The 72,089-nt window shown below is 43.2% G+C and overlaps 2 protein-coding genes across 6 annotated transcripts; both read left to right on the top strand.

Annotated features, from left to right (window-relative positions):
* The first annotated feature begins 38,610 nt into the window (after window positions 1–38,610).
* Window positions 38,611–51,546, top strand: LOC145878605 (uncharacterized). 4 transcript variants are annotated; one of them, XM_082974113.1, is made up of 6 exons: window positions 38,611–38,966; window positions 40,166–40,267; window positions 46,799–47,047; window positions 47,168–47,310; window positions 47,445–47,548; window positions 50,516–51,546. In XM_082974113.1, exons 1-6 carry the CDS (start codon window positions 38,864–38,866, stop codon window positions 50,673–50,675), a joined length of 861 nt encoding a protein of 286 aa, XP_082830239.1. In that variant the 5' UTR covers window positions 38,611–38,863; the 3' UTR covers window positions 50,676–51,546. The 4 variants fall into 4 exon arrangements, with proteins under 4 accessions (XP_082830239.1, XP_082830238.1, XP_082830237.1 ...); XM_082974112.1 differs by lacking the exons at window positions 38,611–38,966; window positions 40,166–40,267 and adding an exon at window positions 41,270–41,732; XM_082974111.1 differs by lacking the exons at window positions 38,611–38,966; window positions 40,166–40,267 and adding an exon at window positions 41,739–45,490 and having other exon boundaries at window positions 47,448–47,548.
* A 6,404-nt stretch (window positions 51,547–57,950) lies between these two features.
* Window positions 57,951–71,602, top strand: LOC106602244 (C-type lectin domain family 4 member E). 2 transcript variants are annotated; one of them, XM_045717612.2, is made up of 6 exons: window positions 57,952–58,324; window positions 59,429–59,524; window positions 66,539–66,787; window positions 66,908–67,050; window positions 67,299–67,402; window positions 69,537–71,602. In XM_045717612.2, the coding sequence occupies exons 3-6, from the start codon at window positions 66,766–66,768 to the stop codon at window positions 69,694–69,696; spliced, it is 429 nt and encodes a 142-aa protein (XP_045573568.2). In that variant the 5' UTR covers window positions 57,952–58,324; window positions 59,429–59,524; window positions 66,539–66,765; the 3' UTR covers window positions 69,697–71,602. The 2 variants fall into 2 exon arrangements, with proteins under 2 accessions (XP_082830240.1, XP_045573568.2); XM_082974114.1 differs by lacking the exon at window positions 59,429–59,524 and having other exon boundaries at window positions 57,951–58,324.
* Window positions 71,603–72,089: the final 487 nt, after the last annotated feature.

Raw genomic sequence — 72,089 nt, 5'->3', positions numbered from 1 at the left:
AAGAAGGTCATTCTGAGAGAGATAGCAGGAGAGCTGGCCAAGGATGGCACGTTCAAGAGTTTTGGAGAGAAAAGAAAGAAGGGATACTGGTCTGTAGTTGTTGACATCGGAGGGATCGAGTGTAGGTTTTTTCAGAAGGGGTGCAACTCTCGCTCTCTTGAAGACGGAAGGGACGTAGCCAGCGGTCAAGGATGAGTTGATGAGCGAGGTGAGGAAGGGGAGAAGGTCTCCGGAAATGGTCTGGAGAAGAGAGGAGGGGATAGGGTCAAGTGGGCAGGTTGTTGGGCGGCCGGCCGTCACAAGACGCGAGATTTCATCTGGAGAGAGAGGGGAGAAAGAGGTCAAAGCACAGGGTAGGGCAGTGTGAGCAGGACCAGCGGTGTCGTTTGACTTAGCAGACGAGGATCGGATATCGTCAACCTTCTTTTCAAAATGGTTGACGAAGTCATCCGCAGAGAGGGAGGAGGGGGGGGGAGGGTGAGGAGGATTCAGGAGGGAGGAGAAGGTAGCAAAGAGCTTCCTAGGGTTAGAGGCAGATGCTTGGAATTTAGAGTGGTAGAAAGTGGCTTTAGCAGCAGAGACAGAAGAGGAGAATGTAGAGAGGAGGGAGTGAAAGGATGCCAGGTCCGTCATAACCAGTCAGGACATGTTACTGTATAACCAGCCAGGGCATGTTACTGTATAACCAGCCAGGACATGTCACTGCATAACCAGCCAGGACATGTCACTGTATAACCAGCCAGGACATGTTACTGCATAACCAGCCAGGACATGTTACTGTATAACCAGCCAGGACATGTTACTGCATAACCAGCTAGGACATCTTACTGTATAACCAGCCAGGACATGCTACTGCATAACCAGCTAGGACATGTTAATGTATAACCAGCCAGAACATGTTCTGTATAACCAGCCAGGACGTTACTGCATAACCAGCTAGGACATGTTACTGTATAACCAGCCAGGACATGTTCTGTATAACCAGCCAGGGCTGGTTACTGTATAACCAGCCAGGACATGTTACTGTATAACCAGCCAGGACTTGTTACTGTATAACCAGCCAGAACATGTTCTGTATAACCAGCCAGGGCATGTTACTGTATAACCAGCCAGGACATGTTCTGTATAACCAGCCAGGGCATGTTACTGTATAACCAGCCAGAACATGTTCTGTATAACCAGCCAGGGCATGTTACTGTATAACCAGCCAGAACATGTTCTGTATAACCAGCCAGGGCATGTTACTGTATAACCAGCCAGAACATTTTACTGTATAACCAGCCAGGGCATGTTACTGTATAACCAGCCAGGACATTTTACTGTATAACCAGCCAGGGCATGTTACTGTATAACCAGCTAGGACATGTTACTGTATAACCAGCCAGAACATTTTACTGTATAACCAGCCAGGGCATGTTACTGTATAACCAGCTAGGACATGTTACTGTATAACCAGCTAGGACATGTTACTGTATAACCAGCTAGGACATGTTACTGTATAACCAGCCAGAACATGTTCTGCATAACCAACCAGGATATGTTACTGTATAACCAGCAGAACATGTTCTGTAAAACCAGCCAGGGCATGTTACTGTATAACCAGCCAGGGCTGGTTACTGTATAACCAGCCAGAACATGTTACTGTATAACCAGACAAGACATGTTACTGTATAACCAGCTAGGACATGTTGCTGTATAACCAGCCAGAACATGTTCTGTATAACCAGCCAGAACATGTTCTGTATAACCAACCAGGACATGTTACTGTATAACCAGCCAGAAAATGTTCTGTGTAACCAGCCAGGGCATGTTACTGTATAACCAGCCAGAACATGTTACTGTATAACCAGACAGGAGATGTTACTGTATAACCAGCCAGGACATGTTACTGTATAACCAGCCAGGACTTGTTACTGTATAACCAGACAGGACATGTTACTGTATAACCAGCCAGGACATGTTACTGTATAACCAGCCAGGACATGTTACTGTTTAACCAGCCAGGACATGTTACTGTATAACCAGCTAGGACATGTTACTGTATAACCAGCCAGGACATGTTACTGCATAACCAGCCAGGACATGTTACAGTATAACCAGCCAGGACATGCTACTGCATAACCAGCCAGGACATGTTACTGCATAACCAGCCAGGACATGTTACTGTATAACCAGCCAGAACATGTACTGCATAACCAACCAGGACGTGTTACTGTATAACCAGCCAGAAAATGTTCTGTATAACCAGCCAGGGCATGTTACTGTATAACCAGCCAGAACATGTTACTGTATAACCAGACAGAGCATGTTACTGTATAACCAGACAGGACATGTTACTGTATAACCAGCTAGGACATGTTACTGTATAACCAGCCAGGACTTGTTACTGTATAACCAGCCAGGACTTGTTACTGTATAACCAGACAGGACATGTTACTGTATAACCAGCCAGGACATGTTACTGTTTAACCAGCCAGGACATGTTACTGTATAACCAGCCAGGACATGTTACTGCATAACCAGCCAGGACATGTTACAGTATAACCAGCCAGGACATGCTACTGCATAACCAGCCAGGACATGTTACTGCATAACCAGCTAGGACATGTTACTGTATAACCAGCCAGAACATGTTCTGCATAACCAACCAGGACGTGTTACTGTATAACCAGCCAGAAAATGTTCTGTATAACCAGCCAGGGCATGTTACTGTATAACCAGCCAGAACATGTTACTGTATAACCAGACAGGGCATGTTACTGTATAACCAGCCAGGACATGTTACTGTATAACCAGCCAGGACATGTTACTGTATAACCAGCCAGGACATGTTACTGTATAACCAGCCAGGACATGTTACTGTTTAACCAGCCAGGACTTGTTACTGTATAACCAGACAGGACATGTTACTGTATAACCAGCCAGGACATGTTACTGTATAACCAGCCAGGACATGTTACTGTTTAACCAGCCAGGACATGTTACAGTATAACCAGACAGGACATGTTACTGTATAACCAGACAGGACATGTTACTGCATAACCAGACAGAACATGTTACTGTATAACCAGGCAGGGCATGTTACTGTGTAACCAGACAGAACATGTTTATGTTTGTCTTCCTTTGATATTTGTTACTTCAAAGTTTGCTGGGGGTAACCTCCACCTTCAACCGGGTCAAAAGCTGTTTGTTTCAGACACTGACACACAGCAGAGATACTCTCCTGAACCAGTAAAATTGTCTTGTATACTTTAACATGCTGACTACACCGGAACGCCATCACGCGCATGTTGATTTTGTCCAGACGTGGGTAAATAGGGCCTCCGCAGTCTGCAGGGCCGTAGGGAGACCTGGCAAGGGGAGGAGACGGCAGGACTTAGAAAACCGATCCACAACCACCAGAATCGCAGTGTTCCCCTGAGAGGGGGGAAGATCTGTCAGGAAGTCGATAGACAGGTGCGACCATGGCCATTGCGGAACGGGGAGGGGCTGTAACTTCCCTCTCGGTAAATGCCTAGGAGCCTTACTCTGGGCACACACTGAACAGGAAGAGACATATGACCTCACGTCCTTAGCCAAGGTGGGCCACCAATACTTCCCCCTTAGACTCCGCACTGTCTTCTCTACACCAGGATGACCCGCCGCACCGAATCAACCGATCGCGAACATCGAGCGGCACATACATGCGCCCCACGGGCACCTGCGCAGGCGCAGGTTCCAACACCAGTGCCCGCTCAATGTCCACGTCCACCTCCCACACCACTGGTGCCACCAGCCTAGACGCTGGAATGATGGGAGTTGGATCGATGGGTCGGTCATCCGTGTCATACAGACGGGACAGCGCGTCGGCTTTAGTATTAAGGGAACCCGGTCTATATGAGATGGTAAACCTAAACCGGGCGAAGAACATGGCCCACCTTGCCTGACGTGGATTCAGTCTCCTCGCTGCCCGGATGTACTCCAGGTTTCGGTGGTTGGTCCAGATGAGAAAGGGGTGCTTAGCCCCCTCAAGCCACTGTCGCCACACCCTCAAGGCTCTGACTACCTCTAGCAACTCCCTGTCCCCCACATCGTAGTTACGCTCCGCCGAACTGAGCTTCCCTGAGAAGAAAGCGCAGGGGCGGAGTTTCGGTGGCGTACCCGAGCGCTGTGATAGCACGGCACCCACCCCAGCCTCGGATGCGTCCACCTCTACTAGGAACGCTAAAGATGGGTCCGGGTGCGCCAACACGGGCGCGTCGGTGAACAGTGTCTTCAACTTCTTGAAGGCTCCGTCCGCCTCCGTCGACCATCTCAAACGCGCCGGCCCCCCCTTCAGCAGTGAGGTAATGGGAGCCGCTACCTGGCCAAACCCCCGGATAAACCTCCGGTAGTCGTTGGCAAAGCCCAAGAACCGCTGCACTTCCTTCACCGTGGTTGGAGTCGGCCAATTACGCACAGCCTTAACGCGGTCACACTCCATCACCACCCCCGTGGTGGAAATGCGATAACCCAGAAAGGAGACGGCTCGTTTGAAAAACTCACACTTCTCAGCCTTAACGTATAGGTCATGCTCCAGCAGTCTACCAAGCACCTTGCGCACCAAAGACACATGCGCGGAGCGGGTGGCGGAATATATCAGAATGTCATCGATATAGACAATCACGCCCTGCCCGTGCAGGTCCCTGAGAATCTCGTCAACAAAGGATTGAAAGACGGCTGGAGCATTTTTCAACCCATACGGCATGACGAGGTACTCATAATGGCCTGATGTGGTACTAAAGGCGGTTTTCCACTCATCTCCCTTCTTGATACGCACCAGGTTATACGCGCTCCTGAGATCCAATTTTGTGAAGAACTGTGCTCCGTGAAATGATTCCACCGCCGTAGCGATAAGAGGTAGTGGGTAACTAAACCCCACCGTGATCGCGTTTAGACCTCTATAATCAATGCACGGACGCAGACCTCCCTCCTTTTTCTTCACAAAAAAGAAACTCGAGGAAGCGGGTGAGATGGAGGGCCGAATGTACCCGTGTCCCAAGGATTCCGTAACGTATGTCTCCATAGCCGCCGTCTCCTCTTGTGACAAGGGGTACACGTGACTCCTGGGAAGCGCAGCGTTAACCTGGAGATCTATCGCACAATCCCCTTGTCAATGAGGTGGTAATTTAGTCGCTCTCTTTTTACAAAAAGCGATCGCCAAATCGGCGTATTCAGGGGGAATGCGCACGGTGGACACCTGGTCTGGACTCTCCACCGACGTGGCACCTATGGAAACTCCTAGACACCTCCCTGAACACTCCTCCGACCACCCCTGGAGAACCCCCTGTTTCCATGAAATGAGGGGATTGTGACCAGCCAGCCAGGAGACCCCCAGCACCACCGGAAACGCAGGTGACCGTAGACTCCCTGACTAGCCCTGACCCTAATGGTCGGCTATCTAAGGAGTGCACGGGGAAGGGGGAATCTATCGGCACCCGTGGAATGCCCAGCTTAATGGCAAGTCCACGGTCCATAAAGTTCCCAGCTGCGCCTGAATCGACTAGCGCCCTATGCTGGGAAGAGGGAAAAAATTGAGAAAATGAAACAGGCAAAAACACATGACCAACAGGGGGTTCTGGGCGAATCTGGTGCTGACTCATCTGAGGTGACCGAGAAGTGTTCTGCCTGCCTTCACGACTCCCAGACTGGCTCCTCCAGCACCGGTCGGCCGTGTGTCCTCTCCGACCACAGCTGGTGCAGGAGGAGCCACCTCCTCCGGTGCCCCTTGGCACGGCCCCCCTTACCTCCATAGGGGTAGGGGCGGGGGTGCACGGGGGTGGAACGGGCAGGACCCTCTCCGAACGCCCGCGGGCAGCCAGCAAATTGTCCAACCGTATGGACATATCAATGAGTTCGTCCAGGGATAGATTGGTGTCCCTACAGGCCAGCTCCCTGCGGACGTCCGCCCGGAGACTACACCGGTAGTGGTCTATGAGGGCCCTGTCATTCCACCCCGCTCCAGCAGCCAAGGTCCTAAACTCCAGCGCGAAGTCTTGAGCGCTCCTCGTCTCCTGCCTGAGGTGGAACAGCCGTTCCAAGCGGCGGGTGAACTCTGGGTAGTGGTCCCTCGCCGAGTCTGGAGCGTTCCAGACCGCATTAGCCCACTCCAGAGCTCGGCCCGTCAGGCAGGAAACGAGGGCACTCACGCTCTCCTCTCCTGTAGGAGCAGGTCTCACGGTGGCCAGGTACAACTCTAACTGGAGAAGAAACCCCTTGCACCCAGCCGCCGTCCCATCGTACTCCCTCGGGAGTGCCAGGCGAAGCGCGCCAGAGCCAGACGTCGTAGGAGGAGGAGATGGTTGTATCGGGGGGGGGGGGGGTGTAGGTGGAGAGAGGATACCACTCCTCTCCCATCGGTCCATCCTCTCCATCATCTGGTCCATGGCGGATCCGATGCGATGCAGGACCGATGTATTATGCAGGACACGTTCCTCCATCGAGGGTAGTGGAGTGCCCGCTGCTCCCGCTGATTCCATGCTCTTTGTGGCGCGGGATTCTGTAACGGCTTGTCTGTTGTGTGGCGGAAAGAAGCGCAGGAAGCAACAACAGGGAAAATACAATCGACAAGCACAGTCGAACAAAACGCAGTCGACACAGAAAGACAATCCCGCACAATAGGGAGCGGGTCAGCTGAACTAAATAGCCCTCTTATTTGACTAACTCAGGGCAGGTGAGAAATCATAAAAAAGGGAAAAACAAAAAGGGAATCGGTGGTAGCTAATAGGCCGGTGACGACGACCGCCGAGCGCCACCCGAGCAGGAGGGGGCGCCACCGTCGGTAGGAATCGTGACAGGGGGTTGGGCTTGAATGAAAGAGCGGGAAGACTTAAGAACAAAGAAACAGCAGCTATGCTATCGTAAATACAGAATCTTATGCATTCTAAATTACCGCCCATTTGGAAAAGGAAAATGCAATAAATATTTACTCTGAGCTGCGCTTCGGTAGATTGGTCGTAGATGCTGGCCGGGTTGGCCAACAGATCTTCCGGTCCTCGGAAGAATGTCTCTGGTGGTAAATTGGATACGTGGTGGTATCTTCATCTGTGGTAGACTGGATCCGTCGTCCGTCCTTTCCTAGCCCACGTCTACTGCGGCCGCTGCTAACTCAACGGCTAGGAAGTATCACTTCTGTAGTGAATAAGTTCAAAGTTCATACCATTCACAACCAAAGCTCACGCCGACATTGGCTTAGTTCTGTACTTGACATGTGTGTCCTTGTAACGCAGAGGCTGCAGACCTCACGTAGTGGAACTCTGGAGAACATTGGTCATTGTCTTATATAGTGGCGAGGGGAGGAGGGTGTGTTTCATCGTTTATAACCCCTGTCTCTTCACAGGGGCGGGCCACTGATCAAGCAGGGCACTTTCCTTATGAAAACCCAATTCTCTCAATTGGAAGCTAAAATTACATTTAATCTCCTAACAAACAATTTCAATATCAAACATTTCAATTGCATAACAATTTCATGTGACTCTGATAACTAGAGGGTGTATACTTTCCCAGGTACAGTTTATGTCGTCCTGTCATCAGTCATAATGTTTCAGATAAAAACCGAACTGACATCCATACTCATTAAGTTACAAAGCATATTTCCAACTGGTATATTACCAAAATATGGTTCCTTTTCTCCATTTGTTTGATGTTCCCAGACTCTCTATATTTAACAAATGCTATTCAACAGTCCTTCAGTAGGGTCAGAAAGAGAGGGGAAGGGAGAAAGGTATTTATGGGGGGGTCATAAACCTTACCCACAGGCCAACGTCATGACAGGGGACAGGTCGAAATACATTAAATATTCATGGACATTTAGCTAGCTTGCTTTTGCTAAATATAATACCTGAAATGGACAAGGTCCTTTTTTTTCTGGATCTTTGTAGAATTTTGGCCCATTTTGAGTCACACAAAATCGTGTGTTCGCTACTCCGACTATTAGTCCACAGATAAAATGGGAAATGTAGTTTATTTCTAGTGATCTCTCCTCTTCACTGTTCTTCTTTTTCTGTGGACTTTATATAGGCAATTGGCAACCAACTTTAAGGTGCATTACCACCACCACCAACTGGCCTGGAGGGTAGACCTCAGTTATGCTTTCAATCACCCAGGTGGGTATATGCTCCTAAAAAAACAACGAGGAGATGGGATTATATTTATATTACTTAACTAGGCAAGTTAGTTAAGAAAAAATTCTTATTTCCTATGACGGCCTAACTACAGGGTGTGCCCCGGAGCAAATTAGGGTTAAGTACCTTGCTCAAGGACACATCGACAGGTTTTTCACCTTGTCAACTCAGCTATTCGAACCAGCAACCTTTCAGATACTGGCCCAATGCTCTAACTGCTAGGCTACCTGCGAGAGGCAGGACTTGTAGTGCGACAGACAGTGACACTTTTATTACCGCCTTGCACGCTCTTGCCTGTATCCAGCTGGTCGAGTCCCACAGCTGCAAACAAGAGTTGCAAACAAGAGTCACTATTAGACACAATTAGATATGTTTATCCTTGTTCGTTCACAGCATGATCGCTTTGATTGTTGTATAATTCCTTCTTGCATTTATGCACCCTCCTCCTCTCACCTTTTCCGTTCGCTTGTGGACTTCAGTGCACACTACATCAGCTGTCTGTGACCAGGTCAAAAACCTTTCCAAGCCAAAACATATAATAATCCAAACGCTCTACGCTCTAGCCTAGTGGTTAGAGTCTTGGACTTGTAACCAAAAGGTTGCAAAATCGAATCCCCGAGCTGACAAGGTAAAAATATTTTGTTCTGCCCCTGCCACTGTTCCTAGGCTGTCATTCAAAATAAGAATTTGTGATTAACTGCCTTGACAAGTTAAATAAAGATAAAATAACCACTAACCACTACAGACAGCCTACATTGTTGTCACCATTTCTTCTAATTTCATAGCTAGTCAACATAGCTACTAGAACTAATGCGTTAGTAAACCCACTACAATCATGCAGTACGGTGTACAGTGGGCAAGCAGTTGATCAGTTACACCAGCGGGCCCGGTGGCAATACATTTATAAAACCAAAAGCTTACCTTGACTTGGAAGAGTTCCAGTGTTGGATAGACATAGCCAGCTAGCTAACATATTATCCCTCTCTATTTTAGTCGGGTGTTTGAGTAGGTTAAACTAACTAGCTGCATTTGCTAGCTAAGTGAAAGTGGAAAAAAATACAACAAAATATAGCTAGCTCTCTCTGTCTCTTGATTCTCCTTCATTTTTAAAGAATTGAATTTGTTCTAAACTGTTTAACTATTGTCTTTCACTCTCTTTGAGTCACCTACTCACCACATGTTATGCTCTGCAGTGCTAGCTAGCTTTAGCTTATGCTGTAAGTACTAGATTTATTCTCTGATCCTTTGATTAGGTGGACAAAATATCAGTTCATGCTGCAAGAACTCTGATAGGTTGGAGGACATCCTCTGGAAGTTGTCATAATTACTCTGTAAGTCTATGGAAGGGTGTGAGAACCATGAGCCTCCTACGTTTTGTATTGACATCAATGTACCCAGAGGAGGAGGTAAACTATCTGTCCTCCGGTTACACCATGGTGCTATCCTACAGAGTGCTGTTTAAGCTACTGTAGACCTCAAATTGCATTAATATTTAGAATAGTTTTATCTAAAGAGGATAACTGTATTAATGTTTCACTATTTTTATTTTTATAAAATTCTTTGGATGGTCCTCCCCTTCCTCCTCTGAGGAGCCTCCACTGCTGGGATCATTGGCCTGTCTGTCCACTGTAAGTTTATTATTTGTGCCATATGTGCATTGCTTATCCCCTAGTTGTAAGAGATTGTTACTACTTACATGATGTTTTAGCTAGTAACTATGTATTTATACTCTGAGGATAAAAGGAACAACTTGTGAAGGAGTTTTTATGTTTACAAGACTAACACAACTGCAGAGAGACCAGCTACAGACCAGTTACAACAACATGACTGAAAAGAGAGACCAGCTACAGACCAGCTACACCAACCTGACTAAAAGAGAGAGGCCAACCAAAGACAAGTTACAGAAACCTTACTGAAGAGTGAGACCAGCTACAGACCAGTTACAACAACCTGGCTGAGGAGAGACACCATTAGACTCCTGATAAGTGCACACACACTACTCAGAAGTCAGATAAAAATGTAAAAAATGAGAAGATGCCGCAGCCACAACTACCCATGTAATTTGTTGCTCAACTTTCTGCTTTTGAAACTTCCCTATGGTTAACAGCTACAGCAGTAAGTCACACAGACAGAGACACAGATGACACAGAGAGAGATGAAGGGAGACATAGAGACAAACAGACACAGAGAGATAGAGGCAGTGATATCACTAGAACCTAGAATTAACATATAGAAGACCTACATAGAAAGAAAGCATCAAACATTGTTGGAGATGTCTAAGGCCATCTATGCTGAGCCAGATATGACCACGAAGAAAACATTGTTGGAGATGTCTGATGCCATCTATGCTGAACCAGATATGCCCAAGAAGAAAACATTGTTGGAGATGTCTGAAGCCATCTATGCTGAGCCAGATATGACCAAGAGATTTGACAGAGGTGAGATGGAGGAAATGATTGTGGATATCTACGTCAGTGCAGACACCCTGAGAGACGGTGAGACCAGCACCAAGAGAGAAGAGACAGCAGACACTGCTCCTAATAATGGACCAGGAGACCAGAACTCAGGTAACACAGACAGACAGACAGACAGACAGACAGACAGACAGACAGACAGACAGACAGACAGACAGACAGACAGACAGACAGACAGACAGACAGACAGACAGACAGACAGACAGACAGACAGACAGACAGACAGACAGACAGACAGACAGACAGACAGACAGACAGACAGACAGACACACAAACAAGTGAAAAGTACGTCACGCTGCATACTTAGCAAGTGCCACTTATTCATTGGTTCGAACTTGGGACCTCTGCCTTGCTAGCAGACGTGACTGCCTGAAGCGTCTTACGAGTCACCCTCATGCGAAAAGTAATCTATTGGCTGGCGCAAGCGGGGACACTTCAGGCTGAGGAGTAAGTTTCACACATCCCCATGTGATACACATGCACACACACACACACACACACACACACACACACACACACACACACACACACACACACACACACACACACACACACACACACACACACACACACACACACACATATATAAAATCTTATTTTATGTGTCCACAGAGCCTGATAGCTCAGGGAAGAGACCCTTCCTAGTTGCTGCAGTGTGTCTGGGGCTGCTGTGTGTTCTCCTACTGGCTGGGATCATAGGCCTGTCTGTCTACTGTGAGTTTGTTTCATATGTTCAATGCTTATCACATAGTTGTAAGATGTGCTGGTTACTAGGCCTATTTACCTGGTGTTTAGGCTAGTAACTATGTATTTATACTTACAGATAAAAGAGCCACCAAAGATTCTGAAGATTGCAGGACCATCCTGTCAAAGAGGTTTTCCATTTCTAAGACGAACGCAGCTGCAGAGAGAGACGAGCTACAGACCAGTTACAACAACCTGACTAAAGAGAGAGACCAGTTAAGGACCAGTTACAACAACCTGAATAAGCAGAGAGACCAGCTACAGACCAGTTACAACAGCCTGACTAACGAGAGAGACCAGTTACAGACCAGCTACAACAACCTGACTAAAGAGAGAGACCAGTTACAGACCAGATACAACAACCTGACTAAAGAGAGAGACCAGCTACAGACAAGTTACAACAACCTGACTAACGAGAGAGACCAGTTACAGACCAGCTACAACAACCTGACTAAAGAGAGAGACCAGTTACAGACCAGATACAACAACCTGACTGAGGAGAGAGACCAGTTACAGACCAGCAACAACAACCTGACTAAAGAGAGAGACCAGTTACAGACAAGTTACAACAACCTGACTGAGGAGAGAGACCAGTTAAAGACCAGTTTATACAACCTGACTAAAGAGAGACCAGTTACAGACTAGTTACTACAACCTGACTGAGGAGAGAGACCAGTTAAAGACCCGTTTATACAACCTGACTAAAGAGAGACCAGTTACAGACAAGTTACAACACCCTGACTGAGGAGAGAGACCAGTTACAGACCAGTTACAACAACCTGACTGAGGAGAGAGACCAGTTAAAGACCAGTAACTACAACCTAACAGAGGAGAGAGACCAGTTACAGACTAGTTACTACAACCTGACTGAGAGAGACCAGTTAAAGACCAGTTTATACAACCTGACTAAAGAGAGACCAGTTACAGACAAGTTACAACAACCTGACTGAGGACAGAGACCAGTTAAAGACCAGTTACTACAACCTGACTGAGGACAGAGACCAGTTAAAGACCAGTTACTACAACCTGACTGAGGAGAGAGACCAGTTAAAGACCAGTTACTACAACCTGACTGAGGACAGAGACCAGTTAAAGACCAGTTACTACAACCTGACTGGAGAGAGAGACCAGTTAAAGACCAGTTACTACAACCTGACTGAGGAGAGAGACCAGTTACAGACCAGTAACTACAACCTTATAGAGGAGAGAGACCAGTTACAGACTAGTTACTACAACCTGACTGAGGAGAGAGACCAGTTAAAGACCAGTTTATACAACCTGACTAAAGAGAGACCAGTTACAGACAAGTTACAACAACCTGACTGAGGACAGAGACCAGTTAAAGACCAGTTACTACAACCTGACTGAGGACAGAGACCAGTTAAAGACCAGTTACTACAACCTGACTGAGGAGAGAGACCAGTTAAAGACCAGTTACTACAACTTGACTGAGGACAGAGACCAGTTAAAGACCAGTTACTACAACCTGACTGGAGAGAGAGACCAGTTAAAGACCAGTTACTACAACCTGACTGGAGAGAGAGACCAGTTAAAGACCAGTTAGTACAACCTGACTGAAGAGTGAGATCGGCTGGAGAAAGAGGAGAGGAGATAGTAGGAGAGGAATCTTTGAAATACTAATTGAGATAGAGCCTTAGTGTCAGAGAGAACCATAGAGGAAGAAGAAAATTAAGAGAATGAGGAAGAGAGAAAAAACAAGATAAATAATTGTAGTGTTTAAATTTAGAGGAGAGTATGTAGACATACTGTACTCTGTAAAATGCTTCTATTAATTATTTTCATTAGCAACATTGCCATTGGCTTATGCTTATTTTATTTATTTTATTGCTTTGTTTTTCATAAACAGATCAGCTATAACACCCTGACGAAAGACATAGACCAGTTAAAACCCAGTTACAACAACCTGACTGAGGAGAGAGACCAGTTACAGACCAGTTACATCAACCCGACTGAGGAGAGAGACCAGTTACAGACCAGTTACATCAACCTGACTGAGGAGAGAGACCAGTTACAGACTAGTTACATCAACCTGACTGAGGAGAGAGACCAGTTACAGACCAGTTACATCAACCTGACTGAGGAGAGAGACCAGTTACAGACTAGTTACATCAACCTGACTGAGGAGAGAGACCAGTTACAGACCAGTTACATCAACCTGACGAAAGACATAGACCAGTTACAACAACCTGACTGAGGAGAGAGACCAGTTACCGACCAATTACAACAACCTGACTAAAGAACGCGACCAGCTACAGAACAGTTACAACAAACTGACTAAAGAGAGAGACTGGTTCCAGACCAGTTAAAACAACCTGACTGAGGAGAGAGACGAGCTACAGACCAGTTACAATAACCTGACTGAGGAGAGAGACCACCTAGAGACCTGTTACAACGACCTGACTAAAGAGAGAGACAAGTCACAGACCAGTTACAACAACCTGACTGAGGAGAGAACAGTTATATACTGTTGTCACGTCCTGACCATGGTAAGCTGTTATTTTCTATGGTAGAGTAGGTCAGGGCGTGACAGGGGGGTTTATTCTGTGTTCTATTTCTATGTTCTTAGGTTCTAGTTTTTGTATTTCTATGTTGGTTTGTTTGGGATGATCTCCAATTAGAAGCGTGTGGAAGGCTACCTGAAATGTTTGACCCAAGTTAAACAATGTAAAGGCAATGCTACCAAATAGTAAATGAGTGTATGTAAACTTCTGACCCACTGGGAATGTGATGAAAGAAATAAAAGCTGAAATAAATCAAACTCTCTACTATTATTCTGACATTTCACATTCTTAAAATAAAGTGTTTATCCTAATTGACCAAAGACAGGGAATTTTTACTAGGATTAAATGTCAGGAATTGTCAATCACTGAGTTTAAATGTATTTGGCTAAGGTGTATGTAAACTTCTGACTTCAACTGTATATGTTTACAACAAAGAAGTGGAAGATATCAGAATAGGGGCATTGGGGAATAACAACATATTGTACGGAATACATTTGTACTGTAGTGAAGCTGTCTCTATAGTAATGCAAGATCATGTGAAATGTCAATTGCTATGGAAATGCTGGGATGTGTTTTTCAATGATGTTAAATGTAATTATGATGCAACTATGATGGTGATACGATATGGTTTACAATTATCATCATGAATATTAAGGCTATACACACTACATGTTACACAACCATGCACATTGGCTGAGTTATTATTTATTTGGACAGAACATATTATAGTCTTACTCTTATACAGACATCGTACACACTCACTAAATCACATCCAATATCATACACATCAACTTACTCAGATTTACTACACACGTAATATCTTGGCTCAATTTTCTAACAATTTTCCAATAAAGCAAAAATTGCTAGAACCTATTTCTTGAATTCTAAATATCAGACATTTGAAAGCTCTGATTTTGACCGTCATAATACCTCTGATGGCAGTAACTTTACAAGCACTAATTGTGGTCAATTTAGACTGAGAATAGTATCTGGTTATGATAAGTGGTGAAATAAGTATAGCCAGTTATTAGTGTAACGGTTTAGCAGATTATAAAAAAAGATCCGTTTTTACATGGCTAAACGAAAAGGAATATAACATATACTGTTTACAGGAAACTCACTCTACATCCTTAGATGAAGTTGCGTGGAAAAAGGAATGGGGTGATGAAATCATTTTCTGTCATGGACAAAGGAACTCAAAAGGTGTGATGATATTAATTAACAAAAATGTTGATCTGAATGTGCAAAGTCAGAAATGATTCGTAAGGAAGGTGGATCAAGAAATGATTCGTAATATGAAAGTGGACGAAAAAGAGATTTGGCTCATTAATCTATATGGCACAAATCAGGATGATCCATACTTCTTTGAAAATATTTATGCCAATTTATTGAATTTACAGGCAACAAATGGTCAAATCATTGTGGTAAGAGACTGTAATACAGTGTTAAGTACCTTAATGGACCGCAAAGGAAATCACTCTACAAACTATCATCCCCGTGCCCTTAAGAAAATCACAAATATGATGGACACATTAGAAATAGTGAATATTTGGAGACTAGAAAACACCGACCTAGTGAGATATACATGGAGGAGACTTAACCAAGCTAGTCGTCTTGACTGCATTCTTGTCACTTTCTCTCTTGCATCAAATGTTAAAAGAGTTTTAATAGGAGACAGAATGCAATCGGATCATCATCTAATTGGCCTTCACATAACTCTTATAGAATTTCCACGTGTTCATACTTGCGTACTATTGTTTGTACAGATGAACGTGGTACATTCAGGCGTGTGGAGGTCTACAACTTTTTTTCTGAGGTCTTGGCTGGAGGCAGGGCTTTCTCCTATAGAGCTCCATTTTTATGGAATGGTCTGCCTACCCATGTGAGAGACACAGACTCGGTCTCAACCTTAAAGTCTTTACTGACTCATCTCTTCAGTAGGTCATATGATTGAGTGTAGTCTGGCCCAGGAGTGTGAAGGTGAACAGAAAGGCTCTGGAGCAACAAACCGCCCTGGCTGTCTCTGCCTGGCCGGTTCCCCTCTCTCCACTGGGATTTTTTGCCTTTAACCCTATTACAGGGGCTGAGACACTGGCTTACTTGTGCTCTTCCATGCCGTCAATAGGAGGGGTGCGTCACTTGAGTGGGTTGAGTCACTGACGTGGTCTTCCTGTCTGGGTTAGCACCCCCCTTGGGTTGTGCCATGGCAGAGATCTTTGTGGGTAATAATCAGCCTTGTCTCAGGATGGTAAGTTGGTGGTTGAAGGTATCACTCTAGTGGTGTGGGGGCTGTGCTTTGGCAAAGTGGGTGTGGTTATATCCTGCCTGTTTGGCCCTGTCCCCTCCTGTCTCAGCCTCCAATATTTATACATTTTACATTTTAGTCATTTAGCAGACGTTCTTATCCAGAGCGACTTACATTAGTGAATGCATACATTTCATACATTTTCTTCTGTACTGGTCCCACATGGGAATCGAACCCACAACCCTGGCATTGCAAACACCATGCTCTACCAACTGAGCCACACGGGACTATGCTGCAGTAGTTTATGTGTCGGGGGGCTAGGGTCAGTCTGTTATATCTGGAGTATTTCTCCTGTCTAATTCTCTCTTTCTCCCTTTCTCTCTTTCTTTCTTTCTCTCTCTCAGAGGACCTGAGCCCTAAGACCATGCCTCAGGACTACCTGGCATGATGACCTGCTTGCTGTCCCCAGTCCACCTGGCCGTGCTGCTGCTCCAGTTTCAACTGGTCTGCCTGCGGCTATGGAACCCTGACCTGTTCACCGGATGTGCTACCTGTCCCAGACCTGCTGTTTTCAACTCTCTAGAGACAGCAGGAGCGGTAGAGATACCATCAATGATCGGCTATGAAAAGCCAACTGACATTTACTCTTGAGGTGCTGACATGTTGCACCCTCGACAACTACTGTGATTATTATTATTTGACCATGCTGGTCATTTATGGACATTTGAACATCTTGGCCATGTTCTGTTATCTTTTTAAGGTATAGTGGGCAGTATTTTCGATTTCGGATGAAAAGCGTTCCCAGAGTAAACTGCCTAATACTCGGGCCCAGAGTCAAATATTTGCATATTATTAGTAGATTTGGATAGAAAACACTCTGAAGTATCTAAAACTGTTTGAATGATGTCTGTGAGTATAACAGAACTCATATGGCAGGCAAAAACCTGAGAAAAATCCAACCAGGAAGTGGGAAATCTGATGCTTGGAGTCTTTTCAAGTTATTGCCTATCTAACACACAGTGACTTAGGGTTCATTTTGCACTTCCTAAGGCTTCCACTAGATGTCAACAGTCTTTAGAACCTTGTTCCAGGATTTTGCAGTGAACAGAGAGCGAACAAGAAGGCCGGGAAGTTGATGACTCAGAAAATGACATGAGTTCATTGGCGCACATTCACGTGATGAAGTAGCTGTGTTCCATAACGTTTTTCAAGACATTGGAATCGTCCGGTTGGAATATTATTGAAGTTTTATGTTAACCTGTTAGGGCTAGGGGGCAGTATTGACACGGCTGGATAAAAAACGTACCCGATTTACTCCTGCCCAGTAACTAGAATATGCATATAATTATTGGCTTTGGATAGAAAACACCCTAAAGTTTCTAAAACTGTTTGAATGGTGTCTGTGAGTATAACAGAACTCATATGGCAGGCCAAAACCTGATAAGATTTCAAGCAGGAAGTGGCCTGTCTGAGAAGTACTGTTTCATCTTGGTTCTTTTTATTGAAGACTCAGGATCTGTGCAATAACGTGACACTTCCTACGGCTTCCATAGGGTCTTAGAGCCCGGGAAAAATCTGAACGATATCGAGGCAGGCTCTGGCTGAAACACTTTATCGCTTTTGGCAAGTGGCCACTCAGAGTACTATGGGCTTAGGCACGTGCCCGCTTCGACCGAATGCTTTCTTTTCCTTTGTCTGTTTATCTAAACGCAGATTCCCGGTCGGAATATTATCGCTTTTTTATGAGAAAAATGGCACAAAAATTGATTTTAAACAGCGGTTGACATGCTTCGAAGTACGGTAATGGAATATTTAGAATTTTTTTGTCACGAATTGCGCCATGCTCGCCACCCTTATTTACTCTTTAGGATAGTGTCTAGAACGCACGAACAAAACGCCGCTGTTTGGATATAACGATGGATTATTTTGGACCAAACCAACATTTGTTATTGAAGTAGAAGACCTGGGAGTGCATTCTGACGAAGACAACAAAGGTAATAACATTTTTCTTATTGTAAATCTGACTTTGATGAGTGCTAAACTTGCTGGGTGTCTAAATAGCTAGCCCTGTGATGCCGGGCTATCTACTGAGAATATTGCAAAATGTGCTTTCACCGAAAAGCTATTTTAAAATCGGACATATCGAGTGCATAGAGGAGTTCTGTATCTATAATTCTTAAAATAATTGTTCTGCTTTTTGTGAACGTTTATCGTGAGTAATTTAGTAAATTCACCGGCAGTGTTCGGTGGGAATGCTAGTCACATACTAGTCACATGCTTATGTAAAAAGCTGTTTTTTGATATAAATATGAACTTGATTGAACAAAACATGCATGTATTGTATAACATAATGTCCTAGGGTTGTCATCTGATGAAGATCATCAAAGGTTAGTGCTACATTTAGCTGTGGTTTGGGTTTATGTGACATTATATGCTAGCTTGAAAAATGGGTGTCTGATTATTTCTGGCTGGGTACTCTGCTGACATAATCTAATGTTTTGCTTTCGTTGTAAAGCCTTTTTGAAATCGGACAGTGTGGTTAGATTAACGAGAGTCTTATCTTTAAAATGGTGTAAAATAGTCATATTTTAGAAAAATTGAAGTAATAGCATATCTAAGGTATTTGAACACGCCACAGGATTCAACTGGCTGTTGAGTAGGTGGGACGCAAGCGTCCCACCTAGCCGATAGAGGTTAAAAAGGCCCTAAAGATTGATGCTATACAACGTTTGACATGTTTCTACGAACGTAAATATAACTTTTTTTAAACTTTTCGTTGTGAAATTTACGGCGCGCTTCCTACATTTGGACGCGCAAACAACAAGGACGTATTTGGACATAAATTATGGACTTTATCGAACAAAACAACATTTATTGTGGACCTGGGATTCCTGGAAGTGCCTTCTGATGAAGATCATCAAAGGTAAGTGAATATTCATAATGCTATTTATGATTTTAGATGACTCCAAAATGGCGGTATCTGTATTGCCTGATGTATTTTTCTGAGCGCCGTACTCAGATTATTGCAAAGTGTGCTTTCCCCTGAAGCTTTTTTGAAATCTGTCACAGCAGTTGCATTAAAAAGATGTTTAGCAGCTGATGTAAGAAGGGCTATATAAATACATTTGATTTGGCTAAATTCTTTTGATTTTCACATGATGTCAAGCAAAGAGGCACTGAGTTTGAAGGTAGGCCTTGAAATCCATCCACAGGTACACCTCCAATTGACTCAAATTATGTCAGTTAGCCTAACAGAAGCTTCTAAAGCCATTACATCATTTTCTGGACTTTTCCAAGCTGTTTAATGAAACGCACAGTCAACTTAGTGTATGTAAACTTCTGACCCACCGGAATTGTGATACAGTGAATTATAAGTGAAATAATCTGTCTGTAAACAATTGTTGGAAAAATGACTTGTGTCATGCACAAAGTAGATGTCCTAACCGACTTGCCAAAACTATAGTTTGTTAACAAGAAATTTGTGAAGTGGTTGAAAAACGAGTTTAATGACTCCAACCTAAGTGCATGTAAACTTCCGACTTCAAATGTACATAGCCACTAAAGCCATTCTCTTTGTCCGTTCCGTTTTCCAGGGGTAATCGTCACACTCGTGTCCTCAGCCTAACCAGTCCGGTACGCATGAGGGGTAGTCTGACAGTCCTGGTCACAACGGGCAATCAAACAGATTTTGCTCTAGTTTCTCTCACTCTTCATAACTCTCTTGTCTCTCACCTCTGCCCTTTTGTGTAGGCTGCTTCCTCCTTTATCCCCAAGCACTCCCTGGCTTAATGAATCACAGTCTTGCCTCGTTGGGGCAGGAAGTCCATATAAGGCTTGGGGGTGGAGCCAGCAACCTGCAACCTATCTCTCCTCAATTACCACTCCCCTAACCTCTCCCTGCCGTCTGCCACAATGTGTATGTATAAGTCCGTATGTGTAAGCGAGCATGTAATTGAGTGTGTGTGTTCATATCCACTTCATAGTGTTCAGATATTTTTACAGTTCCCATACTTTCTTTTTTTCATAACCTGAAGTCCCTGTAGAATTTAGTACAGCCATGGTGTTATGGAGCGGTCTCGGAATAGCTGTCCATCTATAAAGAGTTTGTCCAAAATGAGAAAGGCCTGCTTACCCTTCTCCTTCTGTTGCATCTGTACCAGATACATTTTCTTGCAACGTTCATTTATCTCCCTTGGAAATTGATCATTAAGACCAAATTTGGTTCCTTTAAGCTCCCTTCTGCAGCTTTTGATCAGCTCCTTTTGTTGGTAGTTTTGCGATGGTTGGTTTGGGACCCTTGGTCTTGTCGCTCCTAGCTCCAAGTCTGTGTACTCGGTGGAAAGCCACCTTGTTTACAGTCTCTATAGGAAGTTTCAAGAATGATTGCATGAATTCTCTGATCCCGCCCTCTGGATTATTGGATGCGATTTTCACGCATGCTACGCCTTTGTATGTCTAGTAGCGACTCCTTCATCACCCTGTGTTCCCTGAGTAGACAATCCATGTTGGAATCGTGGATTTTTACTTTGGCTGTTATTGCCTTGTTCAGTGAGAATTTCACTCTGGCTGAACTCCAAACTCCCTCTCAGCCCTGCTACCTCCTCACACATCTTTTCCAGTGTTGCATGGATTCCAGCCAGAGCACTAGCCTCTACTTCAACGTTAAGTAAATCGTCCGTGTCTGTAGATGAATCTGTTTTCTTTTGTGAGGAAGTCGGATCTTTCCATGATGGAGTATGTTGTTCCTCCATAGTGTAAAGCTGTTGATACTCGTCAATTTCCCTCAGGATCTCCTAGTATCCAGGTTGGCTATTTACTGCAACCAGTTGTTTTACAAAAAGATAACAATGAGTCTTTCCCTTGATGCCGACAGGTGTCTGTAGTACAGCCAGCTAGCACTGTTGTTTGGTTAGCGGTGTTTCTTAGCTGTTAAAAATAGCAACATCGCCATGGGCCTTTGCTTAGTTTAAATATTTCCTTGCTTATTTTTCATAAAACAGCGTGACTTGCAGTTGGACACAAACACAGAAGGCAAAACAATCCTGAGAGCACACACACTCTTCACTTTTTAAACTTCAGAGAAAGATGCAGACATGGATTTCCCACCCACACTTCTGCATAACTCTTCACAATGATGTCACACACAGACAGCATAGATAGATCAAAGGCCCATTTATGACTAAAGGCAATTGGTGAGTTACAGATCAGCTACAACAACCTGACTAAAGAGTGAGACCAGCTACAGATCAGCTACAACAACCTGGCTAATGAGAGAGATCAGCTACAGAACAGTTACAACACCCTGACTAAAGAGAGAGATCAACTGGAGATGGAAGAGAGGAGATAGGAGGAGGGGAGATAGGATGAGAGGATTCTTGGAAAGACTAATTGAGATAGAGCCTTAGTCTCAGAGAGAGCCATAGAGGAGGAAGAAGACATTTAAGAGAATGAGAGAGACAAATAATAAGACAAAAAACTGTCTTGATTTTTTTTCATAAAGCAGTGGACACACACACGCACAGACACACAAGGCATATCAGTACTTAGAGCACACACACACACACTTCCCTTTTAAAACTCTGAGAAATATGCAAGCATAGATTTCCCACACACACTTCTGAATAACCGCATAGATAGAGAAAAGCCTCTATACGGCATAAGGCCAATGGTGATGTATGTGATGAAATCAGTGGCTGGCCACAGAGTGCAAGCTAACACGTGACCTTAGTTTGAAGGCTGGGGTGTCAAAGACTCAGTAATGCTATATGATCTATATGTGAATTCAGAGGGTCACATTTTTTATCCACTAAATAATATGATTAATTAAATTCTAACTTGAATCATATGTTTAAAATATGTGCACGGTGGGAAACAAAAATTATTCCGTTAGAAGCTAAAGTGGGGTGAAGTTACGTGGAGGCCAGGGACTTGTTGATTTCACAGTATCTCGTCAGTTAAAACAGTGTCACTTACAGTAAGGGATAGGAACAGACACAGGACATAGGTAACGATATCACAAGAACCTGGGGAGACTTAACATAGACATGTTAGACAGAAAACACAGTACGTTGTTGGAAATGTCTGAGCCCATCTTTACTGAGCCCTCCTGAAGTGTCTTACCAGTTGACGCAACGTGAAAAGTTAGCTATTCGCTGGCGCAAGTGAGGACACTTCAGGCTGAGGAGTATGTTTCACACATCCCCATGTGCTACACACACACATACACACACACACACACACACACACACACACACACACACACACACACACACACACACACACACACACACACACACACACACACACACACACACACACACACACACACACACACACACACACACAGACCTGAAGTGAGAGACAAGCTACAACAACCAGTTACAACAACCTGACTGAGGAGAGAGGCCAGCTAGAGTCCAGTTACAACAACCTGACTGAGGAGAGAGGCCAGCTAGAGTCCAGTTACAACAACCTGACTGAGGAGAGAGGCCAGCTATAGACCAGTTACAACAACCTGACTGAGGAGAGAGGCCAGCTAGAGTCCAGTTACAACAACCTGACTGAGGAGAGAGGCCAGCTAGAGTCCAGTTACAACAACCTGACTGAGGAGAGAGGCCAGCTAGAGTCCAGTTACAACAACCTGACTGAGGAGAGAGGCCAGCTAGAGTCCAGTTACAACAACCTGACTGAGGAGAGAGGCCAGCTATAGACCATTTACAACAACCTGACTGAGGAGAGAGGCCAGCTAGAGTCCAGTTACAACAACCTGACTGAGGAGAGAGGCCAGCTAGAGTCCAGTTACAACAACCTGACTGAGGAGAGAGGCCAGCTAGAGTCCAGTTACAACAACCTGACTGAGGAGAGAGGCCAGCTACAGACCAGTTACAACAACCTGACTGAGGAGAGAGGCCAGCTACAGACCAGTTACAACAACCTGACTGAGGAGAGAGGCCAGCTGGAGAGGGAGGGGAGGATATATGAGGAGAGGAGATAGCAGAGGTGATAGGATGAGAGGAATCTAGGATAGACTCATTGAGAAAGAGCCTTAGTCTCAGAGAGAGACATAGGAGGAAGAAGACATTTAATAGAATGAGAAAGAGAGACAAATAATAGACAAATAATTGTTACGTTTAAATTTAGAGGAGAGTATGTAGACATACAAAATGCTTCTTAATTATTCTTATTAGCAACATTGCCAGAGGTTAATTTTGAGTTTAATTATTTTCTTGCTTTTTTTCCATAAAGCACACACAAACACACCCACACACACACACACTTCCCTTTTAAATCTCTGAGAAATATGCAAGCATAGATTTCCCACACACAATTCTGAATAACAGCATAGATAGAGAAAAGCCCCTATACGGCATTAGGCCAATGGTGATGTATGTGATAATTTTTATCCACTGAATTTTTATCCACTGAAATATAAACTCAGCAAAAAACGAAATGTCACTTTTTCAGGACCCTGTCTTTCAAAGATAATCCAAATAACTTCACAGATCCTCATTGTAAAGGGTTTAACCTGTTAGGGCTAGGGGGCAGTATTTGCACGGCTGGATAAAAAAAATGTACCCGATTTAATCTGGTTACTAATCCTACCCAGTAACTAGAATATGCATATACTTACTATATATGGATAGAAAACACTCTAAAGTTTCTAAAACTGTTTGAATGGTGTCTGTGAGTATAACAGAACTCATTTGGCAGGCAAAACCCTGAGACATTTTCTGACAGGAAGTGGATACCTGATGTGTTGTATTACCTTTAAACCTATCCCATTGAAAAACACAGGGGCTGAGGAATATTTTGGCACTTCCTATTGCTTCCACTAGATGTCACCAGCCTTTACAAAGTGTTTTGAGTCTTCTGGAGGGAGATCCGTGGTGCACTCCATCAACAGCAGGTGCATTTCAAGAGCGCAAATTTGAATCCAAATAAATGTCAAAATTCAAATTTTTCAAACATACAACTATTTTACACCCTTTGAAAGATAAACATCTCCTTAATCTAACCACGTTTTACGATTTCAAAAAGGTTTTACGGCGAAAGCATAAATTTAGAGTATGTTAGGACAGTACATTTACAAGAGTTGTGTGTAATGTTTTGTCAATTCAAAGACAGGGTCACCAAATCCATAAAACCAGCTAAAATGATGCACTAACCTTTTACAATCTCCATCAGATGACACTCCTAGGACATTATGTTAGACAATGCATGCATTTTTAGTTCTATCAAGTTCATATTTATATCCAAAAACAGCGTTTTACTATGGCATTGATGTTGAGGAAATCGTTTCCCTCCAATAACCGGCAGTCAAGTCAACACCACAAATTAAATAATTAAAATTAGAAAACATTGGTAAAATATTATATTGTCATTTAAAGAATTATAGATTTACATCTCTTGAACGCAATCAACTTGCCAGATTTAAAAATAACCTTACTGGGAAATCACACTTTGCAATAATCTGAGCACTGCGCCCAGAAAAATATGCGTTGCGATACAGACTAGACGTCATGTTGGGGAGATCTAAAATCGAAAATACTATGTAAATAATCCATTACCTTTGATTCTCTTCATCAGATGTCACTTCCAGGTATCACAGGTCCATAACGAATGTAGTTTTGTTAAAAAAAGCTCATCATTTATGTCCAAAAATCTCCGTCTTGTTAGCACATGATCTAAGCCAGCCGGACTTCTCGTCATGAACGAGGGGAAAAAATATATTTACGTTCGTTCAAACATGTCAAACGTTGTATAGCATAAATCATTAGGGCCTTTTTTAACCAGAACATGAATAATATTCAAGGTGGACGAATGCATACTCTTTTATAACGTATTGGAACAAGGGTACCCAACATGAACTCGCGTGCCAGGTGTCTAATGGGCCATCATCGTTCCATGGCTCTTGTTCGGTCAGATCTCCCTCCAGAAGACTCAAAAGACTTGTAAAGGCTGGTGACATCTAGTGGAAGCAATAGGAAGTGCCAAAATATTCCTCAGCCCCTGTGTTTTTCAATGGGATAGGTTTAAAGGTAATACAACACATCAGGTATCCACTTCCTGTCAGAAAATGTCTCAGGGTTTTGCCTGCCAAATGAGTTCTGTTATACTCACAGACACCATTCAAACAGTTTTAGAAACTTTAGGGTGTTTTCTATCCATATATAATAAGTATATGCATATTCTAGTTACTGGGTAGGATTAGTAACCAGATTAAATCGGGTACATTTTTTTTATCCAGCCGTGCAAATACTGCCCCCTAGCCCTAACAGGTTAAAACATTCTATCAACTGCAGTCGACCACAGACAGACATCAGAGAGGTACCAGTGGAGACGCACATCAGAGTAACTACTCAACTACTAGTCACTGAAGTTAGAATCATTCAGTAGATATTACCATTAGGAGTCAGTTAGAAAGGTAATCATACAGTAGATATTACCATTAGGAGTCAGTTAGAAAGGTAATCAAACAGTTAGTTAAGATGGATGACTACGTCAACAAACAGGTTATTGAAGAAAATGAGAACAGAGCAATGAGGAGAGTGAAGACAGACCAATCGCTCAGGTAGAACTAAGAGGACTATCACATACAGACACACAGACAAAGACTTAAGCACATGAACAAAAACACTAAAAAATGCTAACTGATAGCAAATTTGATTTTTAAACAATGTTTTGAGGCTATACATAGTTTGTTTACAATATTGTTTACATAACAAATACTAAAACAGCTTTTATTTTAGATTCTGATAGGGAATGACTGTTGAACTAAGCTCATGAGGCTTTTATAAGTTATCATCTTTAAGAATGGATTGGCAGACTTTATATCATAAAACAGCTGTGAGAAACATTCCTATTGCGGTTGATTATGTCACACACCCACCCTCTTATACGTGTATGTGTGTGTGTGTGTGTGTGTGTGTGTGTGTGTGTGTGTGTGTGTGTGTGTGTGTGTGTGTGTGTGTGTGTGTGTGTGTGTGTGTGTGTGTGTGTGTGTGTGTGTGTGTGTGTGTGTGTGTGTGTGTGTGTGTGTGTGTATTTGTATTCTTGTGCACGCGTGTGTTTGTGGGTACATGTGTGTGTGTTCTCACATCAGTGTGTATCTCCTCAGGACCTAAGGATTCAGGGAGAACACTCTACAGGATGGTTGCTGTGAGCTTTGGGATGCTGTGTGTTCTACAAGTCACTCTCAACATCTCCCTGAGACTAGTCTGTGAGTGTATTGTTATCTAATCATCATTTCCAATCCCCCATATATTTTTCGGGTAAATATATATATATCCATATACATACACGCATGCATACATATACACATATATACATGCACATACCTATACAGATATACATACTTTTTTAAGAATATACCTTTATTATTCCCCGCAAACCCTACCACCCTCCCCCCAATTGGAGTAATCTAATAAACACTTAGGCTTCTACCTTCAGTTTATACATCTTATACACATTTTACAGACACAATCTATTTTACAATAGTTATATTTTGTTTGTTTTTAGTCCTTCCTCTATTTCTGATGTCCATCCAGTTTGATTTCTATTTGTAACTGTGCTATTTCACAAAATGTCTGAACCTATATACATTTTACAGACCCCGTATGTTTTACATTGGTTAACTTGTTATTAGTCCCACCCTTCAGCTCCATTCAACCCCTCCCATCTATCTCTCAACATCATCCATTTTGGATTTCTATTTGCCATATATTTTTCAACTGTGCTGTGATGCTTCACAAAAGTACTGAACCTTTCTATTCTCATAGCTTCTACAGATTGTAAATTAAAAAATTTTTTTTTTGCTAAAATAATTATTATATTATTGATTGATTGACTATGGCTTTTCAAATCACCCAGTATTGCTATCTGCAGCGTTAGTTCTAGGCAAATGTTGCAATTCTTCAGCCATTCATGGACCTGTGACCAAAAACAATACCAAAATAAATGATCTAATGATTCTGCCTCCTCACAGCAAAATCTGCAGAGCTGGGAAGATTGTATTTCTTCATATATATAACATTCTATTGGTTGCAAGAATTTTGTATAGTAATTTCAATTGAAAAATGTGAAGTTTTGAATCCGGCGTTCTTTTGCGTATCAAATCATAAACCATGTGCCATGGAATGGGTACATCGAAAATCTCTTCCCAACTATTTTGCAATTTATATGGCACAGCTGTCAGTTTTTTGGTCCTTAAATGAAATTGGTATATGTTTTTATTTATCACACTTTTCTTTAACCTTTTATGTTCTTTAATACAAGGCCGACATACAAGTTCCTTACTTTATTCCCCTTCTACTTGCCTCTTCCATTTTTGTGGTAATGCTGCAATTAATTGGTTGTAATTTTGGATAGAGCAGACATTTCCATGTCTTTGTTAGCTGCATGTGTGACATAACTCCACGAGTCCTATTTATGATATCATTCACTAAAATTATACCTTTTTTAAAAATGTCCTCGAAAAATATATATTTTTTAATCAATTTGTGTATTTGAGTTTAACCACAATATTTGTTGTATTATTTGTTCTGTCTTTTCAGGTGTATTAAACTGAAATTGCAACCAACTTTCTAAGACTTGTTTAACCTGTTGGGTCTAGGGGGCAGCATTTGCACGTCTGGATAAAAAAAATGTACCCGATTTAATCTGGTTACTAATCCTACCCAGTAACTAGAATATGCATATACTTATTATATATGGATAGAAAACACTCTAAAGTTTCTAAAATTGTTTGAATGGTGTCTGTGAGTATAACAGAACTCATTTGGCAGGCAAAACCCTGAGACATTTTCTGACAGGAAGTGGATACCTGATGTGTTGTATTGACTTTAAACCTATCCCATTGAAAAACACAGGGGCTTAGGAATATTTTGGCACTTCCTATTGCTTCCACTAGATGTCACCAGCCTTTACAAAGTGTTTTGAGTCTTCTGGAGGGAGATCTGACCGAACAAGAGCCATGGAACGATGATGTCCCATTAGACACCTGGCACGCGAGTTCATGTTGGGTACCCTCGTTCCAATACGTTATAAAAGAGTATGCATTCGTCCACCTTGAATATTATTCATGTTCTGGTTAAAAAAGGCCCTAATGATTTATGCTATACAACGTTTGACATGTTTGAACGAACGGAAATATATTTTTTCCCCTCGTTCATGACGAGAAGTCCGGCTGGCTTACATCATGTGCTAACGAGACGGAGATTTTTGGACATAAATGATGAGCTTTTTTGAACAAAACTACATTCGTTATGGACCTGTGATACCTGGAAGTGACATCTGATGAAGAGAATCAAAGGTAATGGATTATTTACATAGTATTTTCGATTTTAGATCTCCCCAACATGACGTCTAGTCTGTATCGCAACGCATATTTTTCTGGGCGCAGTGCTCAGATTATTGCAAAGTGTGATTTCCCAGTAAGGTTATTTTTAAATCTGGCAAGTTGATTGCGTTCAAGAGATGTAAATCTATAATTCTTTAAATGACAATATAATATTTTACCAATGTTTTCTAATTTTAATTATTTAATTTGTGATGCTGACTTGACTGCCGGTTATTGGAGGGAAACGATTTCCTCAACATCAATGCCATAGTAAAACGCTGTTTTTGGATATAAATATGAACTTGATAGAACTAAAAATGCATGCATTGTCTAACATAATGTCCTAGGAGTGTCATCTGATGGAGATTGTAAAAGGTTAGTGCATCATTTTAGCTGGTTTTATGGTTTTGGTGACCCTGTCTTTGACTTGACAAAACATTACACACAACTCTTGTAAATGTACTGTCCTAACATACTCTAAATTTATGCTTTCGCCGTAAAACCTTTTTGAAATCGTAAAACGTGGTTAGATTAAGGAGATGTTTATCTTTCAAATGGTGTAAAATAGTTGTATTTTTGAAAAATTTGAATTTTGACATTTATTTGGATTCAAATTTGCCGCTCTTGAAATGCACTAGCTGTTGATGGAGTGCACTACGGGTGGCACGCTAGCGTCCCACCTAGCCCCAAGAGTAAAAAATAACTATATTTTGGAGATTATTCCCCCTTCAAACAACCGAAAGTGAGCAGATGTAATCTGAATAAAGGGAAAAAGGCCATTCTTGAACATAGGATGAGATATTCCTGCCAATTTACTGGAGAACCAGTTTGGATTTAAGTATAACATTTGTATGACTGATGCCTTAAGTGAGAGGTCTAATGCTTTAATATTTAATAATTTCTGCCCTCCGAACTCATATTCGTTATTTAAATAGGCCCTTTTAATTTTTTCTGGCTTGCCGTTCCAAATAAAATGTAATTGTTTTTGTTCATAGAATTTAAAAAGCAGGTCACTAGGTGTAGGCAAAACCATAAACAAATAGGTAAACTGTGATATGACTAAAGAGTTAATCAGGATGATTTTTCCACAAATGGACAGGTATTTTCCTTTCCATGGTAGCAAGATCTTATCTATTTTTGCTAACTTTCTATAAAAATGTATTTGAGTGAGATAATTTCTTTCTTTTGGGATTTGTGTACCGAGTATGTCCACATCTCTGTCAGACCATTTAATTGGTAAACAACATGGTAATGTAAATTGTGCCTTTTTTTGTGATCCAATACGTAATATAGTACACATCATAATTTGGTTTTAATACAGAGAGGATAGCAAAAGTATCTCGATCCTCTAAGAGGCTGTGGAGAGATTCTAATTATGGTTTTAAAGGAAAACATGAATCATCAGCGTACAATGACACCTTAGTTTTTAGGCCACGGCTTTCTAATCCCTTAATATTATTGTTTGATCTAATTTTAACAGCTAACATTTCTATGGCAATAATAAATAGATATGCCGATAGTGGACAACCTTGTTTTACTCCTTTAGATAGTTTAAAACTTTCTGAGACGTAGCCGTTATTTATTATTTTACACCTAGGGTTAAAATACATCATTTTAACCCATTTTATAAGAGATTCCCCAAAATTGAAATATTCTAGGTGTTTATATATAAACTCCAGTCATACTTTATCAAAAGCCTTTTCAAAATCAGCTATGAAAACCAGGCCTGGTGTCCCCGATATTTCATAATATTCTAGTGTTTCCAGTACTTGTCTTATATTATCTCCAATGTATCGTCCATGTAAAAAACCTGTCTGATTAGGATGAATAATATCTGACAATACTTTTTTAATTCTATGCGCCAAGCATTTTACTAGGATTTTTTTATCACAACACTGAAGTGTAAGAGATCTCCAATTTTTTTTAATGGACTGGATCTTTATATATACCACTTGCGTCCTGTTTCAGTAATAATGATATCAGACCTTCTTGTTGCGTGTCTGATAATCTACCATTTTTATAGGAGTGGTTAAAACATGGTAATAATGGTCCTCTGAGTATATCCAAAAACATATTGTATACTTCCACTGGTATGCCATCCAGCCCTGGAGTTTTCCCATCCTTATATGCCCCAATTGCATCAAGAAGTTCCTCTGTAATTTGGCCTTCACATGAGTCTTTCTGTACAGATGTTAATTTTACATTATCATTAGGAAAAATATCCATACCATTAGTTTCAGTTAGTGGATCTGGAGGAGACTGAAATGAAAACATATTCTTAAAGTACTTTACTTTCTCTTTCAAAATATCATTTGGTGAATCATGCGTGACTCCATCATTTGTAACAAGTTTTAATCGATTTTTTGGTAGCATTTCTATATTGAAGATTGAAAAACAATTTGGTGCATTTTTCCGCATATTCCATCCAGTTCGCTTTATTTTTATAATATATTACACTGGATCTTTCTTGAATAAGTTCCTCCATTTCTTTTTGTTTTTCCTCTAACTTATTGTGTGCCTCTATGGTACAGTGTTTATTGCCATCTAACTGTACTGTTAGTCCGTCAATTTCCTCTGTTAATATGGACTCTTTTGATCTAAATTGCTTTTGTTTTATAGATGAGTACTGAATTGCACTTAAAAGTGTCCCATACAATAAGGGGTTCTGCCTTACCTATGTTATGTCTGAAAAAGTCAGTTATAAATTCTTCTGTCCTAGTTTTTATCATCAATTTATCATCTAGTAGGCTTTGATTACATTTCCAATATCCTCGCCCACATGGAAATACTGTAAGAGTAATATATATGCCAATTATGTGATGATCCGACCGGATTCTGTCCCTTATCAACATTTTTTTTACTTTTGGTGCCAGAGAGAATGGCATAAGAAAGTAGTCAAGACGACTAGCTTGATTAAGCCTCCGCCATGTATATCTCACTTGGTCAGGGTTTTTAAGTCTCCATATATCCACTAATTCCAATTTATCCATGACATTCATGATTTCCTTAAGTGCCTGAGGGTGATAGTTTGTAGTGTGATTTCCTTTCAGGTCCATAGAGGTATTTAAGACCGTATTAAAATCTCCCACCATAATAATAGAGTCTGGTGTTGCTTGTAGAGTTGACAAATTCTTATATATATATTTTCAAAGAAGCTTGGATCATCATTATTTGGACCGTATAGGTTAATAAGCCATATCTGTTTATTGTCCAATAACATATTTAAAATAATCCATCTACCTTGATGATCTGTTTGGACAATTTGCACATTTGGATCAAAATTACTGTTAATTAAAACTATCACCCCTTTTGAATTTCTTTGCCCATGGGAAAAATATATTTCGTCCCCCCAGTCCTTTTTCCACAAAACCTCAGCTAAAATTGTTGAATCAGTTTCCTGTAAGCAATAGATATTATATTCCTTCTCTTTTAACCAGGTAAATACTGATTTGTCTTTTCTTATTATCTGCTAAGCCATTACAATTGTAACTGGCTATACTTATTTCACCACTCACCATAATGAGACTCAACTTTCAATTCTATTTATCAAAATATATGTTTGTAAACGTACCATTAAAAAGTAACATGATGATTGAGTGTCTATATAGCTGTACCATGATATTTGCATTGCTACTAAGTAAACCTCCAATTGGTCCCCACTATTCCACCCGCTAAAAGCCCTGACTTGGGTTGTCATCCCAATGCTCAGCAGACCACCCCCGACCCCCCGTATCCCATAGCCCTGAAAAGACTGGGATCCATCCTTCGAAAAGAGCGTACAGTGCCATTTACAGAACAGAATTAGATCAACTGCAAAATGCATTTCCATCGACCTCACCTCGATTTTTATTATATATAGCCATAAAAAAAAAAATATATATATATATATATATTAAGAATCCTGTTTCTTATTTTCCATAATTAGCCATTAATATTTGTAGTAATGTAGGCAATTTATGAAAATGATTTTACCTCTCATCAGTCTCACCATTACCGAAAATTACATTATTAAAAGCAATTATTATATTAGCGAACAATTCTTGTGAATCATCCTCTATTGTCCCTAACATCTTTTACTCCTTCGCAACAGTTGTGGGATACGCACATACACCCACACAATCATACACACTCAACCTTTCCCCCCACACAACCATAGGCTCACATTCTCAACAGTTGCACCATCCCAGAGCCCAACTCAAACTTAGGTCTTGATTTACAAATGCATATACAGTTGCAGCTGTATGAGAAGGCCTGCAAGACCGTGCAAAAGAAATTGGCAGAAATTGAGATTTCCTTAACCATTGTCACATCCTAGATGATGGAGGTCAAATGTACCCCTTTTCCCTGAAACACCCACAACACGGTCCCTCGTATTGACCATGTTCCCAAGCACCTCCATGCAGTCAGACTTTTGATATTGTGCCACCAGGGCCACAATAATATACCCCCTCTCTGAATGTCCGAGTGTGACCACATCCCCATGGGTTACTGCAGCTAGTGTTGCCAGCACTGCCACTGCCTGGGTGGAGGCACCCCACCGGAATCCAAACCGACTAGGTACAAGGTCGTCAAGGTTCTCATTAGCAGCTTTGAGAATTTCCTTGTGTAGTATGCTCTCCCTTTAGGGGGCTTTGGCTTTGCAGGACCAACCCTGCCAAGCAGGCTCAGAATCTTGAAGGGGCAGTGCTGCTCTAGGTCTCTGACCGCATTTTGGCTGCATACAGACCGCTTACAGCAGGCACATAAAACAGTTAGGGTGTCACGTCCTGGCCAGTATAAGGTTAATTGTTTTTGTAGTTTGGTCAGGACGTGGCAGAGGGTATTTGTTTTATGTGGTTCGGGGTGGTGTGTTTGTGTAAAGGGTGTTTGATTTAGTATTTCCGGGTTTTTGGTTGATGGTCTATGTGTTTGTATTCTATGGTTAGTCTGATGTGTGTGTTTCTATGTTTGGTTAATTGGGCTTGGGACTCTCAGTTGAAGGCAGGTGTTGTCTATCTGCCTTTGATTGAGAGTCCCATATATTAGGGTGTGTTTGTGTGTGTGATTTGTGGGTGATTGTTCTGTGTTGAGCCTATGCTTTGCAGACTGATTGTTAGTTGTTCGTTTTTCGGTTTTGTTATTTTGTATGTTCATTTTTGAAGATAATTAAAAATCAAGATGAGCATTCACGTACCTGCTGCGTTTTGGTCCTCATTCACCGACGACAACCGTGACAGAATCACCCACCACTCAAGGACCAAGCAGCAGAGGAAGGAGCAGAGGGAATTCGAGTTGGACTGGCGGGAGAAGTGGACCTGGGAGGAAATTCTGGACGGGGCCGGACCTTGGCACCAGGCTGGGGATTATCGCCGCCCGCAGTGGGAAATTGAGGCAGCCAAGGCAGAGAGGCGGTGGTACGAGGCCATGGATGCGCTGAAGGAGAAGCACGAGAGGCACCCCCAATAATTTTTTTTGGGGGGGGCACACGGGTAGTTTGGCTAGGCGTAAGAAGAGCCGGAAGCCAGCTACCCGTGGTTATATGGAGGAGCGTATGGGGTGGAGAGCGCTATGTTTCGCTGAGGAGCGCACTATCTCACCCATACGCACGCACAGTCCGGTGCGCGTTATTCCAGCCCCTCGCAGGTGCCGTGCTAGAGCGGGCATCCAGCCTGGTAGGAGGATGCCTGCGCAGCGCATCTGGTCGCCGGTACGCCTCCGAGGACCAGGCTACCCAACTCCCGCTCTACGCACGGCTACCATCAGGCCCCTGCACAGCCCAGTCTGCCCTGTACGAGCACCCCGCTCGTACAGGGCTACTAGTTCCATCCAGCCAAGGCGGGTTGTGCAGGAGGTAAGATCTAGACCGACTGTGCGCCTCCATAGCCCTGGGTTTCCAGCTCCTGTCTCTCGTGCGGACCCGGAAGTGCGTCAACCCAGTCCGACTCGTCCTGTTCCCGCTCCCCGCACTAGCCTGGAGGTGCGTGTTCATAATCTGGTAAGCCCAGTACCAGCACCACGCACCAGGCTACAAGTGCGTCAACCCAGCCCCGCCAGTCAACAGTCGTCATCAGAGCTGCCCGCCAGTCAACAGTCGTCATCAGAGCTGCCCGCCAGTCAACAGTCGTCATCAGAGCTGCCCGCCAGTCAACAGTCGTCATCAGAGCTGCCCGCCAGTCAACAGTCATCATCAGAGCTGCCCGCCAGTCAACAGTCATCATCAGAGCTGCCCGCCAGTCAACAGTCGTCAGAGAGGCCAGACTGCGCTGAACTGCCGGAGAGGCCAGACTGCGCTGAACTGCCGGAGAGGCCAGACTGCGCTGAACTGCCGGAGAGGCCAGACTGCGCTGAACTGCCGGAGAGGCCAGACTGCGCTGAACTGCCGGAGAGGCCAGACTGCGCTGAACTGCCGGAGTGGCCAGACTGCGCTGAACTGCCGGAGTGGCCAGACTGCCCAGACTGTCCCCAGTTGCCAGACTGTCCCCAGTTGCCAGACTGTCCCCAGTTGCCAGACTGTCCCGAGTTGCCAGACTGTCCCGACTGTCCCGAGTTGCCAGACTGCCCAGACTGCCCAGACTGTCCCGAACTGCCAGACTGCCCAGACTGTCCCGAACTGCCAGACTGGCCCGACTGCCCCCCGGCGATGCCCGACTGCCCCTCGGCGATGCCAGAGTGGCCCGACAGCCTGGAACGGCCGGAACCAGAGCCACCTCCAGAAATAGGTGGGTTGGGGAGGGGGGGTGTAGCACAGTGCCGTCGTTGACGGCAGCCACCCTCCCTTCCCTCCCTTTAGAAAAGGGGAATTTTTTTTTGGTGTTGCTTGGGGTTATTTTTTTGTTAAGGTGCTTCTGGGGTAGCACCTTTAAGGGGGGGGTACTGTCACGTCCTGGCCAGTATAAGGTTAATTGTTTTTGTAGTTTGGTCAGGACGTGGCAGAGGGTATTTGTTTTATGTGGTTCGGGGTGGTGTGTTTGTGTAAAGGGTGTTTGATTTAGTATTTCCGGGTTTTTGGTTGATGGTCTATGTGTTTGTATTCTATGGTTAGTCTGGTGTGTGTGTTTCTATGTTTGGTTAATTGGGGTTGGGATTCTCAGTTGAAGGCAGGTGTTGTCTATCTGCCTTTGATTGAGAGTCCCATATATTAGGGTGTGTTTGTGTGTGTGATTTGTGGGTGATTGTTCTGTGTTGAGCCTATGCTTTGCAGACTGTTTGTTAGTTGTTCGTTTTTCGGTTTTGTTATTTTGTATGTTCATTTTTGAAGATAATTAAAAATCAAGATGAGCATTCACGTATATTTAAACAATTTAGTTCCATGATAGGACAATGAATACATTAAATGTATAATTTATTTTAAAACAGTTCCACCATGATAGGACAATAAATAAATAAGACATAATTCATTATAAAAGTATATCCATCATCTGAACAACATTGAAAGCTCTCTCACACCCTGGCTCACAGCAATACATTGGTTTTGGGATATGCAACCATTTCATTTCTCACTCAACGCCACACTTTCCCAAACATAGCAAAATAAAAAATAAATAAACACACACCACACCATCCACACATACTGTGCCTTCTGTTTACTGAGTTTTTATCTTCACCATGTTGAATTAGTGCTTGTGTGTTCAAATTAGTAATTTTTGAAGATGTATAGAAAAGCTATATTTTTTTGTGTATTGTTACAATCCATAACCGGGCTAGAATTGTGTTTCATTATTTTCCTCGTCTACAAGAACTTTGTATTTTTTGTCTCTGAACAACTGGTCATCAATATATAGTTTATCGACGACAAGAGCTACTCGTTTCCCTTTTAATCTATTTTCCTTGACAATTGGATACAGAACTTTACGCCGTTCTGCAATTTCCTTCGGGAACTGGTCATTCATGCCAATTTTGGTCCCAGCAAGTCTTTTACCCAGGCTTTTAACCATTATTTTATCTTTAAAGGAAGCAAACTTGGCAACGATTGGGCATTTATACCTTTGCCCTCTCTGTCCGAAGCAGTGTACACGTTTGAGCTGGATTTTGTCAATAGCTTCACCTGGAATCTGAAGCGCTGTAAGGAGGAACTCTCTAACTACAGATTCAGGAACTTCTCCTTCTTTCTCTTGTATACCTGTAAGTACCAGATTCTCTCTCATGGATCTAGTCTGTATGTCAAGTAAGGCTTCTCTCAGAACAGTGTTCTCCTTTTTAAGTTCATTCACTTCGGTTTCAATCTTATTGACTGTCCTTTGTGTGTTTCCTTCTCCAATGTCGCAGCTTTTTCATCACTCATCTTGAGGCTTGCCTTCAACTCTTTTATATCCTTACTGACTAATTCAAGTATACCCAGTTTGTCATTTATTGATTTTAACAGATCGGTTTTGACCTTTACCATTCCCGGTGGTGAAAATATTACATCGTCTTTGTCTGTTGAGTCACATTTTCGTTTTGAAATTTGTTCCCCTGTCTTACTCTTCGTCATGTTTGAGTGTTGCTTGTTTTCGCAATATTTGTCGATAAATGTCTCTAGTCTTAGGATTTGTTTAGTGTTATTATCCACATTGAAGGTTATCACCCACCAGATTGTGTAGTGCTACTATTTAGTCTAACTTGCCGATATTGAATATTACGTTTTTATCTTGAGGTGCTCTACATAACTACGTTCAGTCCGCCATTACCTGTCTCAGTCCCGCCTTCCTATCATTTGTTTAGGACAATGATCCAACACACCTCCAGGCTGTATAAGGGCTATTTGATCAAGAAGGAGAGTCATGGAGTGCTGCATCAGCTGACCTGGCCTCCAGTCACTTGACCTCAACCCAGTTGAGATGGTTTGGGATGAGTTGGACCGCAGAGTGAAGGAAAAGCAGCCAACAAGTGCTCAGCCTATGTGGGAACTCCTTCAGACTGCTGGAAAAGCATTCCAGGTGAAGCTGGTTGAGAGAATGCCAAGAGTGTGCAAAGCTGTCATCAATGCAAGGGTTGGCTACTTTGAAGAATATAAAATATATTTTGATTTGTTTAACACTTTTTTGGTAACTACATGATTCCATATGTGTTATTTCATAGTTTTGATATCTTCACTATTATTCTAAAATGTAGAAAATAGTAAAAATAAAGAATAACCCCTGAATGAGTAGTTGTGTCCACACTTTTGACTGGTACTGTATATCACATAATAGCTGTTTTTAATGTTAAGATTTATAGTTCATTACATAGCGTTGCATGTAGGTTCTACACAAATATCTCGCTCTCTCTCTACCTCTATCTCTCTCATGTTGATGGTTGGATACAGTGCTGAATGGTTAAGTGATCCCACCTAGTGGTTAAAGTGAGAGATGAACTCACCATGTACTCAACATAGAGGTAAAATAGTGGTATTACACAATTGTCTCTGGGTTTTTTCTCAATTCATCCTTCCTCGGTTCCTCCTCGCATCCTCTCTCCTCCCCTCCTTCTCAAAACACATTGGATAATACAATCCTCGGGAGGGACCTTGGACCTTCTCCTCTAATAGGGTTAAGCAGAAGGAGAGGCGATAAGAGAAGAGGAATCAAGGAAAGACCGTTGAGATAGAGCCTTGTCAGAGAGAGCCTTAGAGGAAGAAGAATATTTTAATTAATGATGGACAGAGAAAAATAATGTTATGTTAAGATTTAGATGAGTGTAGACATACTGTGCTCTAAAAGGCTTGAATTCTGCTAAATGTACTCATAATTTTTCTAGATTTCTTTTCATGATCGATTATTATCATCAATCACTTTTATAATAAGAAGAACAATGGCACAGATTAATAAATAAAGGAACAGTGTCCTCTGAGGTCTACCAGCTTCCCGATTGAATGTGATTGGATCTTTATAAAAGTGTGACTTGCAGTTGGACACAGACAGAGGGCAGAACAGAACTTAGGACACACACACATTCGCAAACGCAAAGTTCCCCTTTAAAACCTCGGAAAAGACGCAGACATAAATATCCTACACACACGTTTGAATATTTCCTCACACTGATGTCACACACACACAGCATAGACAGGAAAAAAGGCCCCTATATGGCCATCGATGGCCAGTCACAGAGTGCAAGCAAAAGTGACTTCCTTATGAACAATGTTACGAACAGCCCTTGCGAAATATGACTTCCTGCTTGAATCTGATTGGATTCTATCAACTGCAGTCGACCACAGACAGACATCAGAGAGGTACCAGTGGAGACGCATATCATAGTAACTACTCAACTACTAGTCACTGAAGTTAGAATCATACTGTAGATATTACCATTAGGAGTCAGTTAGAAAGGTAATCATACAGTAAGTTAATACCGTAAATAAAAGTAAGTTAGAATAATAGATATTACAATTCCAGGTCAGTCAGACTGAATTAGTTCATTCATTGATTGATTGGGGTAATCATTGATATTCGGTACAGCTAGTTAAGATGGCCGACTACGTCAACAAACAGGTGATTGAATTAAAAAAAGTTAATGAAGAAAAACGGAACAGAACAACGAGGAGCGTGAAGACGGAGACCCATCTCTCAGGTAAGGACAAATCATTTGCTATTTTTCTCTCTCTCACACACGGACGCACGCCCGCCTGCAGGCATAGACGAACCAAACACATGCACGCGCGCACACACACACACACACACACACACACACACACACACACACACACACACACAAATACCACATAAAAGAAAAACATACATAGCATGTATATTTTTGAGTGTTCTGTCTTCGGGGTGGATCAGTTGGTAAGGAGAGTGGGATTTACAACATGCTGGGGTCATGTACACTAAAATGCATAATTGTTTCCCCTTCAATTACTGGAACTATTTTAATACGATCAATTGAAAATAACCTTTTAAAACAGCAACAAAGTGGACCGCCTGCCACTGTTTTTGGTAAACAGCTGAGGGGCTGGAGAAATGTAAGCACTCTCAAATTCATACACACAGCTCTGTATGCTCAGTGTAAGCTTAATTTACTCTGGAATTGTAAATCATGGAATTGTACAAACTCTGTATATTTGGGAGATCCTACCAAATTCATATAGAAATGTGAGTTATAGATCTTTCATTCCCATTGAAAGCAAGTCTAAGAAGCAGTAGATCTGTTCTATGTGTTGTTTTTCTGTGCTTCCCTTTCTGAAGTTAAATCTTTGCATCTTTTACTTTAGGTTTTGTACAGCAACTTCAAACAACAGAATATACAATATTTATTTTACACAATGACTGCTTCTTTTGTCATTTTTTGCAACCAGGAAATGGCGGAGCGATTTCTGCATAGTGCATCTTTAAATTATAATTTTGAGCTGATGGATGGTCAGTCCTTGCATACAGAGCTCTGTCTATGCATTTTAAAGTGGTTACATTTCTCCACTCAGTGTGTATTTTGGGTCCTGATGGGGTTACATAGTTAAACTAAGCTCATGAGGCATTTCTAAGTTACATTCATGAAGAATGAATGGGTAAATATTATACTTTTCAAAGTCCAAAAATTGAGGCAGCAATCAAAGATAGTACTTTTAAATCATGCTTCAGCTTTATTGTGTAATTTTGGAAGTTTCATCATACAGTAGCCTCCTGTTTATCTGATGTGAGGTGACCACAAGTTTGAGCAAAGTGTTGCTGCCAACCCTAAATCAGGGGGAAACAAATGACGCAATGGAAATGTTTGGTTCTCAGAATTATAATCATAATCGTTAGTGATGTGTGTGTGTGTGTGTTCCTCTGCAGATGGAAGACGAAGATTAAGACTCTACAGGCTGGCTGCTGTGTGTTTTGGAGTGCTGTGTGTTCTACAAGTCACTCTCAACATCTCCCTGAGGCTGGCTTTCTGTGAGTGAGCCTGTGTCCCAAATAACACCCTAGTAGCTCTGTTCCTTTGACAGTGCACTATGTAGGGAATAGAGTGCCATTTGGGACCCTTTTCCATTCGGGGCTCTTTTCCATTTTATAACGGACTACATGAACAGGATCGATGGGGCAGATATGTATTTTATCATCACACTGTAGTTCTGTAGTTAAAATCAATGATCACAATTCATGTAGTTTGTCAATGTTTTTGACGCACAAAAATAAACACACCTGTTGTAATTATGCAGTACTACGAAATGTGCGCTCTATTTACAATAGTCTGTTCCTAGACTCTGCAGTTTAATGTTTGAGAAAGTTTACAATTTATCATTCCATTTCTACCGATCCGCGTGTCAGTTATGATTTTCATCAACACGTTTTAGTGGAACATTTTCATTTAAATAGTAACGTATTTGTCTTTCAAAATAATTGTCACGTGGTTAATTATACAAACCGGAATTACATCATTTCGGAAACGTTCTTATCCAGAGCGATTTACATGAGTAATTAGGAGTAAGTCTCTTAGTCAAGGGCACATCGACAGATTGTTCACCTAGTATACCTCCCCAACGCTCTTAACCGCTATGCTACCTGCCGCTTCAAACCGGAATTAAAATTATGAACATCTTAAAGGAGAAATTCCACTAATGGGAGAGCACCAGCCTTTGCCATATGGACACATTTATACACCGTGATTCATTGGTGCCTAAAGAAATGACTAGAACAAATAAAATCTGAAAATATCCTGATGAAAATGTAGATTCTTTCAATCGCATTCATCTCTCTACTTCTCATGTCTGCCTCTCTTTCTACCTTGCTATCATTAGTGATGTGCAACTTTGTTTTAAATCAATCAACTGTATCCAGCCCAATTACTATATATAGGAAGGTCTGTGTTATGGGTGTAAGATGGCACAGTGATGCCATCTGTTGGTAAATGCTAATTACTGCAACTCCAGTGTTTTTACCGGTGTGCTTGAAATACCCGGATGTATTGCAATATACTGAACAAGACTGGTTACTCGCATCAATGCCTCTGTCTCGTCATTTAACATTCAAACATGGTGTCAGAGTCGGATAACTAACCATGCTTTCCGCAAATTAGAGCAACCTGTTCTGGTTTACCCCCTAAAAAATGCTTATTTGAGTAAAACTTCGCCGGACGCCGGAATTGTCCTTAGCTAGAGTGAGTTTGCTAGTTAGCTTCAGTGTTGTTAGCACCGGTTAGACATGGCAGCGAACATTCCCCCTCCCGCCGTTATGAAGCTTAGCGGAGACTGGAGCACAAACTGGGATACGTTTAGAGGTGAATGGGAGGACTATGCACTAGCAACAGGACTTCAGGAAAAGGACGATGAGGTAGTGGCTGCCACTTTGAGGACTATAATGGGAACAGAATGCCGACACGTATACAAACACAACCTGAACCTAACAGCAGCTCAGCAAGGTAACGCTACAGCTATTCTTGATGCTCTTGAACATTACTTTAAGCCAGCAAAGAACGTTATCTACGAGCGTTATGTTTTCGGTTGTTGCAAACAGGAGGACGGGAGTCCATTGACAGCTTTGTCACTAGGCTAAGGGAAAAGGCAGCTACATGTGAATATGGTGCTTTAAGAGATGAACTGATCAGAGATAAGCTAGTGCTTGGCATAACTGATGAGGACACCCGCAGACGTTTGCTGAGAGAACGTGACCTGACGCTGGTCTTGGCAGTGGAGACATGCCGTGCAGCAGAGCTTACTGATATACGGATAAGGTCCATGGAACTAGAAAGACAACATATGGACAATGTCAATGCTACATTCAGGCAGCCAGTAAAGAAATTCCCCTTTGCCACAGCTAATGCTAATACTACAGCCAACTCTGCAGCAGACAACCACAATACGTGCCGATATTGTGGCATTTCTCATGGACGAGGAAAAAAATACTGCCCAGCCTATGGAAAAATATGCAAATCCTGTGGTACAGCTTATCACTTCGCAAGGGTCTGCATGAAAAGCAAGAGAAAGGAGGGTAAAGTGCACTCCATTGAAACAAACACAGATGAAGGGAACAACAACACAGAGGATGTATATGCTAGCGAGTGCATAGGGGCAGTGAGGGCAAAAGGACAAAAGTGGTTTGTCACTCTGCTACTTAATAATAAACCACAGCAATGCCAGCTAGATTCAGGGGCCACATGTAACGTTATGAGCCTTAAAGACAAAAGGAGGCTCGCGCCCAGAGACAAACTCACACAGAGTAGCACCAAGCTGAAACTGTATTCAGGACAGTTCATGACCTCTTTAGGCCTGTTTGTGACAGAGTGTGTTTTACGTGGCCAGAAACACACCCTTGAGTTTGAAATAGTTGAGGCTAGTCAACAGCCATTACTGTCAGGTTCTACATGCGAGCACCTTGGACTTATTAACTTCACCATCCCAGCTGATCTTAACATTATAGACAATGTCCAGGCTGGGCCCCTGAGCAAGGAGACACTCCTAAGCAAGTACCATGATGTCTTCAACGCACCGGTCGAGTCAGTTCCCGGCGAAGTCCACTTTGAGTTGGACGCAGCAATCCAGCCTGTCCAGTGTGCACCCCGCGATGTACCAGTGGCCATGAAAGCAGCTACAAAGGCTCAGCTTGACAAATACGAAGCAGATGGCCACATGATATCCGTCACCGAGCCTACAGACTGGATAAGTAATATGGTCATCGTCAAGAAACCAGACAGGCTACGGATATGCATTGATCCTAAACACCTCAACCGGGCTCTGAGACGCTCAAATTACATTATGCCCACGTTGGAGGATGTTCTTTACAAGCTCCCAAAGGCCAGAGTCTTCACGCTCGTGGACGCCAGAGATGCCTTCCTGCAGTGCAAGCTCGACGAGCCCTGCAGCTACATGACCACCTTTTGGACACCCTGGAGCAGGAAGAGGTGGTTGAAGCTCCCGTGGCTCCAGAGGTGTATCAGCGGAAACAGCATGAGCTGTTGATGGGACTCAGTGGTGTATAACCCATAGCAGATGACATCCTTGTAGTGGGCTGTGGGGAGAGTGATGAGGAGGCAGAATGTGACTATGATGCCAAGCTGCTGGCCCTGATGGTCAGATGCAGACAGGTCAAGCTAAGGCTAAGCATAAAAAAGCTTCAGTTTAAAGTGCCAGAGGTCCGCTTTCATGGGCACATCTTGTCCTCCACTGGATTGAAGGCGGATCCTGAAAAAGTGAAGGCTGTCTTGGAAATGCCCCACCCATCTGACGTGAAGGCAGTGCAGCGCTTCGTCGGATTCGTCACCTACCTGGCCAAGTTCCTACCGCGGCTCTCTGAAGTGTGTGAGCCACTAAGGAGGCTCATGGACAAGGACACCATCTGGCATTGGCGCCCAAAACATGACTCAGCGGTGAGGGAAATAAAACAACTGGTCACCCAGACACCTGTACTGCGATACTACGATGTGTCAAAACCTGTCACGATTCAGAGTGACTCAAGCCAGTATGGACTTGGCTGTTGCCTCATGCAGGAGGGCCAGCCTGTGGCATTCAACTCTAGGGCACTCACCCCAACAGAGCAGAACTATGCCCAGATAGAGAAGGAGTGCCTCAGCATTGTGTTTGCATGCCAACGCTTCCACCACTACCTGTACGGGCGCGACAATATTACCGTAGAGACGGATCACAAGCCCCTTATTGCTATATTCAGCAAGCCTCTCCTGAATGCCCCGAAACGACTGCAGAGCATGCTACTGGCCCTACAAAACTACAACCTCAAGGTGGTGTACAAGCCAGGGCCAGAGATGTATGTGAGTGACACACTCAGCAGGGCTACTGCATCAGGCCCTCACACACGCTCCATGCATGAAAGACACGCAGTGTGCAGCTTACAAACAGAGTAATTGGATGTTGAACACATCAACCAGGCTGACTACCTCAATGTCACGGACCAGCACCTTATACAAATCAGACAGCACACAGACAGGGACGAGCAACTCCAGGCATTGAGGTCTGTGATTCTGATGGGCTAGCCCGACTGCAAGGAAGAAACTGCTTTAGCCGTCAGAGATTATTGGCCAGTCAAGAGGAGCTCAGTGTTCAAACGGAGTAATATTCAAGGGTCAGAGAGTCGTTATTCCCCGGTCACTGTGCCCTGAGATGTTGGCGCGCGTGCACTCAAGTCACATAGGAGGTGAGGCCTGTTACAGACAAGCACATGACACACTGTATTGGCCAGGAATGCAGAGTGAAATCAAAGACTATGTCAGTAAATGCACAATCTGCAATGAATCTGCCATTGAGCAACAGAGAGAGACGATGATGTCCCACGAGCTACCGATGAGCCCCTGGCAGATAGTAAGTCTAGATCTCTTCCAGCACAGTGGCAAAGACTTTCTGCTGGTAGTCGATCATTACTCAGACTTCTGGGAGATTGACCTCCTCCCCGACCTCTCAGCAGAGACAACAATCAAACGCTGCAAGGCTCAGTTTGCCAGCTAGGGCCAGCCAGATAGGGTAATTTCAGACAATGGACCCCAATTCTCCGGAGTTGAGTTCCGAAAATTTGCTGCAGATTGGGAATTCGAGCACGTCACTTCATCACCACGACACCCAAAAGCTAATGGGAAGGCGGAGTCCGCAGTCAAAATCGCAAAGAACCTCTGCAAAAAAGCTCTGCAAGAGGACAAAGATGCCTGGAAAGCAATCCTGCAGTGGCGCAATACCCCGACAGAGGGCATGGATAGCAGCCCGGCCCAGCGCCTCATGGCACGGCGCTTAAAAGCAGCTCTGCCAGTAGCCAGCACTCTCCTGGAGCCATGTGTGGTGACAGACGTGCTGGTGAAGCTACGTCACAGAAGACAGGTCTCCAAGTTCATCTATGACAAATCAGCAAAATACTTACCCGAGCTCAGGGTGGGTGAAACGGTGCGGATGAAGCCACTACCAGGGGACCGGACTGGCCTCTGGAGACTCGGATCCTGTGTACAGAAAGTGGCACCACGCTCCTACTTGGTCGAGGTGAATGGATCACTGTACCATCGTAACAGGGTTGACCTTCGGATTGCTGAGCCAGCACCTACTCAGAACCCTGATGGTCAAAGTGGTCGCATGACAAAAGACAGAACCCCAGCAAGTCACATGGGGCCTGAGGCACTGGGCGAAGAGCCAGGGGATCACAGGTCGGCCGCTCCCTCGCCCATCAATACTCCCCTTGGACAGTCAGGTGACACGCCTGTGCGGGAACCCGCAGTCCTCGCAGACAAGCCCCCTGTCTTTTCACGCTGTGGGCGTCTGTCCCAGCCACCAAAATATATATATATATATATATATATATATATTTTTTTTTAAATGAAATTCCAATCATTTCTAAAAACCTGTTTTTGCCTTGTTATTGTGTGTAGATTGATGAGGGGAGAAAACAATTTAATACATTTTAGAATAAGGCTTTATCATAACAAAATGTGAAAAAAGTCAAGGTTTCTGAATACTTTCCGAATGCACTGTATAAGCCTGGGATATCAACCACTCAAAGTTAGTGGGAGTGTCCATAGAATTCTATGGGAGTGACATTATTGAGTAAATATTTTCCATCAGCCTATGTCCTTTAGCAAAAATATTTCCCCTAGTCGTCAATAATTAATACAGCCACAAAGTCATAATTATGGCTAAACCCTGCCCATTTCCACAATTGCTTTGAAATCGAACCCTAAATCTAAGTTTCATGCGTTGGTCTGCCAAACCTTCCGAGCATTTGGACGTAAGTGTCTGGGAACAAAATTAGGTGTAATGTGACTAAAATGACTTAACTTTAGAGCGTGTTTCATCCTTCAGCACAGCATGTCACCCTTTATATGTTTTTATCATATTCAACATTGTGGGTTATGTCACATTTGACATGGGTGATTATGTCACAGTTATGACACGTTTATAAAGCATGACATACTTATAGATGCTTAATAACACATTTATGTAGTGCTTATGAATGCATTATGAAGGCTTTATGAACCCTTTGATAAGACCATTGAAGATGAAATCACAATCAGTGAAAACATTATTGATCTAGCTAACTAGCAGATTTACATCAATCATCAACATTAATGATCAGCTGATAGTCTATCCTCTTTTCCCGATGTCAATCATGTCTTTTGATAAGCACTGTAACCAGTGACCAGTGGTGTAGTGATATTTGTCATCATTTCTCAATCAAAGTTTGTACCAACGGATGGCACCTTTTGAATGCATATATAGAATATAAATAAAATGCATCCTCAGATTACAACGTCTGACTATATCCACATTGTCTCAAGAAAATGTTCTATGTCCTACACCAAGTCAGGAACAGCTCATTTCAAAATAGACTGTGAACATCAATGTCAATCTTGAATGATAATTCATCACGTTTTACTGGTGAAATGTCCACACTGCATGCCAATCCTCTCAATCATTATCATGGGAATATGCATTTAGATATTATTGAATTACTGTTTTGTGAGTGAATTAACCAGGAGCTATATGTATCAATCCTTTCCAGATAACAGAGGCAATGAGACTGCAGCGAGAGACCAGCTACAGACCAGTTACAACACCCTGACTAAAGAGAGAGTCCAGCTAGAGACCAGTTACAACACCCTGACTGAAGAGAGAGGCCAGCTACAGACCAGTTACAACACCCTGACTGAAGAGAGAGGCCAGCTACAGACCAGTTACAACACCCTGACTAAAGAGAGAGACCAGCTTCAGAAGGAAAGAGATGATCTCATGAGAAAGTTCTCTAATCTGAGTGAGTTTACCTGATAAATGATCATAACATCACATATCTAATACGCAGTAAACTTGTGTTTGTATTCTTCAATAATAGGTGCAGAATAACAAGATGGAAATTCATGTTTTTGTCTTGTAGAACAAACCTGTCCTGAAGGCTGGCAGAAGTTTAACTCCAGGTGGTACTTCCTGTCTACAGTGAAAAAAACCTGGGAGGAGAGCAGAGAGGACTGTCTGGAGAGAGGAGCAGACCTGGTGATCATAAACAGTGATAAGGAACAGGTGTGTGTCTGTGTGAGAGAGTGAGAGAGTGGGAGAGAGAGAGAATCAAGCATCTCTGTCAGTAATGTATCTTCCAGTATTTAACACATGTAGTCTATAGTAGTTGACAACATCAGTATCTTTCTCACCAACAGCAGTTTCTCTTTGGCCTCAATAAGGGAGTCTGGATTGGTCTGACTGACTCTGTTACTGAGGGGACATGGAAATGGGTGGACGACACCCCACTGACCACCCCAAGGTAAGAGACTACTGCTCTAATAACACTGACCACCCCAAGGTAAGAGACTACTGCTCTATAATAACACTGACCACCCCAAGGTAAGAGACTACTGCTCTAATAACACTGACCACCCCAAGGTAAGAGACTACTGCTCTAATAACACTGACCACCCCACTGACCATAAGGTGAGATTTGAGCATCCAGGTGTGATAGAGACCTTTAACAAATTACATCTTGCTTCAAATCGTGTTCATAAAAAGTGTTGTTTCTACTCATTGGTGTCTTTCCACTAACACTAATATATATATATCTTAGAAACTAAGTACTATTAAATATGAAAATGCAATAAAAATACGACTAAAGTTATGTTTGTTGGTCTAAGCTAGATGAGGGTGTGCTCATTTTAAAGCTGAAAAAACATGTCTATAATTTATGATGATGTTTTCTGATTATTTACTTTATTTACCCCTTTTTTATTTGTATGTTTTATTTTATTTGCATTGACTCTCATGCACTCGTTCTATGCACACTCACGAGACTCTACCCACACGCTCACTAGACTCTACCCACACGCTCACTAGACTCTACCCACACGCTCACTAGACTCTACCCACACACTCACTAGACAGTACCCACTCACTCACTAGACAGTACCCACTCACTCACTAGACTCTACCCACACGCTCACTAGACTCTACCCACACACTCACTAGACTCTACCCACACACTCACCACGCTCACTAGACTCTACCCACACGCTCACTAGACTCTACCCACACGCTCACTAGACTCTACCCACACACTCTCTAGACTCTACCCACACACTCACTAGACTCTACCCACACACTCACTAGACTCTACCCACACACTCACTAGACTCTACCCACACACTCACCACGCTCACTAGACTCTACCCACACGCTCACTAGACTCTACCCACACGCTCACTAGACTCTACCAACACGCTCACTAGACTCTACCCACACACTCACTAGACTCTACCCACACACTCTCTAGACTCTACCCACACACTCACTAGACTCTACCCACACACTCACTAGACTCTACCCACACACTCACTAGACTCTACCCACACACTCACTAGTCTACCCACACACTCACTAGACTTTACCCACACACTCACTAGACTCTACCCACACACTCACTAGACTCCACCCACACACTCACTAGACTACCCACACACTCACTAGACTCTACCCACACAATCACTAGACTCTACCCACACACTCCAGCTCACCCCCCCCGACTCACCCCACACCACGCCCCCCACTCACTAGACTCCCCCCTCACGCCCCCACACACTCACTAGACTCCCCCCCCTCACGCCCCACACACTCACTAGACTCTACCCACACACCTGCCACCCCCCTCACGACTCCCACCCCACAGCCACCCCCCTCACTAGACTCTACCCACACACTCACTAGACTCTACCCACACACTCACTAGACTCCCCCCCCTCACGCCACCCACACCTCACTAGACTCACCCACACACTCACGCTCACCCCCCCCGACTCCCCCCTCAGGCCCCCACACACTCACTAGACTACCCACACACTCACTAGACTCTACCCACACACTCACTAGACTCTACCCACACACTCACTAGACTACCCACACACTCTACACTGATACTCCAACACACGCACACAAAACACACACACGCATATTGACGCCAAGTGTGTGTGTGTGTGTGTGTGTGTGTGTGTGTGTGTGTGTGTGTGTGTGTGTGTGTGTGTGTGTGTGTGTGTGTGTGTGGTCTTGTACAGCTAACCTTGTGGGGACACACAATTCAGTCCCATTCAAATCCTATTTTCCCTAACCCCTACTCTTACCCTAAACCAAACCCTAACCCTAACCCCAGCCCCTAATCCTTAATTGAATTCTAACCCTAAACGCCTTAGAAATAGCATTTGACCTTGTGGGGACTAACAAAATGTCCTCAGTTGGTAAACACGCACACACACACACACACACACAGACATTCAACCTCTTCACATGCACTGCTGCTATTCTGTTAATTATCTATCCTGATTGCCTACTCACTTTTACCCCTAACTACATCAGAAAGTATTCACACCCCTCGACTTTTTCCACATTTTGTTGTGTTACAGCCTGAATTTAAAATGTATTAAATTGAGATGTTTTTGTCACTGGCCAACACACAATACCCCATAATTTCAAAGTGGAATTATGTGTTTCGAAATGTTTGTGGATGAATTTAAAATGAAAAGCTGAAATGTCTTGAGTCAATAAGTTTTCAACCCTTTTGTTATAGCAACCCTAAATAAGTCCAGGAGTCAAATTTTGCTTAACAACTGACATAAGTTGCATGGACTTACTCTGTGTGCAATAATAGTGTTTAACATTATTTTTGAATGACTACCTCATCTCTGTACCCTATACATACAATTATCTGTAAGGACCCTCATTCAAGCAGTGAATTTCAAACACAGATTCACCCACAAAGACAAGGGGTGTTTTCCAATGACTCGCAAAGAAGGACACCTATAGGTAGATGGGTAAAAACAAAAAAGCCAACATTGAATATCCCTTTGAGCATGGTGAAGTTAATAATTACACTTTGAATGGTGTACCAATACACCAAGACACTACAAAGATACAAGCATCTTTCCTAACTCAGTTACTGGAGAGGAAGGAAACCGATCAGGGATTATAACACGAGGCCAATGGTGACTTTAAAACAGTTACAGAGTTGAATTTCTGTGATAGGAGAAAACTTGTATATAGACTCGTTACTTTTTATTTGTTGTGTTACTATTAAAAAAAAGTTTAACAAATTATTTCTTAATTTCATAATTACTTAATTACTTTAACTCTGCATTATTGTGAAAGGACCCGTAACTAAGCATTTCATGGTAAGGTCTACACCTGTTGTATTCGGCACATGTGACAAATCAACATGTTTATTAATTATTTCTCTGTCTTGTTTACCCTGTAGTTACTGGCACTCACAGCAGCCTGATAATGGTCGTGACGACCCAAAAAATGGGGATGAGGACTGTGTTGAGCTGAACACAGAAACCTGGCCTCCTGCAAAGGCATGGAACGACCAGTCATGTTTAGACAATCGTCAATGGATTTGTGAGAAGGTGGTTTAACAACACCATGACAACAGAGGAGGCTGGTGGGAGGACGTGCACACATACAGCACCTTACAGTGCACACAACTTCATTCTCTCACTCTCTCTAAGACACACACACACACACACACACCAACACACTGTAGGTACTGTACTGGGCGACAAAACAACCTGATAATGGTGGTGTACCAGGATAGACTGTAACTAGGACTGTGCTGATGGTAATATTGGGTATTCTGAACCTGTATATAAATATTCTGACATATAATTTACCTCTCAACATAACTGGATTTGTGAAGAGTTATACAGTAGCTCATTATATAGCGTTGCTACAGTGCTAATGCATCTCTCTCTAGTTAAACAGTGTGTAGACATATTGTCATCTGTAAAATGCTTGTATTCATTGTTTTAAATAGAAACACGTTATGTGATTTGCCACAGATTTGCTTGTGCTTTTTTCATGATCAATTATTAGCATACAACTCTTCAGTAAAAGATGAGGCTCAGATCAAGTAGAAAGGAACCAAGCAGGTTTACCAGCTTCCTGATTGAATGTGATTGGATTGTTAAAACAATGTGACTTGCAGTTGGACATAGTGTCACGCCCTGACATGAGAGAGCCGTTTTTCTCTGTTTGGTTTGGTCAGGGTGTGATGTGGGGTAGGCATTCTATTCATTCTATTTCTTTGTTTTGGCCAAGTATGGTTTCCAATCAGAGGCAGCTGTCTATCGTTGTCTCTGATTGGGAATCATACTTAGGCAGCCTTTTCCCACCTGTGTTGGTGGGTAGTTGTTTTCTGTTTTGTTTTCTGTACCTGACGGAACTGTTGTCTTTTTCGTGTTTATTTTTGTTCGAGTATATTCAGTATTGAATAAATATGAACACTTACCACGCTGCGCTTTGGTCCCATTCTTCAGACGAAAGCCGTTACACATAGACGGAAGGCAGAACAGTACTGAGAGGATACATGCTGCACGCAGGCAGACACACACACACAGACACACACACAGACACACACACAGACACACAGATACAGACACACGTGTGAAGTTCCCCTTTTCTGATAAAGATGCAGACAGATGTCCCACACAAACCTCTGAATAACTCTTCACACTGATGTCACACACAGACACCTTAGATACAATTAAAGAGCCCTTATATGTCCATCGGTGGCATAGAGAAAGTAAGATACGTAATGTGAACTCCATTTGAAGACTGGGGAAGCCACAAACAGGCCTGTCAAAGGATGAAAGACTGCGCTCCTCACTACTTGTTGTCATGCAGCTATCATGTTATATCAATCACTCTGTTTGGAATATCCCGTCTTGTTTAACTTCCTGACTGAAGGTGACTGGATACTTGTATATATCAATGTTAGTGGACAACAGACAGAGATCAGAGAGGAACCTGGTGGAGATGCACATCAGAGCAACTACTCACCTACTAGTCAATGAAAGTTAGAATCATACAGTAGATATTACCATTAGGAGTCAGTTAGAAAGGTAATCATACAGTAGATATTATCATTAGGAGTCAGTTAGAAAGGTAATCATACAGTAGATATTACCGTTAGGAGTCAGTTAGAAAGGTAATCATAAGAGTAGATATTACCATTAGGAGTCAGTTAGAAAGGTAATCATACAGTAGATATTACCATTAGGAGTCAGTCAGAAAGAGAATCATACAGTAGATATTACCATTAGGAGTCAGTCAGAAAGAGAATCATACAGTAGATATTACCATTAGGAGTCAGTTAGAAAGGTAATCATACAGTAGATATTACCATTAGGAGTCAGTTAGAAAGGTAATCATACAGTAGATATTACCATTAGGAGTCAGTTAGAAAGGTAATCATACAGTAAGTTCATACTACAAGTAAAAGTAAATAAAATCATATATATTACAATAAGAGGCCAGAAAGAATTAGTTTATTAATTGATTGTTTGTGGTAATCATTGATATTCGGTACGGTTAGTTAAGATGGCCGACTACATCAACAAACAGGTGATTGAATTAAACAAAGTTAATGAAGAAAACCAGAACAGAACAACGAGGAGCGTGAAGACTGAGACCCAACTCTCAGGTAAGAACTAAGAAATATCTATCTTTCTCTCTCTCACACACTCAGGTGCAGGCACGCACGCACACACCACACACACACACACACACACACACACACACACACAAATACCAGATAATAGGAAAAACACTTCTGTGTGGTTCAGTTGGTACGGAGCATGGTGTTCAAAACCTTCTGGGGTCACATACACTAAAATATGTCAATTCAATTGTTTTACTTCAGGTATTGAAACTATTTTGAACTATTTAAATGTGATTAATTGAAAATAACCTTTTTAAACAGCACAGTAAAAACCATGCCGGGGCTGGAAAAATGGAACCACTCTTAAATGCATAGAGAGAACTACTGTGTGTGTGCAAGGACTGATCATCCACGAGTTCAAAATGATAGTTTCAACAATCTGAGGCTACACAGTGTTTGTTAACAGTTCCATGATAAAACAAGCTTATATTTTGTGTTCTGATGGGGTTACAAAGTTAAACTAAGCTTGAGGCAATTACAGAATAAGTTACATAGAAGAATCAATGGGGAAATATTATACATTTAAAAGTAAAAAATAAAATGTGATATAGCAATCGCAGATTGACCCTTTAAATCATGCTTCGGCTATATTGTGTAATTTTGGTAATTTCTTTATACAGTAGCTTCCTGATTATCAGATTGGAGATGACCACAAGCTTGAGCAAACTGTTGCTGCCAACCCTCAATCGAAAGAAAACCAATGACGCAATGGAAATGTTTGGCTCTCAGAATTCTAATCATAATCATTAGTGACGTAGGATGATGGTGTGTGTGTTTCTGTAACTGTATGTGTGTGTGCGTGTTTCTGTGTGCCTGTTCCTCTGCAGATAGAAGACTAAGACTCTACAGGCTGGCTGCTGTGTGTTTAGGAGTGCCGTGTGTTCTACAAGTCACTCTCAACATCTCCCTGAGGCTGGCTTTCTGTGAGTGAGTCTGTGTCCCAAATGACACTCCATTAGTGCACTGGTCAAACGTAGTGCACTAATATAGGGGATAGCGTGCCATTTGGGAATCTAGGGTGTCATTTGGGACCCTTTTCCATGTATAGTTGTAACGATCGTCGTCGGGTGATGAGGAAGCGGACCAAAGCGCAGCTGGGAGCGAACACATGTTTATTCTTAACACTGAAATAAACACGTACACAAAACCAAGAAAATGCCGATACTTTAACTGCTCAAAACAAAGAGACAACACCCCACAAACAGCGTGGGGGAAAGAGGAACTTAAATGTGATCCCAATCAGAGACAACTAGCGACAGCTGTCTCTGATTGGGAATCGACAGAACCCAACATAGAAATAAACCCCATAGAGCTAACACAAGGCTATAACGCAAACATAGAAAATAAACCCAGGAAAAGTACCCAACATGACACACCCTGACCCAAAATACCCGAGTTCACCTGGTCAGGGCGTGACAGTACCCCCCCCCCCAACGGTGCGTACTCCCGGCGCACCAAACTTAAGTCTATTAGGGGGGGGGACCCGGGTGGGCGCCTCACCCTCGGTGGAGGCTCTGGCCCCGGGCGTGTTCTTTCCCCCGCCTCCACCTTAGCCCTACCCCTCTGGCCCGGACTGGACCACTGTGGAGCGGCATGCTCAGGCTCCGGAGTGGAGCCGTCGACCGGAACAGGATTGGGCACCGGTGGACCGGACACGGGTCGTGCCGGACTGGGAACACGCACCACTGGCTTGGTGCGGGCAGCAGGAACGGGCCGGGCCGGACTGGGAACACGCACCACTGGCTTGGTGCGGGGAGCAGGAACGGGCCGGGCCGGACTGGGGACACGCACCACTGACTTGGTGCGGGGAACAGGAACGGGCCGGGCCGGACTGTGGACACGCACCGTGGGCTTGGTGCGGGGAACAGGAACGGGCCGGACAGGACTGTGGACACGCACCGTGGGCTTGGTGCGGGGAACAGGGATGGGCCGGACAGGACTGGGGACACGCACCACTGACCTGGTGCGGGGAGCAGTGACGGGCCGGGCCGGACTGGGAACACGCACCACTGGCTTGGTGCGGGGAGCAGGAACGGGCCGGGCCGGACTGGGGACACGCACCGCTGACTTGGTGCGGGGAGAAGGGACGGGCCGGGCCGGACTGGGGACACGCACCACTAACCTGGTGCGGGGAGCAGGGACGGGCCGGGCCGGGCCGGACTGGGAACACGCACCACTGGCTTGGTGCGGGGAGCAGGAACGGGCTGGGCCGGACTGGGGACACGCACCACTAACCTGGTGCAGGGAGCAGGGACGGGCCGGGCCGGACTGGGAACACGCACCACTGGCTTGGTGCGGGGAGCAGGAACGGGCCGGGCCGGACTGGGAACACGCACCACTGACTTGGTGCGGGTAGCAGGGACGGGCCGGACAGGACTGTGGACACGCACCGTGGGCTTGGTGCGGGGAGCAGGAACGGGCCAGACAGGACTGTGAACACGCACTGGTGAACTGAAGCGTGGAGCCGGTTTAGCCACTCGTCCTGACTGGATGCCCATCCTAGCACGGCATGTGCTGGGCATGTCCACCGGACGCACCGGGCTGTGCGGGCGCACTGGTGACACAGCGCGCAACTCCGCTTCCCATGGCTTGGTGCGGGGAGCAGGGATGGGCCGGACAGGACTGTGGACACGCACCGTGGGCTTGGTGCGGGGAACAGGAACGGGCCAGACAGGACTGTGAACACGCACTGGTGAACTGAAGCGTGGAGCCGGTTTAGCCACTCGTCCTGGCTGGATGCCCATCCTAGCACGGCATGTGCTGGGCATGTCCACCGGACGCACCGGGCTGTGCGGGCGCACTGGCGACACAGCACGCAACTCCGCATCCCATGGCTCCTCCTCCAGATCTTCCCTCAGCAGGTCCTCAATCAACCGCCTCATCTCCGTCTCCTCTTCCGCCGTCATCCCCCACGAGAGCAGTGGTCTGGGCTCTTCCTCTGCCCTTCCGGACCACCCACTTAGCCCCCCCCAAAAAAAAATATTGGGGGTGTCTTCCGGGCCCCCTCGACCGCCGCCTGCGACTCCGTCCACCGGCTGGCATTACCTCCTCGACCTGGGAATCCTTTCGCCAGGGTCCTTTCCCCGACATGATCTCCTCCCAGGTCCAGAACTCCTTCCCCTCGTTAGCCCATCTCTCGAGCTCCTTATCCTCCCGCTGCTTGGTCCTGCTTTGGTGGGGTGTTCTGTAACGATCGTCGTCGGGTGATGAGGAAGCGGACCAAAGCGCAGCTGGGAGCGAACACATGTTTATTCTTAACACTGAAATAAACACGTACACAAAACCAAGAAAATGCCGATACGTTAACTGCTCAAAACAAAGAGACAACACCCCACAAACAGCGTGGGGGAAAGAGGAACTTAAATGTGATCCCAATCAGAGACAGCTGTCTCTGATTGGGAATCGACAGAACCCAACATAGAAATAAACCCCATAGAGCTAACACAAGGCTATAACGCAAACATAGAAAATAAACCCAGGAAAAATACCCAACATGACACACCCTGACCCAAAATACCCGAGTTCACCTGGTCAGGGCGTGACAATAGTGCATTACTTTAACCCTGGCCGATAGGATAGATATGTATTATATTATCGCACTATAGTTCTGTTCTCAAAAAGCAAGGATCACAATTCAGACTTACAGACATTACATAGCTTGTGGGACCGGCAGTTTTTCAAAATTGTTGACACACAAAATATTTATGAAAATACCACAACCTCTGTGTCCCAAATATCATCCTGTCCTCTTTAAAGTACACTATGTTTGACCAGGGCACTTAAGGCTTTGGTCAAAAGCAGCTCACCATATAAGGAATATATTGTCATTTGGAATACATCACAGGAACTTCTCTTTTCTTTCTTTCAGCCCGCTCTAATGAAGAGAGAAAACTATTAGAGGCCTGTTACAACACCACTGGTCTGGAAAAAGACAGAGGCCAGCCAGATACCTGTAGTGGTATCATTGACCTGTGTACATTCAGATACCATTGCCGGACGAACTGAAACCAGTCACTGAGCTGAGAGAGACCAGTTACAGAGGGAGAGCGACCAACTGCAAAACGAGAGAGACCAAGAGAAAACGGACAAAAACCAGTTAGAAGAGCGTTACATTGCCCTGACTAAAGAAAGGGACAGGTTTAGTGACAGGGTCAGTCTGTCAGTTTGTTCACACTCTAGGTTCTGAGAGAGTTGTCAGTCTAACTCTGTGTTGTTCATCTTCTAGGTTCTGAGAGAGTGGTCAGTCTAACTCTGTGTTGTTCATCCTCTAGGTTCTGAGAGAGAGGTCAGTCTAACTCTGTGTTGTTCATACTCTAGGTTCTGAGAGAGTGGTCAGTCTAACTCTGTGTTGTTCATACTCTAGGTTCTGAGAGAGTGGTTAGTCTAATTGTGTTGTTCATACTCTAGGTTCTGAGAGAGTGGTCAGTCTAACGCTATGATGTTCATCCTCTAGGGTCTGAGAGAGTGGTCAGTCTAACTCTGTTGTTTCTACTTCCAGCTATTGGAGGAGTGGAGGCCCTTATGGTGGTGGAGTGGAGAACTGTGTGGTGTTACCTTACTGGTCATCAGGCTACAGAGAATGGTGGGACAATCAGTGTTCATATCCACAGTTCTGGATCTGTGAAAAAGGCCTTTTGTAGGTACTGCTGTTGAAGGAACTCTTTACTGAATCTGAAGACCGATGATATATTTTGGTAGAATGGCTCTATGAACGAGACGTTGGAGAGAAAGGCACGTGCACACACACACACACACACACACACACACACACACACACACACACACACACACACACACACACACACCACTGAATCATGCACGCACACAAATACAATTAGGTTTATATCACTCAATACCTTTTGTCAATCTTAAGATGTACAGTTCATTATGTAGCATTTCTTGTAGGCTGTACACACATCTCTCTCTATCTCTCCCTCTACCTCTTTTTATTAGCAACATGTAATGTTACTTCCAATGCTTCTGCTAAGTTTATTAATTTTTTCATCTTCAATTATTATCAGAAATAACTTTTATAATAAGAAGAACAAAGGCACAGATGAATAAATAAAGGAACAATCTCTGAGTTCTACCAGCTTCCTGATTGAATGTGAGTCACGGGGTGTGAGCCATAATGTCACTTCCTTATGAACATGAAATATGACTTCTTGCTTGAAAGTGATTGGATACTTAAAACATTCTTTCAATTGCAGTGCACCACAGACAGACATCAGAGACACCAATGGAGACCCACATCAGAGCAACTACTCAACTACTTGTCATTGAAGTTAGAATCACACAGTAGATATTACCATTAGGAGTCAGTTAGAAAGGTAATCATAAGTAAGTTAATACTATAAGTAAAAGTTAAAATCATATATATTACAATTAAAGGTTAGACAGACTGAATTAGTTGATTAATTGATTGATTCATAATCATTGATATTCGGTACAGTTAGTTAAGATGGCCGGCATACATCAACAAAAAGGTGATTGAATTAAATTAAGTTAATGAAGAAAACCAGAACAGAGCAACGAGGAGCGTGAAGACTGAGACCCATCTCTCAGGTACAATGAATTATCTTTCTCTCTCTCACACACACACAGATGCAGACAGGTATGAACGCCAAAACGAACGCACACACGTATGCTGGCACGTGCACACACACTAATAGCACATCATAGAAAAACACTTGTACTTGTTTTATTGTTCTGTCTTCTGTGTGGTTGAGTTGGTACAGAGCCTGGGGTTTACAACCTGCTGGGGTCACATACACTAAAATGCATCAATTCAATATATTTTTTCACTTCAGTTATTGGAACTATTTAGAACTATTAAATAAGATCAACTGAAAATAATATTTTTAAACAACAACACAGTGGATATCCTACCACTGTTTTTGGTAAACAGCTGAGGGGCTGGCAACCTGAAACAGGCTCTGTGCACCTGGTGACCTTCCCTTTAATTCCGCTAGAAACGTAACCACTCTCAAAACAATGTACGCTGCAGAAATGTAACCACTCTGAAATTCATAGACAGAGCTAACATTTGAGGCTACACAGTGTTTGTTTACAAATTCATAGACAGAGCTATGTATGACTGGTACTGTATGTAATTCATAGGCAGAGCTATGTATGACTGGTACTGTATGTAATTCATAGGCAGAGCTATGTATGACTGGTACTGTATGTAATTCATAGGCAGAGCTACAGTATGTATTCAAGGACTGACCATCCATGAGATCAAAATGATAGTTTTACCCATCTGAGGCTACACAGTGTTTGCTAACAATTCCGTGGTAGAACACGCTTTTGTTTTGCGTCCTGATGGGGTTAAACTAAGCTCATGTGGCATTTATAAGTTACATTCATAAAGAATGAATAGGTTAATATTATACATTTCAATGTCCCAAAAATGTAAGCAGCAATCGCAGATAGCCTCTTTAAGTCATGCTTTAGCTATATTGTGTAATTTTGGTAATTTCTTCATAAAGTAGCTTCCTGTTTATCAGAATTGAGATGACAGCACTCTTGAGCAAACGTTCGCTGACAATCCTAAATCGGGGGGGTTTGGTTCTCAGAATTCTAATCATAGTCAGTAGTGATGTAGGAAGATGTTTGTTCTGTTTGTAATCATCATGTAGGATGGTGTGTGTATCTGTTTCTCTGCAGATAGAAGACTAAGACTCTACAGGCTGGCTGCTGTGTGTTTAGGAGTGCTGTGTGTTCTACAAGTCATTCTCAACATCTCCCTGAGACTGGCTTTCTGTGAGTGAGGCCAAAATGACACCCTATTAGCACTGTACTTTTGACAGTGCACTACATAGGGAACAGGGTGCCATTTGGGACTGCGTAGCAGTTCCTATTTCAGTCAAAGTCAAGCACTGCCAAAAATGTGACAATAAATAAATAAAAAATGCATCAGCTCTACTTGAGTACACAAACCATGTCTACAGTGCATTTGGGAAATATTCAGATGTCTTCACTTTTTCCACATTTTGTTACATTACAGCCTTATTCTAAAATTGATGAGGGGAAAAAAATATTGAATCAATCTACACACAATACCGCATAATTGTCACTTACCATAGAAAGCTGTTATTTTCTATGGTAGAGTAGGTCAGGGCGTGACAGGGGGGTTTTCTAGTTTAGTTTTTCTATGATGTCATGTTCTAGTTTTGTATTTCTAGGTTGGGTTTTGTTTGGGATGATCTCCAATTAGAGGCAGCTAGTCATCATTGTCTCTAATTGGAGATCATACTTAAGTAGGTGTTTTTCCCACCTGGGTTTGTGGGAGATTGTCTTTGAGTTAGTGTATGTTTCACCTCTGTGTCACGGTTTGTTGTTTTTGTTATTCAGTTTATTTATATGTATTGCATAGTTTCACAGTTCAATAAAAATGTGGAACGATACATACGCTGCACTTTGTTCCGCTTCACCCTACGACAACCGTGACAATAATGACAAAGGGAAAACAGGTTAATAGATTTTTTTCCAAATGTATAAAAAAAAAAAAACATAAATACCTTATTTACATAAGTATTCAGACCCTTTGCTTTGAGACTCGAAATTGAGCTCAGGTGCATCCTGTTTCCATTGATCATCCTTGAGATGTTTGTACAACTTGATTGGAGTCCACCTGTGGTAAATTCAATTGATTGGACATGATTTGGAAAGGCATACTCCTGTCTATATAAGGTCCCACAGTTGACAGTGCATGTCAGAGCAAAAACCAAGCCACTAGGTCAAAGGAATTGTCCATAGAGCTCAGAGACAGGATTGTGTCAAGGCACAGATCTGGGGAAGGGTTCCAAGAAATTTCTGCAGCATTGAAGGTCCCCAAGAACACAGTGGCCTCCATCATTCCTAAATGGAAGGAGTTTGGAACAACCAGGACTCTTCCTAGAGCTGGACGCCTGGCCAAACTGAGCAATCAGGGGAGAAGGGCCTTGGTCAGGGAGGCGACCAAGAACCTGATGGTCACTCTGACAGAGCTCCATAGTTCTTCTGTGGATATGGGAGAACCTTCCAGAAGGACAACCATCTCTGCAGCACTCCACCAATCAGGCCTTTATGGTGGAGTGGCCAGACGGAAGCCACTCCTCAGTAAAAGGCACATGACAGACAACGCAGGAATGGCTTCGGGACAAGTCTCTGAATGTCCTTCATTGGCCCAGCCAAAGCCCGGACTTGAACTTCGATGGAACACCTCTGGAGAGACTTGAAAATAGCTGTGCAGCGATGCTCCCCATCCAACCTGACAGAGGTTGAGAGGATCTACAGAGAAAAATGGGAGAAACTCCCCAAATACAGGTGTGCCAAGCTTGTAGCATCGTCCCCAAGAAGTCTCAAGGCTGTATTCGTGATGTAAATGTGATATTTCTGTTTTTTATTTTTAATAAAGTTGCAAAAACTTCTAAAAAACTGTTTTTGCTTTGTCATTATGGGGTATTGTGTGTAGATTGATGAGGGGAGAAAACACTTTAATACATTTTAGAATAAGGCTGTAAGAAAGTCAAAGTGTCTTTTTTTCCGAATGCACTGTATAAGCCTGGGATATCAACCATTCAAAGTTGGCCTTAGTGGGAGTGACCATAGAATTCTATGTAAGTGACCTTACTGAGTAAAATATTTGCCATTAGGCTATGTCCTTTGCTAGCAAATACATTCCCCCTGGTCGTCACTAGTTAACACAGCCACAAAGTCATAATTATGGCTAAGCACTAATTTCTCTTCTTAAAATGTACTTTTAACCTAACCTAATTAATGAAGGCCAAGTTTGATGCGTTGATATACCAGACCTTCCGAGTATTTGGGCGGAAGTGTCTGGGAACGAGATTAGGTGTAATCTAAAATAACTTAACTTTAGAGCGTGTTTCATACTTCAGCACAGCATTTCACTATTTTTAAAGCACATGTTTATATCATATTCAACATAGTGGGGTTATGTCACATTTGACATGGGTGATATTGTCACACAGTTATGCCACGTTTATGAACCCTTTATAAAGCATAACATGCACTTATATATGCTATATAACACATTGATGTACAGTCGTGGCCAAAAGTTTGGAGAATGACACAAATATTAATTTTCACAAAGTCTGCTGCCTCAGTTTGTATGATGGCAATTTGCATATACTCCAGAATGTTATGAAGAGTGATCAGATGAATTGCAATTAATTGCAATGTCCCTCTTTGCCATGCAAATGAACTGAATCCCCAAAAAACATTTCAACTACATTTCAGCCCTGCCACAAAAGGACCAGCTGACATCATGTCAGTGATTCTCTCGTTAACACAGGTCTGAGTGTTGACAAGGACAAGGCTGGAGATCACTCTGTTATGCTGATTGAGTTCAAATAACAGACTGGAAGCTTCAAAAGGAGGGTGGTGTTTGGAATCATGCCAGTAAGATTGCACGTAAATCAACCATTTATCGGATCATCAAGAATTTCAAGGAGAGCGGTTCAATTGTTGTGAAGAAGGCTTCAGGGCGCCCAAGAAAGTCCAGCAAGCGCCAGGACCGTCTACTAAAGTTGATTCAGCTGCGGGGGATCGGGGCACCACTAGTACAGAGCTTGCTCAGGAATAGTAGAAGGCAGGTGTGAGTGCATTTGCACGCACAGTGAGGCGAAGACTTTTGGAGGATGACCTGGTGTCAAGAAGGGCAGCAAAGAAGCCATTTCTCTCCAGGAAAAACATCACGGACAGACTGATATTCTTCAAAAGGTACAGGGATTGGACTGCTGAGGACTGGGGTAAAGTCATTTCCTCTAATGAATCCCCTTTCCGATTGTTTGGGGCATATGGAAAAAAGCTTGTCTGGAGAAGACAAGGTGAGCGCTACCATCAGTCCTGTGTCATGCCAACAGTAAAGCATCCAGAGACCATTCATGTGTGGGGTTGCTTCTCAGCCAAGGGAGTAGGCTCACTCACAATTTTGCCTAAGAACACAGCCATGAATAAAGAATGGCACCAACACATCCTTCGAGAGCAACTTTTCCCAAATCAAATCAAATCAAATCAAATGTATTTATATAGCCCTTCGTACATCAGCTGAAATCTCAAAGTGCTGTACAGAAACCCAGCCTAAAACCCCAAACAGCAAGCAATGCATGTGAAAGAAGCACGGTGGCTTGGAAAAACTCCCTAGGAAAAACTCCCTAGAAAGGCAAAAAACCTAGGAAGAAACCTAGAGAGGAACCAGGCTATGAGGGGTGGCCAGTCCTCATAGCCTCATAGCCTGTTATAATAGCCTGTTATAATATCGATATTATAACAGAACATGGTCAAGATGTTAAAATGTTCATAAATGACCAGCATCGTCAAATAATAATAATCATAGTAGTTGTCGAGGGTGTAACAAGCACGTCCGGTGAACAGGTCAGGGTTCCATAGCCGCAGGCAGACCAGTGGAAACTGGAGCAGCAGCATGGCCAGGTGGACTGGGGACAGCAAGGAGTCATCATGCCAGGTAGTCCTGAGGCATGGTCCTAGGGCTCAGGTCCTCCGAGAGAAAGAAAGAAAGAGAGAAAGAGAGAATTAGAGAGAGCATATATAAATTCACACAGGACACCGGATAAGACAAGAGAAATACTCCAGATGTAACAGACTGACCCTAGCCCCCCGACACATAAACTACTGCAGCATAAATACTGGAGGCTGAGACAGGAGGGATCAGAAGACACTGTGGCCCCATCCGATGATACCCTCGGACAGGGCCAAACAGGCAGGATATAACCCCACCCACTTTGCCAAAGCACAGCCCCCACACCACTAGAGGGATGTCTACAACCACCAACTTACCGTCCTAAGACAAGGCCGAGTATAGCCCACAAAGATCTCGGCCATGGCACAACCCAAGGGGGGGGCGCCAACCCAGACAGGAAGACCCAACCATCCAGGAACAGTTTGGTGACGAACAATGCCTTTTCCAGCATGATGGAGCACCTTGCCGTAAGGCAAAAGTGATAACTAAGTGGCTTTGGGAACAAAACATTGATATTTTGGGTCCATGGCCAGGAAACTCCCAGACCTTAATCCCATTGAGAACTTGTGGTCAATTCTCAAGAGGTGGGTGGACAAACAAAAACCCACAAATTCTGACAAACTCCAAGCATTGATTATGCAAGAATGGTCTGCCATCAGTCAGGATGACGAACCACTGCTTTTAATCAGGGCAAGGTGACCGGTAACATGACCGAATACAAACATTTTAGCTATTCCCTAGGCAAGGCAATCAAACAAGCTAAGCATCAGTATAGAGAGAAAGTAGAGTCGCAATTCAACGACACAGACACGAGAGGTATGTGGCAGGGTCTACAGTCAACCACGGACTACAAAAGAAAAACCAGCCCCGTCGCGGACCACGATGTCTTGCTCCCAGACAAACTTAACAACTTCTATGCTCGCTTTGAGGACAACACAGTGACACTGACAAGGCACGCTACCAAAACATGCGAGCTCTACTTCGCTGCAGCCAACGTGAGTAAAACATTTAAACGTGTTAACCCTCGCAAGGCTGCAGGCCCAGACGGCATCCACAGCCGCATCCTCAGAGCATGCGCAGACCAGCTGGCTGGTGTGTTTACGGACATGTTCAATCAATCCTTATCCAAGTCTGCTGTTCCCACATGCTTCAAGAGGGACACCATTGTTCCTGTTCCCAAGAAAGCTAAGGTAACTGAGCTAAATGACTATCATCCTGTAGCACTCACTTCCGTCATCATGAAGTGATTTGAGAGACTAGTCAAGGACTATATCACCTCCACCCTACCTGACACCCTAGACCCACTCCAATATAGTCACCCACTCCCTATTCACATCAACGGGACAGTAGTGGAGAAGGTGGAAAGTTTTAAGTTCCTCGGCGTACACATCTGTAACGGCCGTCGTCGGAATGAGACCAAGGTGCAGCGGAAGATGTGTTCATCGTAAATGATTTAATAAATGAAAAAACACTATACAACAAAAAAACAAGAAACCGACAGCCAAACAGTTCTGTCAGGTGCAAACACTAAACAGAAATCAATCACCCACAAACCCCAAAGGAAAAACAGGCTGCCTATGTATGACTCCCAATCAGCAACAACGAACTACACCTGTGCCTGATTGGGAGCCACACACGGCCAAACCAAAGAAACAAACCAACATAGAAAAATAAACATAGAACGCCCACCCATGTAACACCCTGGCCTAACCAAAATAGAGAACAAAAAAACCCTCTCTATGGCCAGGGCGTTACAACATCACGGACAAACTGAAATGGTCCGCCCACACAGACAGTGGGTAAAGAAGGCGCAGCAGCGCCTCTTCAACCTCTGGAGGCTGAAGAAATTTGGCTTGTCACCAAAAACACTCACAAACTTTTACAGATGCACAATCGAGAGCATCCTGTCGGGCTGTGTCACCACCTGGTACGGCAACTACTCCGCCCACAACCATAAGGCTCTCCAGAGGGTAGTGAGGTCTGCACAACGCATCACCGGGGGCAAACTACCTGCCCTCCAGGACACCTACACCACCCGATGTCACAGGATGGCCAAAAAGATCATCAAGGACAACAACCACCTGAGCCACTGCCTGTTCACCCCACTATCATCCAGAAGGCGAGGTCAGTACAGGTGCATCAAACCAGGGACCGAGAGACTGAAAAACAGCTTCTATCTCAAGGCCATCAGACTGTTAAACAGCCATCACTAACATGGAGTGGCTGCTGCCAACATAATGACTCAACTCTAGCCACTTTAATAATGGAAAAATGTATGTAATAAATGTATCACTAGCCACTTTAAACAATGCCACTTTATATAATGTTTACATACCCTACATTACTCATCGCATATGTATATACTGTACTCTATACCATCTACTTCATCTTTCCTATGCCGTTCTGCCATCACTCATTCATATATTTTTATGTACATATTCTTATTCATTCCTTAACACTTGTGTATATAAGGTAGTTGTGAAATTGTTAGGCTAGATTACTTGTTAGATATTACTGCATGGTCGGAACTAGAAGCACAAGCATTTCACTACACTCGCATTAACATCTGCTAACCATGTGTATGTGACAAATACATTTGATTTGATTTGATTTGGGATGTGGCCCAGAAGTTAATTGACAGCACACCAGGGCGGATTGCAGAGGTCTTCAAAAAGAAGGGTCAACACTGCAAATATTGCAAGACACTTTGCAAGACTCACTGCAAGTCTCTTTGCATCAACTTCATGTAATTGTCAATAAAAGCCTTTGACACTTGTAATTATACTTCAGAATTCCATAGTAACATCTGACAAAAATATCTAAAGACACTGAAGCAGCAAACTTTGTGGAAATTAATATTTGTGTCATTCTCAAAACTTTTGGCCACGACTGTAGTGCTTATGAAAGCACAAGGAATGCTTTATAAACCTCTTTTCGCGACGTCAATCATGTCTTTTATAAGCAGTGGTGGAGTGATATTTGTTTATGACATCATAATTTCTCAAGTTTTATGTGTGTTCTCTTTATAGAACACACATAAAATGCATACTCCGATTGCAACGTCTGACTATATCCACATTGTCTCAAGAACATGTTATATTTTTAACACCTTCCTACACCAAGTTAGGCATACCTCATTTCAAAATAGACTGTAAACATCAATGTCAATAATGAAAGATAATTCATCACGTTTTACTGGTGAAATGTTCACACTGCATGCCAATCATCTCAGTCATTATCATGGGAATATGCATTTAGATTTCTTGACTATATGTATCAATGCTTTCCAGATAACAGAGGCAATGAGACTGCAGAGAGAGACCAGCTACAGACCAGTTACAACACCCTGACTGAAGAGAGAGGCCAGCTACAGACCAGTTACAACACCCTGACTGAAGAGAGAGTCCAGCTACAGACCAGTTACAACAACCTGACTGAAGAGAGAGGCCAGCTACAGACCAGTTACAACACCCTGACTAAAGAGAGAGACCAGCTACAGAAGGAAAGAGATGATCTCATGACAAAGTTCTCTAATCTGAGTGAGTTTACCTGATAAATGATCATAACATCACATATCTAATATGCGGTAAACTTGTGTTCTTATTCTACAATAATAGGTGCAGAATAATAAGATGGAAATGCATGTTTTTGTGTTGTAGAACAAACCTGTCCTGAAGGCTGGCAGAGGATTATCTCCAGGTGGTACTTCATCTCTACTGAGACTGCAACCTGGAAGGAGAGCAGAGAGGACTGTCTGAAGAGAGGAGCAGACCTGGTGATCATAAACAGTGATATGGAACAGGTGAGTGAGTGAGTGAGTGAGTGAGTGAGTGAGTGAGTGAGTGAGTGAGTGAGTGAGTGAGTGAGTGAGTGAGTGAGTGAGTGAGTGAGTGAGTGAGTGAGTGAGTGAGTGAGTGAGTGAGTGAGTGAGAGAGTGAGTGAGCGAGTGAGTGAGTGAATCAAACATCTCTTGGTTAGTAATGTATCTTCCAGTATTTAACACATGTAGCCTATAGTAGTTGACAACATCAGTATCTTTCTCACCAACAGCAGTTTCTCTTAAGCTTCAATAAGAGAGCCTGGATTGGTCTGACTGACTCTGTTACTGAGGGGACCTGGAAATGGGTGGACGGCACCCCACTGACCACCCCAAGGTAAGAGACTACTGCTCTATAATAACACTGACCACCCCAAGGTAACAGATTACTGCTCTATAATAACACTGACCACCCCAAGGTAACAGACTACTGTTCTATAATAACACTGACCACCCCAAGGTAACAGATTACTGCTCTATAATAACACTGACCACCCCAAGGTAAGACACTACTGCTCTATAACAACACTGACCACCCCAAGGTAAGACACTACTGCTCTATAACAACACTGACCACCCCAAGGTAAGACACTACTGCTCTATAACAACACTGACCACCCCAAGGTAAGAGATACTGCTCTATAACAACACTGACCACCCCAGGTAACAGATTACTGCTCTATAATAACACTGACCACCCCAAGGTAACAGACTACTGCTCTATAATAACACTGACCACCCCAAGGTAAGAGACTACTGCTCTATAATAACACTGACCACCCCAAGGTAATAGACTAGTGCTCTAATAACACTGCCCCCCGGTCACCTCACGTGTAAGGAGTAGGACTGATTCTCTGTGTTGTTCATAATCCATTGACTACAAGGTGAGATTTGACCATCCAGGTGTGATAGACACCTTTAACAAATTACATGTTGCTTCAAATCATGTTCAATGATGTCATTCCACAAGCACTAAAGATATATCATAAAATGTCATAAAAAAATACAAATAAAGTGTTGGATCTTGGTCCAAAAAAGGCTGTGCTCCTTTTAAAGCTGAATAAACATGTGTGTATTTATATTGACCCCTTTTTTTACTTTTTTTACACTGACTCTATGCACACACTCACTAGACTCTACCCACACACTCACTAGACTCTACCCACACACTCACTAGACTCTACCAACACACTCACTAGACTCTACCCACACACTCACTAGACTCTACCCACACACTCACTAGACTCTACCCACATACTCACTAGACTCTACCCACACACTCACTAGACTCTACCCACACACTCACTAGACTCTACCCACACACTCACTAGACTCTACCCACACACTCACTAGACTCTACCCACACACTCACTAGACTCTACCCACACACTCACTAGACTCTACCCACACACTCACTAGACTCTACCCACACACTCACTAGACTCTATCCACACACTCACTAGACTCTACCCACACACTCACTAGACTCTACCGACACACTCACTAGACTCTGCCCACACACTCACTAGACTCTACCCACACACTCACTAGACTCTACCCACACACTCACTAGACAGTACCCACTCACTCACTAGACTCTACCCACACACTCACTAGACTCTACCCACACACTCACTGGACTCTACCCACACACTCACTAGACTCTACCCACACACTCACTAGACTCTACCCACACACTCACTAGACTCTACCCACACACTCACTAGACCCTACCCACACACTCACTAGACTCTACCCACACACACACTCACTACACTCTACCCACACACTCACTAGACTCTACCCACACACTCACTAGACTCTACCCACACACTCACACATACTTACACTGATTCTCAAACACACACATACATGTACACACAAAACACACACACACGTGTATTGACGTCACAATTCAGTCCCATTCAAAACCTTATTTTCCCTAACCCCTAACCCGTACTCTTACTCTAAACCTAACCCTAACCATAACCCTAAAACTAACCCTAGCTCCTAAACCTAACCCTAGCTCCTTACCCTAACACTAAAACTAACCCTAAACTTAACCCTAACATAACCCTAAAACTAACCCTAGCCCCTAACCCTAACCCTTAATGTAATTCTAACCCTAATACTAATTCTAACCTTAACCCTAAACCCCCTAGAAATAGCATTTAACACGTAAACACACACTTTCACACTATTTCACACTCTTTCACATTCTTCACACTCACTGTGCTACTCTGTTTATTACCTATCCTGATTGCCAAGTCACTTTCTATTTTGTGTTAATATTTTCCTTTTTTTATATAGCAAAAGTTTAATTAATATATGTTTTACTGTTTAACTCTGCATTGTTTGGGAAGGACCCATACCTAAGCATTTCATGGTAAAGTCTACACCTGTTCTATTTTGCGCATGTGACAAAATAAAATTGTAATTATTTTATTTTCTCTGTCTTGTTTACCCTGTAGTTACTGGTACTCACAGCAGCCTGATAATGGCCGTGACTACCCAGAAAATGGGGAGGAGGACTGTGTTGAGTTGAACACAGTAACATGGCGTCCTGTAAAGGCATGGAATGACCAATCATGTTTACTCAATCGTTACTGGATTTGTGAGAAGGTGGTTTAACAACACCATGACAACAGAGGAGGCTGGTGGGAGGACGCGCACACATACAGCACCTTACACATGTACACAACTTCATTCTCTCTCTCTCTCTCTAAGACACACACACCAACACACTGTAGGTACTGTACTGGGGGATAAAACAACCTGATAATTGTGATGTACCAGGATAGACTGTAACTAGGACTGTGCTGATGGTAATATTGGGTATTCTGAGCCTGTAGATAAATATTATGACATAGCATTTACCTATACAGTAGCTCATTATATAGAGTGCTACAGTATCTCTCTCTAGTTAAACAGTGTGTAGACATACTGTCATCTGTAAAATGCTTGCATTCATTATTTTAAAAAGAAACATGTTATGTGATTTGCCATAGGCTTGTGCTTTTTTCATAATCAATTATTAGCATAAATCTCTTTAGTTCATCTTCTTACTAAGGCTCAGATTAAGTAAGAAAGGAACCTAGCAGGTTTACCAGCTTCCTGATTGAATGTGATTGGATTGTTTAAACAATGTGACTTGCAGTTGGACACAGACAGAAGGCAGAACAGTACTGAGAGGATACACACTGCACGCAGGCAAACACACACACAGACACACGTGTGAAGTTCCCCTTTTCTGATAAAGATGCAGACAGATGTCCCACACACATCTCTGACTAACTTTTCACACTGATGTCACACACACACACACACACACAGCATAGATAAAAGAAAAAGGCCCCTATCGATGGCATAGAGAGAGTACGAGCCATAATGTGAACTCCATTTGAAGGCTGTGGAAGCCACAAACAGGCCTATCAAAGTGATAGGATGAAAGGCTGCACTCGACACTACTTGTTGTGAAGCAGCTATCATGTTATATCACTGTGTTTAGAATATCCTGTTAGGTCTAACAACTTCCTGCTTGAAGGTGATTGGATTCTTAAAACATTCTATCAACTGTAGTGGACCACAGACAGACAACAGAGAGGAACCTGGTGGAGATGCACATCAGAGTAACTACTCAACTACTAGTCACTGAAGTTAGAATCATACAGTAGATATTACCATTAGGAGTCAGTTAGAAAGGTAATCATACAGTAGATATTACCATTAGGAGTCAGTTAGAAAGGTAATCATACAGTTAGTTAACTTCTTCAGAATCCTGAATTTCCACCTGTCTGACGTGCCCAAAGTAAACTGTCTGTTACTCAGTCCCAGAAGCTAGGATATGCATATAGAAACACTCTGAAGTTTCCAAAACTGTTAAAATAATGTCTGTGAGTGTAACATAACTGATATGGCAGGCGAAAACCCGAGAAAAATCCATCCAGAATCCATCCTTTTTGGGAGGACACAGCCACTTTCAATTGAAGTCTATTGTCCATTCAAATGAATAGGACCCAGATTGCAGTACCTATGGCTTCCACTAGATGTCAGCAGTCTTTATACAAGGTTTCAGGCTTGTTTGTTGAATAATGAAGAAGTAGTAGAGGATATTCCAGAGGAAGTACAATAGGTTTGTTAGTGTTTTTGCGCACGTGAATGAGTGTGCGCACTTTGTTCTTCATCAGATGACAACCCTAGGACATTATGTTATACAATACATGCATGTTTTGTTCAATCAAGTTCATATTTATATCAAAAAACAGCTTTTTACATTAGCATGTGACTAGCACGTTGTTACACAGGTAGGTGAATCTTTAACCTGTTGGGTCTAGGGGGCAGCATTTGCACGTCTGGATAAAAAAAATGTACCCGATTTAATCTGGTTACTAATCCTACCCAGTAACTAGAATATGCATATACTTATTATATATGGATAGAAAACACTCTAAAGTTTCCAAAACTGTTTGAATGGTGTCTGTGAGTATAACAGAACTCATTTGGCAGGCAAAACCCTGAGACATTTTCTGACAGGAAGTGGATACCTGATGTGTTGTATTGACTTTAAACCTATCCCATTGAAAAACACAGGGGTTTAGGAATATTTTGGCACTTCCTATTGCTTCCACTAGATGTCACCAGCCTTTACAAAGTGTTTTGAGTCTTCTGGAGGGAGATCTGACCGAACAAGAGCCATGGAACGGTGATGTCCCATTAGACACCTGGCGCGCTACTTCATGTTGGGTACCCTCGTTCCAATACGTTATAAAAGACTATGCATTCGTCCACCTTGAATATTATTCATGTTCTGGTTAAAAAAGGCCCTAATGATTTATGCTATACAACGTTTGACATGTTTGAACGAACGGAAATATATTTTTTCCCCTCGTTCATGACGAGAAGTCCGGCTGGCTTACATCATGTGCTAACGAGACGGAGATTTTTGGACATAAATGATGAGCTTTTTTGAACAAAACTACATTCGTTATGGACCTGTGATACCTGGAAGTGACATCTGATGAAGA

This window comes from Salmo salar, chromosome 04 (genome assembly GCF_965601325.2).
Source record: "Salmo salar chromosome 04, fSalSal1, whole genome shotgun sequence".
NCBI classification, from domain to species: Eukaryota; Metazoa; Chordata; class Actinopteri; order Salmoniformes; family Salmonidae; genus Salmo; species Salmo salar.
The sequence above is the reverse complement of the archived record's forward strand: the minus strand, read 5'-3'. Positions and strand labels throughout refer to the sequence as shown.

Excerpts from the sequence above, each read along its gene's own strand:
- LOC145878605 (XM_082974110.1), top strand. The coding sequence starts at position 45,004 with ATGGATAGCAGCCCGGCCCAGCGCCTCATGGCACGGCGCTTAAAAGCA. Across the intron at positions 45,491-46,798 it reads TACTCCCCTTGGACAGTCAG|ATAACAGAGGCAATGAGACT; the intron begins GTGACACGCCTG and ends AATCCTTTCCAG. Across the intron at positions 47,048-47,167 it reads GAGAAAGTTCTCTAATCTGA|AACAAACCTGTCCTGAAGGC; the intron begins GTGAGTTTACCT and ends TTTGTCTTGTAG.
- LOC106602244 (XM_082974114.1), top strand. The coding sequence starts at position 66,766 with ATGACAAAGTTCTCTAATCTGA. Across the intron at positions 66,788-66,907 it reads GACAAAGTTCTCTAATCTGA|AACAAACCTGTCCTGAAGGC; the intron begins GTGAGTTTACCT and ends TTTGTGTTGTAG. Across the intron at positions 67,051-67,298 it reads TAAACAGTGATATGGAACAG|CAGTTTCTCTTAAGCTTCAA; the intron begins GTGAGTGAGTGA and ends TCTCACCAACAG.